Raw genomic sequence first — 72,089 nt, 5'->3', positions numbered from 1 at the left:
ATTGCATCCATACTATATGAGCATTCTACTATTGCTTCCATACTATATGAACATTCTACTATTGCTTCCATACTATATGAACATTCTACTATTGCTTCCATACTGTGAGCATTCTACTATTGCTTCCATACTATGTGAGCATTCTACTATTGCTTCCATACTATGTGAGCATTCTACTATTGCTTCTTTACTCTGTGAGCATTTTACTATTGCTTCCATACAATATAAGTATTCTACTATTGCTTCCATACAATGTGAGTATTCTATTATTGCATCTACACTATGTCAGCATTTTACTATTGCTTCCATGCTAAGTGAGCATTCTACTATTGCTTCCATACTATGTCAGCATTCTACTATTGCTTTTAAGATTTTAACAATGCTGTTATTGTTTAGTTTTACACCAGCTGTTGGTACTTTGGCAACTTGACTATGATTTTCTATTAGAGTGCTTTCTAACAATGGTTACCCACAATTTTGGCTTCCTGCTATCAAGGCTGTGTGCCCACTGTATCATCATTTCCCTGTACTGCAGTTATGTAAGCATTGCCCTCACAGTGAACATTCTGTTTTTTAACTTGTGATTTTGTCTTAACCCTGCATATGCTGATGTACTTTCACTTCTGTCCCTTTCTACAGATTCTAGCATTTCGTCTTACGTTCTGTCACGCTTCACGCCACCTTTAATTTCCAATTTAGCGTGGCTTCTTCTTATTGTGTATTGTGTTATTGTATTATTGTATTGGGCATTCTAAACTTTCTCCTTATCCAATATCATACTAGACAGATGGCAGTAGTTTAGTGGATACTGATTGAATTCTTCAGTTTAATGAGAGGTGTATTGCTTTCTATGTTGGGGTCACCCCCAGTGGTGGCTACCATGGGCCAGACTGTCATGATTTAAAGGGAAACCTGTCGCAAGGGCTTCTACTCCTAATCTGCCAACAGTATCTGACTATTATTTTCCTGTACTCTCCAAATGTGTCCTTTGTTGCCGAAGTAGATGCCTCATTACGATAAAAACAACAACTTTCATGCCTGCGCGTGCCAAACGTTGATGAGCTCTTTGCAGTCGAAATGGTGGAAACCATTCAAAGACGAGTCAAAATGTTCACTCTCTGTAATCCCGCCAAATCTGGCTTGACTACGATCCCTGAGGACAGGGAACAACTTTAGAAGTTCTGTCCAAATTTGAGTTAAGGCGCATGCATGGTGTATGGCCTTCATCTCTGCGCATGCGCAAGAAGCTCCATGGCCCAAGTGCAAGATTTTGCGAAGGTGCTGACGTGTCCAGTCCTCCGGGATGTCAATCAATCCAGATTGGCTAGATTAGAGTGCGGACATCTTGTACTTTCTGACATGCAGTGGCCCGTACTTAGGATAGTATAGATTTTTTTGACCTTACATGCAGAGCTTTTTCAACAGTTTCTCTATATGACGCACTCTGCTTCTTCCTTTCTCGTAGTCTACACATTGTAACATTGCGGCACCGTACATACAGAGCATTCTAACATTCTTTCTTTGTACGAGGAATTCTAATCTTTTTTATCTTTAAATCCTGGACTTTCTAGTTTTGCTTTCCTCAAGACGTAAGGCATTCTACCATCCCTTCTTCCGAACTGAGGCTTTGTATCACATCGTGTCCACCATACAAACAGCGCATTCTAACATTATCACAAAATCGATGTTTGCTCTTGTAAACACTCTGCACATTCTAATTCTGCTTTGCCCATCGAGGCAGCAATGTTTCCCTACACAAAGCAATCAAACCTACCACAACCCCTGTGTATTCTTTATTTTCTCTCACACTTTGACCATTGGAGAACCATCATATAGTCATATTCTGATCTTTCTACATTAATGAATGCGCGCTCTAATTTTGGGGCATTCTAATTCTCATTCAGCAAAGATTGTGCATTCTACCATTGCTTCAGCCAAATACTTAAAACCCTGTTATTGTTTTCTCTAATGCTTTGACCATTGGAGCACATCATATAGTAACCTTTCTACATCGATCAATGTGCGCTCTAATTTTTGGGCATTCTAATTCTCCCTCAGCAAAGATTGTGCATTCTACCATTGGTTCATCCAAATACTTAAAACCCTATTATTATTTTCTCACGCTTTGACCGTTGAAGCACATCATATTCTGACCTTTCTACATCAACCAATGCGCCCTTTAATTTTGGGCATTCTAATTCTCCTTCAGCAAAGTTGTGCATTCTACCATTGCTTCATCCAAATACTTAAAACCCTGTTATTGTTTTCTCTAATGCTTTGACCATTGGAGCACATCATATTCTGACCTTTCTACATCAATCAATACGCGCTCTAATTTTGGGCATTCTAATTCTCTTTCCTCAATGATTGAGCATTCTACCATTGCTTCATCTAAATACTTAAAACCCTGTTATTATTTTCTCTCACGCTGTGAGCATTGGAGCACATCATATTCTGACCTTTCTACATCAATCATTGTGCGCTCTAATTTTGGGCATTCTATTCTCCTTCAGCAAAGTTGTGTATTCTACCATTGCTTCATCCGAATACTTAACACCCTGTTTATTATTTTATAGTTCATTCTTTGTTTATAATATGTCTTAGATGTTCTATATATTGTAGTGTATATAAATACATCTTATATATACCCATGTACACCTCGTCTACACAACCCCTTATATATACCCATGTACACTTCTACATACCTAAATTAGTATGTATCCTATATATCTTGTAACTCCTGAGATATATATTCTATACATGATCATAACCTTATATATATATATATATATATATATCCAATGTATCCTATACATCATTTATAAATATATAGAACCTTAAATTCCAAAATGCACATATACACATATCTCCATCCTATATACTCATACCCCAATAAATGTATAGTACTCCTATATTCTTTTATCACTGAAAGTGTATACAGACACTACAGACATCCATAAATCTTACCCTTCTACTCTTACTACCCCCCCACACCCAGCTTAGACCCCATTATATGGTCTTACATACCACGTCATGTTGGACCGCACAGAGTTAACCCCAAGACGAGATGATCATTGCCTGTGGGTTGAAGATTCGGTTAGACACAGACATCTGTAGAATAGCCTACACTTCCTTGGATACCCATTATTATCTGGTCCATCCCATATTATTCTCCGAACCCTCCCAATATGATCATAGACATCCTCTGTACCCTGATTTTTTGCAAGCGGGAGCTGGAAAAATACTATCGAAATCGCATCAGTCATTATAAGGTGTTATATAAATAAGGGGCGTAGGTGCTAAAGGGGGGGGTGATATGAGCTGGGTGCCAGCGGAGGGGGTGGGGAGGGTGCCACATGCCACTCTGGTTTGGCGGGGGTATTTACATACAGGTCTGAACCTTTGTAAAGTCTGTCTAGGACTCTTGTGTATGGGAGGGTGAAGATATATAGATGACGTTCAAAGATTTAACCCATTCAGTGCTGTCAGATTGCGATTTGGAAAATAGACCTGGATCTGAGTTTACTAAGCTGGTATTTATAGTTCTCCCCCATGCCACAGGTTGCTTTTTTTCAGTTTTGCTTCTGGAAGGTGAATACTTTGGTGCTGAAGACACCAATGTACCCGTGTGCACAAAGCAACTGGTGGTGCACAAGTGAGTGACACACCCACAGAGCATGCAGTGTCAGTGGCCACACATGCAGTGTCAGTGCCACACACACACACGCCGAGTGCTGCAGCCACACACCCATCTGGCGCACCGCTACATGCATGCACAACAGGTGGAGATGCCCAGAGCCGGAGAGCAGAGATGCTCTTCCCCATGAATATCACACACGACACAGGAATACACACACACATGACTGGTGCTTCGGTGCTCTGACCTCAGATTTGGGGTGCAGGCTGGTGTTAGGGTGCCGCTTCCCGGTCTACCTCTGCTTTCTCTTTTTCTCGCTCTGTCTGGCAGGATGACTGCGCTCTCTCTCCCTCCCTCTCACACTTTCACTCTCTCCCCCTCTTTCCCTTCCATCCACTCATATTATCTCTCTCCCTCCCTCGCAGACTGTCTCCACCTTTCTCTTCTCTTGCTCTTTACCCTTCCTTGTCCACTGTTGCATGCAAGATGCAACATTCTGCAGTGTCTTGGGGACAAATGGAGTGAGGATCTGTGGGGGCGAGATCAGGGGTGACTTCCTCGGCTTGACCGGTTGTGAACCTCCCCCCCCTTCCCCGATAGATGGTTATCGTAGACCGTTGGGAGGCTGGAGGGTAATAAACGGACAGTTAGCCCGGCTGTGAACAACGGGTTAATGGCGAGATGCTCTGCAGAGCTGCGTTAATGGTACAAGTTATTGCAGGCTCTGACAAGACGGGGACATTGCGTACGGAAGAGAGGACGCCTCCCGCTCGATTCTCTGTGTGTCTCTTTTCATGTGACATCCCAAGGATGCCGGGTCCGTCACTCACTCCTCGGCTCTCTCTTTCTAGATCGTACTTTCGGAGTCTCTCTCCATCCTCCCTGCACCCCCTTCCTTCCCCTCCTATCTCTTGTTTGCTGTCTCCTTGCGAGATGCCTAGAGGTTACCATGGAGACAGAGGAGAGCGCATCGCTGGTACCAGCTGTCTCCTTTCCACCCAAATGTCCACCTCTCGCGCTCTCTCCGCACATAGCTGTCTGGTCTGTCTCTATTTTGCGAGTCTCACATCTCCTCCCCCTGAGCTCATCTCTCAGTTGCACAAATCATTGCACAAATGTCCTGTCTCTGAGGACCGGGGCTAATTCTAGATGCAAATGGCTGTCTTTTCCAAAGGTGTCTGTCTCGTATCCTTTCCAGGTCTCATTTTTTCTTGTCTCTTTCCCTCTGCGCTTGCTTCCACTTTCTCCAAGCAGCAGTCTGTCTCCTGTCTGCGACTGTCTCATGTCTGTCTCGTCTCTCTCCTTGGTCCTGACTGTCTCTTATTCCATACAGATGTCTCTGCGGTTCAGGATTGCATGGTTATATTGTAAGGACCATCAGGTCCAGCCTCCATCACCGATGGGGCAGTCTGTCACCGCCGTATGTGGGCACCGATATGGGCCACCTCCCCTGACCCATCAGTGCCCATCCATGTGGCAGAAACCCTTATATAAGCCGCCTCAATATCATCCTCTAGGCTGACATCATCCCTATTGCCTCCACCTCTGTAGGAACTTTGATCATGCCCTCCACCGGTACCCGCTCATTGCCAGTGTTGACTTTTACCTGAACCCTCTATGTGGGCACTTACAGAAAAATAAATGTCATGTTGCTTCTCCCGTATGCGAGCCACCTCCCCTGACCCATCAATGCCCATTCATGTGGCAGAAGCCCTTATATAAGCCGTCTCTAGGCTGACATCATCCCTATTGCCTCCACCTCTGTAGGAACTTTGATCGTGCCCTCCGCCGGCAGCCGCTCATTGCTAGTGTTGACTTTTACCTGAACCCTCCATGTGGGCACGTACACAAAAAGCCATGTCATGTTGCTTCTCCCGTATGCAGGAACTCATTAATCCTTATGTTGACATTCATCCAAACCCACTTTGATAATGCCGGCGGTGGGCACTCATTGATCTGCTATGTTGGCGTTCACATCATCCCTATAGGGGGGCAAATCAATGTTCTCTGTTCATTTAAACCTTCGATGCGGGTTTCTCCGACGAGACATATTTTATGTTGATTTACCTGTATGTGAGCACTTTGATAATGGCCTTCGTGGCACTTGGCATTTTTCGGAATCTCATTTTTACATCCACACCGTGGGCACTGACTATTGATATCTCCAACTGAACCCTAAATGTGGGTGCTCTTAGCACAAGAGGTTTAATGTTGATACTCCAGTATGCAGGCATCGTGAGAATGCCCGTGACACTCACCTGAACCCTATCGGTGGGCAACTGCTGAGTGGGCACAGTGATTCCGATATGAGATATCCTAGGTTGTAACGTCCCAGATTTTGGGGATGTGACCACTTTGACAATGCCCTCCATGGGCACACAATACGCCTCACTTATTGACGTTGTGCGGGTGTTCATCCAAACCTCTTATGTAGGTGATTTCAGCAAAAGATGATTTGCGCTGATCCTCATTTATGTGGGTTGTGCTGATCCTCATTTATGTGGGTTGTGCTGATCCTCATTTATGTGGGTTGTGCTGATCCTCATTTATGTGGGTTGTGCTGATCCTCATTTATGTGGGTTGTGCTGATCCTCACTTATGTAGGTTGTGCTGATCCTCATTTATGTGGGTTGCGTTGATCCTCACTTATGTAGGTTGCGCTAATCGTCACTTATGTGGACTGCGCTGATCCTCACTTATGTGGACTGCGCTGATCCTCACTTGTATGGGCTGCGCTGATCCTCACTCATGTGGGTTGCGCTGATCCTCACTTGTATGGGCTGCGCTGATCCTCACTTATATGGACTGCGCTGATCCTCACTTATATGGGCTTCACTTATCCTCACTTACGTGGGCTGTGTTGATCCTCATTTATCCAGGTTGCACTGATCCTCACATATGTGGGTTGCGCTGATCCTCACATGTGGGCTGCGTTGATCCTCACTCATATGGGTTACTTTGATCCTCACTTATGTGGGTTGCGCTGATCCTCACTTATATGGGCTGCACTGATCCTCACTTATGTGGACTGCGCTGATCCTCACTTATATGGGCTTCACTTATCCTCACTTATGTGGGCTGTGTTGATCCTCATTTATCCAGGTTGCGCTGATCCTCACTTATGTGGGTTGCGCTGATCCTCATTATGTGGGTTGTGCTGATCCTCACATATGTGGGTTGCGCTGATCCTCACATGTGGGTTGCGTTGATCCTCACTCATATGGGTTACTTTGATCCTCACTGATGTGGGTTGCGTTGATCCTCACTCATATGGGTTACTTTGATCCTCACTGATGTGGGTTGCGTTGATCCTCACTCATGTGGGTTGCGCTGATCCTCACTCATGTGGACACTTTGATAATTCCCTTTATGGGCACTTATAATTTTTTGTGTTGACAATCGGTGGGCACTAGCTGAGCCCCCAGTGGGCACAGTGATTCTAGGACAAGATATTCTATGCTCATACTGTATGCGCCGCTTTGATAATGGGTACACAGATGATGCACCTCACTGATATTGGTGGGAACTTTTTGATGTTGTGTGGACATTGAGACAAACTCCTCATGTGGGCTCTTGCCACGCAAAAACTGTTATGCGAATAGTCCCCAGACTTAGCTATGCGCCCACTCTTATAATACCCTCTTTGGGCGCTCATTGATCCTCTTGTTTGTTCTTTGTTGACTTTTACCCAAACTCATTTATGTTGTTCGTTGTTGGCGTTCATCAGTGTCCTTTATGTGGGCACTAGGATTCTGCCCCCAATCAATTATAGACATTCATGTGAACCATGTATGATTTGGAGCAAAACTTTATTCTGTTATTGGCATCTAATATTAGTGCCATCTGGGGGTACCCATTGATTTTTTTTAATGTTAGCATTCACCTGTGCCAGACAGGAGTGTATGTAAAGGTGAGCGGGTACCATAGAAAACATTACATTACGGGTTAACATTACCATATCCCTCAACCCCGGGGGACAGGAGGTCTTCATGATCCATATGTTTTATGTCTTGGGTTGAGGAGATCTATATCAGGTCCTCGCCACCTAATAAAACAGAGAATTGTACCAGACTGGGTTGGGTCCTCTCCAGATGCCCCATAGGGTCCCCCTGTCTTCTCCAGATGCCCCATAGGGTCCCCCTGTCTTCTCCAGATGCCCCATAGGGTCCCCCTGTCCTCTCCAGATGCCCCATAGGGTCCCCCTGTCCTCTCCAGATGCCCCATAGGGTCCCCCTGTCCCCTCCAGATGCCCCATAGGATCTCTCTGTCCTCTCCAGATGCCCCATAGGGTCCACCTGCCCTCTCCAGATGCCCCATAATAGAAGTACGATTTGCACGTTGGTGTTGGCACTTATCGATCTGATTTGTGAACCCTTCCATCTATTCTTTACGAGTTGCAACCTAACACACCATATCGTCCCCGATTTACCCCTTTGCATAAATGGGCACCTTCGTGGCACTTGTACATCCACAGTGCCCCATGAGCTGTTTGCTCTGGGTACACATCAAATGGACTTCTCATGGGCACAGTTATGGCATATAGTGGTAATAGTCACACCAGGCCTTGGTGCTTCAATGCCCATCTGTCACATAAAAAGGGCAGCAAGGTTGCTCAGTGGTCAATATGGTGGCTCAGTGGTTAGCACTGCAGTCTTGCAGCGTTAGGGTCCTGGGTTCAAATCCCACCAAGGACAACATCTACAAGGAGTTTGTATGTTCTGCGTGGCTTTCCTTCGGGTTCTCCGGTTTCCTCCCACACTCCAAAGACATCCTGATAGGGAATTTAGATTGTGAGCCCCAATGGGGAGAGTGTTGCTGATGTATGTAAAGCGCTGAGGAATATGTTGGCGCTATAAAATAAAGACTAAAAAGACACCAGTATAAATGGAAGATGGTCCCAAAATAGCTCTGTTTTTTTTTCCAAAAATCCTCCAGATCTGATACACATGGCTGCCCCATAGCGGGCGAGATACTGGGGGGCAGACCCAGGATAGGAGCGGCGGGCATCGCTATACGGCAGGGTTTTCAGGGGGTGTGATTTTGCCGTGTGGTCCCCGGTCGCCCTCTTACTGCCATCCTGCCATCTCCACCTAATACCCATCCTAATACGTCAGCGTCGGATGCCCCCAAGCTTCCACCTGCAGGGCGTCTCAGTCTGCGATAGTCTGCAGACGATGCGATCCCTTTATTTCCTAGCAGGATCATTGAAGGAAAATTCTACGTCTTCTGCAGAACGTTCTTCACGTTCAGTCCTTGAAGGAGAGGCTTTTTTTTTTTTTCTCTTCCGTCTATTGTAAGTTATTGCTAATTTTAGGAAGCTGCTTCCAAGCGTTGAATGAGTCGGTGAATGAATTCATGAAAGGTTCGTCGACAGCACAGCACACGCCGCGTTCCCCCCCACTCACACCAGCAGGGTGGTCTTTCTTCCATTCTCCCCTGACATGAGCCTCGGCTTTCAGCCTTGTTTCTCTGTTATCTGCCTACATACTCAATTAATAATAATAGTCGTCTTACATAAGACTTGCCGGAGATGTCAGGAACACATTGCGGGAACACAAGGAAGGCCCGGCTCGTAGGCTCACAATCTGTGTGGCTTCCTACAGCATCATCGGATCCTTTACGTTGGTCCCAGTCCTGTCATTACACTTCCTGTCAATCATACGGCGTCCATCTGTTACAGTGATTACTGGTATTTATACATGGAGGACCCGACACCCCGTGCTCCGTGCAGCCGGGCGCCAGAAGGGACCATCGTCACCGGCTATAAATCCCAGAAAAAATATGGGACGGGATAAACCTGACCAAATATGTCCTAGAGGAGAAAACGAGTCTATTATCAATGGAAATCACCCCATACAATTAAAGGGCAGCCCACCATACCCCCTACAGAACACCGCTACTCTATATGGAGAAACGTATGTGCCCCTCCACATTCCTCCAGGGGCTTTTCTGACCTCCCGTCCTACATCCATAGACATTAATATGGAGTCGTCCTCTGCAGATATAACACCTCCCGCCCCTCTGGGAAGGATTTCTACAAGATTTTGGAGGTGTCTGTGTGAATTTTTGCCCCTTCATCCAGAAGAGCATTTGTGGGATCAGACCGTGATGTGAGGGGGAGCCGGGCTCACATTCTCTGTTTTTGGTGTTGGATGGGTATTATTACTGCAGGGGGCAATACTGGGGAATTGTAATGGGGGGGTCTGCACTGATGGGGCATTATTGCTGCAGATGGCAATAATGGGGCATTATTACTGCAGGGGGCAATAATGGGGCATAATTATTGTGGGGGGAGGCAATAATGGGGCATTATTACTGGAGGGTGAACTAATGGGGCATTATTACTAGGGGGAACTAATGGCTTATTATTAGTGCGGGGGGCAATAATGGGGCATTATTACTGCAGGGGCAATAATGGGGCATTATTACTGTGGGGGGAATAATGAGGCATTATTACTGTGGGGGGAATAATGGGGCATTATTACTGGAGGGTGAACTAATGGGGCATTATTACTAGGGGGAACTAATGGGTTATTATTAGTGCAGGGGGCAATAATGGGGCATTATTACTGCAGGAGGAATAATGGGGCATTATTACTGCAGGAGGAATAATGGGGCATTACTACTGCAGGGGGAATAATGGGGTATTATTACTGTGGGGGGAATAATGGGGCATTATTACTGCAGGAAAAATAATGGGGCATTATTACTGTGGGGGGAATAATGGGGCATTATTACTGTGGGGGGAATAATGGGGCATTATTACTGTGGGGGGAATAATGGGGCATTATTACTGCGGGGGGAATAATGGGGCATTATTACTGTGGGGGGAATAATGGGGCATTATTACTGCAGGAGGAATAATGGGGCATTATTACTGCAGGGGGAATAATGGGGCATTATTACTGTGGGGGGAATAATGGGGCATTATAACTGCGGGGGCAATGATGGGGCATTATTATTGGAGGGGGCACTAATGGGTCATTATTACTGCAGGGGGCAATAATGGGTCGTTATAACTGGGGGGCACTGATGGGTCATTATTACTGCAGGGGTGGGGGGGGCAATAGTGGGGTATTTTGACTGGAGTTGTCACTAATGGGTCATTATTATTGCAGGAGGAATAATGGGGCATTTTTATGTCAAGGGCAGCTAATGGGGCATTATTATTATTGCGGGGTGGAATAATGGGGCATTATTACTGCAGGAGGAATAATGGGGCATTATTACTGCAGGGGGAATAATGGGGCATTATTACTGTGGGGGGAATAATGGGGCATTACTACTGCGGGGGGAATAATGTTTTTTTTTACTGCAGTGGGAGCTAATGGAGCCTTATTTCTGCATGGGGCAATAATCTGGCATTATAACTGCGGGGGCAATGATAGGGCATTATTATTGGAGGGGGCACTAATGGGTCATTATTACTGCAGGGGGCAATAATGGGTCCTTATAACTGGGGGGCACTGATGGGTCATTATTACTGCAGAGGTGGGGGGGCAATAATGGTGTATTATGACTGGCGTTGGCACTAATGGGTCATTATTATTGCAGGGGGAAGAATGGGGCATTTTTATGTCAAGGGCAGCTAATGGGGCATTATTATTATTGTGGGGTGGAATAATGGGGCATTTTTACTGCAGGGGGACAACAATGGGGCCTTATAACTTTGGGGCACTGATGGGTCATTATTACTGCAGGGGGAATAATGGGGCATTATTACTGAGGGGGGGCAATAATGGGGTATTATTACTGGAGTCAGCACTAATGGATCATTATTATTACCGGGAGAGTAATGGGGCATTTTTATGTCAGTGGGAGCTAATGAGGCATATTTACTCCACGGGGAGCTAATGGGCATTATTATTATTATTATTATTATTATTGTGGGGTGGAATAATGGGGCATTTACAGGGGGAAGTAATAGGGCATTATTACTGCGGGGGCACTAATGGGTCATTATTACTGCAGGGTGAGCTAATAGGGCATTTGTACTGCGGGGTGGAATAATGGGGCATTATTACTGCAGGGGGGGGGGCACTAAAGGGGCACTCCGCGAGCATTATATGGGGTAGCTGCAGTCTGGGGGAATAGATGGGGACGGTGCTGGAAATGTGAGACATCAGATGTGTTTTTGTTTTCATCTCTGCAGATGAGTTGTGGCTGGAAAAAGTTGTCGTGTCGCTCTGAGACAGAAGGAAAAGACGGAAAAATTGAACGACTCCATAAGAAAGAACATCAGCTGTAAGTCACTATCTATAACTGTACTGGTATCTACCACTACATGGTCACTGTACAGCGGTAATATTAGTCTTTGTACAGTGTTTGGTTTTTTTTTTATTTAGTAACAGTTTGGTTGTGTATAGTATACAGAGGTATTTAGTATAGTGTAGTAGCGTAAAGTATTTTTGGTGATATACATTTTTGTTCCATAGGCGTACTGTTTGTCCACTTTGTAATGGTCATGGTGTGGCGGTTTTTATTTCGGCCTCCTATATTGATAGGATCGTTGGTTTGTAGGTTTTATCTGGTCCTATTATAGCAGTGACATAATTTGCTAACTTCGCTCTTTGCACACGTGCTATTACTCTTTCGCCACAGAATTTACAACCACATGGCGACTAGTGCCACCCTGGTCCACAGGTAATGTTTGGTATTGCAGCCATGCTCCAGTAAGGTAAATCGGGCAGTACTGTAATCCCAGACACAAGCTGTGGACGCGTGGCGCTGTTATTTTTAATATTGATGTCTAATGACTCCTGCACGGCCACCTCCGCCATATGCCGCTGCTCTAATGGATTGGGTGTCATTTATAGCACCGCCGTCTTATGTAAGAGACAGTTCCTGGACAAGGACCCTCGTGTTACCGCGACCTCTGCACCCCATATAACATGTTGCTAGGCAACTGAAAATTTTATTCATGAAACCTGAATATTTGCAGATATTATTCATTAAGACGAGAAAGGAAAACCTTGCTGGACTGCCTTACAAGCTGTGTGGCCTTAAAGGGGTTATCTAGGGCCTGATCTGTTCTGATTATTAGGACACGTGTGTGACGGCACCAGCCGGGCCTGCTCAATACCGGGCACCACAACGCCGGCAGCACCTCTCACCTCCAAAATCAAAAGTGAAGGGCAGTGAAGCCTGGAAAAGACCCTTTAAGGCGGCCAAAAACGATAATTTAGTGTTAATTAGGCTAGGTTCACATTTCCGTTGTTTTGCATCAGTCACATGCGTTGCTTGACGCTTGTGACTGATGCGTTGTACAACGGGTGACAAGAATTGGAATTCATTATCACGAGAAAGTGGATTCCGTTGTAAAACAAGTGATCGTTCACACTAGCCAACCTCTGGCTTCTGTGAGTGATCAGCTGATCTCCCGGCCACATGCTTTTGAGAACGACTGATCGTTCTCAAAAGCCGGCGGCCGGGAGATCAGCTGATCACGCACAGAAGCCGGCCGGCGGGCGATCAGCTGATCGTTCGGCCGCCGAGAGAGAGCATGCACAGAGAAATCAAAAGGATTCCGCTGCTCAAAAAACGTTACATGCTGCGCTCCTGCCGCCCGATGGTCACTGATCAGTCGGGCGGAGGATGCAACGCAAGGAATCAGTCACAATCCGCCGCTCATACAAGTCTATGGGAAACAACGGAATCCGCCAAACGGATTGCGTTGTTTATCAGAGCGGCGGATTGTGACTGATACAAAACAACGAAATTGTGAACCTAGCCTTACTGGTAAATAATTTGCAACTGCCAAACTGTTATGCCTCGTGCACACATTCAGAATTTGGTGAGTTTTTTTTAACCTCATTTTTAAGGCCACATGTACATGTTCGGTATTTCATGAATTTTTTACCTCAGTATTAAGGCCACGCGTGCACGTTCAGTATTTAGTGAGTTTTTACCTCAGTATTAAGGCCACGCGCACACATTCAGTGTTTGGTGAGTTTTTTACCTCAGTATTAAGGCCACGTGCGCACATTCAGTATTTAGTGAGTTGTTACCTCAGTAATAAGGCCACGTGCGCACGTTCAGTGTTTGGTGAATTTTTTACCTCAGTATTAAGGCCACGTGTGCACGTTCAGTATTTAGTGAGTTGTTACCTCAGTATTAAGGCCACATGCACACATTCAGTGTTTGGTGAGTTTTTTTTACCTCCGTATTAAGGCCACTTGCACACGTTCAGTGTTTGGTGAATTTATTACCTCAGTATTAAGGCCACGTGCACACATTCAGTGTTTGGTGAGTTTTTTACCTCCATATTAAGGCCACGTGCACACGTTTAGTGTTTGGTGAATTTATTACCTCAGTATTAAGGCCACGTGCACACATTCAGTGTTTGGTGAGTTTTTTACCTCCATATTAAGGCCACGTGCACACGTTTAGTGTTTGGTGAATTTTTTACCTCAGTATTTGTAAGCCAAAACCAGGAGTTGGTAAAAAAAAAAAAAAAAGTGAAAATGGAGATGTGTTTCTATTCTACTTTTCCTCTCATTGTTCCACTCCTGGTTTTGGCTACGAATACTGAGGTAAAAACTCACCAAATGCTCAATGTGTGCACAGGGCCTTAGATTACACAGGAGCAGCTGACCGCCTAATATATGGAGAACTGTAAAGCATGATTGGGCAGTTAGATTTCAATATGCCCGATCCTTCTGTTCTCAGGGGAGATAAGCCGCTGTCAGAGCGTGCACGCCTATGGGGATGAAATAGCTTGCTGCCACGTACCAAACGTTTTTGGCTTTCAGCTATTTAAAGTGTATGGTGAAATTTGCATTGAAAAGGATATTTATTCTAGCAAATACATAAAGCAAAGGGCCAAATTGGGGTCCTCAGCTGCCATAAAAAAAACAGACTGTCCCCACACAGGCACAATGGAGATTACAGAGGGTCATCCCAATAACCACTTAGACGCTGTGGTCTTTGTTCACCGTGGCATCTAAGGGGTTAAACAGCAGTAAACAGAGCTCTAATGTCAGGAGTTACCGGCGGGTGCCTGCTGTGTAAAACGGTTAACCGGTCAGGTATGGAGCGGGCTCAGGACGTGAGCCTGCTCCGTATATATCCTCTGGACATCTGACGTACATATGCAGCTGCTGTTGGGAGATGTGAGCAGATAGTGGGTCGGGGGTATGACTGTTTGGCATAGTCCCATAGTGGGTGTGTGGCCCGCCACCATCAGCAGTACGCCACTAAATTTTAGGTTCCAGGTTTAAATAGGGCGGGTTTACAAAAGTCTCAATTTGGAATTCAGAGCCTGGTAAGTATGGGATAAGAGGATGACACCATATTCTTTTCCACACAACTTACCTGTCTGGCTTCTACGGACGGGGATCTCTCCGGTCACAGCACCTCTAATACCAAATGCTACCCCCCCTTCAAACGTCGGTGAACCTGACAACACGGACCGTCCTCCGAGCACCGACACAGCAGTCTAGGTCTTTATTTGGGGGAAGAAATCGCCATTTTAATCTTTTCCTGACTTTCACCGCATTTACATACCATCTCTGCCTCTCCACATCATTATACTGAAGATGCTCTTTAATTTACGGGGTCTAGCAGCTGCCCCCCACTGGGTGTGAATACAGCGCTTCTCTGCTGGCTCAGCCCCAGCTTCATGAGCAAGAAATATGTGCGCCCACAACAGCAATGACTGCATCTGCTGGCCCGAGCGGCGCTTATGTGCGAATACACAGGAATCAATATTGCAGCGCGGAGGGCACATTAGACCCAAGACACAGTTGGTTAGTTTGGAAAAGAAGAAGCGGCGAGAGAGAACAGATTGTCACAGCAGAAGACAAGGAAAGGCTCGGAGAGCTTCAGCGCAGTAAACGAGCCATTATTTCACTGATCAAAAGCCGACAAGAGAGAAGCGGAGGCTTCCAGCCTGTCACCTTCATTAGCTGCCTACCCCCCGGCCGCCGCGCCAGCAACGACCACTCTATTATTTTTAGATTACAAATTAGGTGGGCCTCGAAAAATTGTGCTCCTCATGTTAGATCTCCCACATGACCAGAGAGAAGGCACCGTGACCACCGAAAATAAAAACCGCCTGATGCTGCTGTGGTTATATCTGTTCTGGGAAAACTGGGGAACAATAATATCATCATTACTGCTCTAGCAAGACTACACAAGGCCCCTGGTGGGCAGTGGACAGAGGTCAGCATGGGCGCTCGATCGCCCTGCGACTACACGACCCCGTACACGGCAATCTGCGATGTGGCGGCACTTTTCTATGATTTCTCATTATAGACTAAGATAATTACAAAACTTGGTGTTGATAATTTAGGGAGGCTTTAGCCCATCCCCAATCGGCCCAGGAAATCCCATCTGTGGTTGGATTTATGTAAACTTCACCCCTTCTTAATTTGGGAAATTGCAAATTTGACTGATCTGTTTCCTAGTGAAGCCCCTTAACGTTTCCAATCTTTATGATACCTCTTTCATGGTCTCCATAGAGTTTGATAATGTCCCTTGTACATTATAATCCCACAAAGAGCCAAATGCCAGTCAAACATTATGATGCCCTCAGAGTGCCCCTCATACAGTATGTTGCTGCTTCCACAATGCCCTTCATACAGTATGATGCCCCTAAAGTGCCCCACATACATTACAAAGCCCCCATAGTACCCCTAGTATATTATGGTACCCCTCATACATTATGATGCCCTCAGAGTGCCCCTCATACAGTATGTTGCTGCTTCTACAATGCCCTTCACACAGCATGATGCCCCTAAAGTGCCCCACATACATTACAAAGCCCCCATAGTACCCTTAGTATATTATGGTACCCCTCATACATTATGATGTCCTTGTAGTTCCCCTCGTTCATTATAAGGCACCCACAGTTCCCCTCATATATTATGAGGCTTCCTCAGTGCTGTTTATGCATTATGATAGCTCAACAGCTCCCCACATACATTACCTTATGAAGCCTCCATAGTGCCTCTCATACATTTTGGTGCTCTCACAATATCCCTCATATATTATGAGGCAACCATAGTTTCCTTATACATTATGAGGCATCTTCAGTGCCCCACATACCTTATGATTGCTCCCCACATACCTTATGAATCCTCCATAGTGCCCACATACATTATGAGAACCCCAGTATCCTCACAGTCTCCTTCCTACATTAGATAGCCATAGTGCTCCCTCATACATTAAGATACTATCATAGGTCCCCACATACTTTATTAAGGCTCCATAATGCACCATCATATATTATGATATCCCACATACTTTATCAAGCCTCCATAGTGTCCTTCACACATTTTGGTGCCCCTCATACACTATAGTGCCCACACACAATATGAGGCCCCCACACTGTCCCTTATACATTATGATCCCTTATACTTCCCTTCATACAGTAGAAGGCACCCATAGTTCCTCTCATACATTGAGGTCTCTTCTGTGCCCTTCATACCTTAAAAGGGCTCCACCTACTTTATGAAGCCTCCATAGCACCCTATATGCATGATGAGACCCCTTAGTGCCCTCACAGTGTCCTTAATACATTAGATATCCATAGTGCACCCTCATACATTAAGCATGTGGGGGTTTTATAATCAAGCCTCCATAGTGCCAGTCTTACATTTTGGTGCCCCCATACAGTATAGTGCCTGCACACAATATGAGTACCCCACAGTATCCCTCATACATTATGATACCCTTGTAGTTCCCTCCATACAGTACATTATAAAGCACCCATAGTTCCCCTCATACATTGAGGTCTCTTCAGCGCCCTTCATACCTTATGATTGCCCTACAGCTCCCCACATACCTTATGAAGCATTCATAGTACCCACATGCATGATGAGGCCTCGATAGTGCCCTCAGTGTCCCTCATACATTATGATGCTCCTGTAGTTCCCCTCATACATTATATGTCACCCATAGTTCCCCTCATACATTGAAGTCTCTTCAGCGCCCTTCATACCTTGATTGCCCCATAGCTCCCCACATACCTTTTGAAGCCTCAATAGTACCACACATGCATGATGAGGCCTCGATAGTGCCTCATACAATAGGCATCAATAGTGCACCCTCACATTATAATGTCCCCTTAGTGCCCCTCCATATATTTTGGTGCCCTACATACAATATGAGGCCCTCATAACTCCCCACATACCTTATGAAGCCTCCATAGTACCCCACAAGCATGATGAGGCCTCAATAGTGCCCTCAGTGTCCCTCATACATTATGATGCCCCTGTAGTTCCCCTCATACATTATAAGTCACCCATAGTTCCCCTCATACGTTGAAGTCTCTTCAGCGCCCTTCATACCTTGATTGCCCCATAGCTCCCTACATACCTTTTGAAGCCTCCATAGTACACCACATGCATGATGAGGCCTTGTTAGTACCCTCAGTGCCCCTCATATAATAAGCATCCATAGTGCCCCTTCACATTATGATGCCCCCTTACTGCCCCTCATATATTTTGGTGCCCAACTTACAATATGAGGCCCCCCCCCCCCCACATACCTTATGAAGCCTCCACAGTGTTCTCCATACATTATAAGACCCCAGTTACCTTAATGTATGTAAAAAGAAAAAATATGGCTCCGTGTCCCTAACGAGTGGGGCCGACTTGTGCTGCTCTTTGCTGTGTGAGGCTCGGCATCACTCCTGCTCTGCAGAGCCTCAGACAGTGAAGAGAGCGGATGGCTCCCTGCTCCACCATTGCAGGACATTGTTTACCAAAGCTGGCAGTGTCAGGCTGAATTTTGGATGGCTGGGAGGTAACATAGAAATTACAAAATTCTACTTACCTGTTCTAAACAGAATCTACTGAAGGAGTTATTAAATTTCATGGGGAATAATGAATATTAGAGGGGGGGGGTTCTTAAAGTGTCCGCACGAGTCTACACGTCAGATTAAGAAGCACATGGGAGTGTTCCCGTTTCTTGTACAGGATTTAATGATTCACTAAGATAAAGCGATTGTTTCATATGAAGGAAGGGGTTAACGCTCACTGATAAATGTAAATCCGTGAAGCATCGGAGGTGGCTTTCTTCAAAGCATGGCGACCGGGCTCTCTCGAGGGAGCCGCGGCCCGCGTTCTGTTAGGTGGAGATAAGAGGTAAGACGCTAGGTTCTGCCGATGGCTCTCCAGCCGCCGCGGCAGGTGAAGCACGAATATCTACGTCTTCTCTAAACTATGCAGAGCCGAGCACGTCGTGACAGTAACAATGGAGGAACCACAGGTTGTCTCCGTCTGCTCTGATGAACGCGAAGAACCCGGGAGAGAGGTTATTACATCGTATAATGAAGTTCTGCATCTCTGTCATTTACTTTGTGTCTCAATTTCTCGCTGGCTGCAAGATCTCTGCTAGCTGTCAGCGAATTGATATGATAAAAATACTTCTCACAGCTGAGGGTTTGTTACAACTGCTATCAGTCTAAGGCTACTTTCACACATCCGGATTTTTGCTCTGCGGCACAATACGGCGTTCTGCAGAAAAACCGCAACCGGCTTTTGTAACGCCGATTGCGGTTTTTTTTGCATTGACTTACATTAGTGCCGCATTGTGCCGCAGGGGCTTGCGTTCGGTCCGGTTTTTGCCGCATGCGGCAGATGTAGCCGATGCGGCGGCCGGATCGAACGTTCCCTGCAAAATTTTTTGCTCCGGCAAAAAACACCGCATCGCGCCGCATCCGGCCGCTGCGGCGCATTTTTCAATGCATCCCTATGGAGGCCGGATGCGGCGCGATGCGGAAAAAAACGCATCCGGTCGCCGCATGCGGTATTTTCCACTGCGCATGCTCAGTAGCATGCCGCAACCGGAAAAAAACGGACCGGCCGCATGTAAAAACTTATGCAAAGGATGCGGTGTTTTCACCGCATCCGTTGCATAGTTTTCACAGCCGGATTGAGCCGCAGGGCTCAAACCGGATGTGTGAAAGTAGCCTTAACCCAAAGCATGTACATTTTACCCTCACTGATACACTGTAACAAACCTGTTTCTACCACTAAGGGCAGACTATACAGTGTGTCCACCCATATCCTGTCCACCGCCATTAACTTGAGAACGGCGGCAGCTATAGGCATAGAAGTGGTGTCTAGGTATAGTAAAATAGCCATGCGCTACGCAATGAAACCACCTATAGCGCCACCTGGTGGAAAACAACGGAGTTAGCATCTTTATCTTGAAAACGGAACGAGATAGAGGAAAAAAGTGAATTACAAAGTTGTAGGGCATCATCAATTCAATACGAATCGACACCTTGCATACAGAAATGCTATGATTAGAACATGTAAAATTCACAAGCCTGCGGACGTGAAGCGATACCTCATGGAGACCTTCCTACAAGTCATTGGGTATGGTGGCTGTGTGGAGTGGCCTCCGGTCACCTGACCTCACCCCATTGGACTTCTTTCTGTGAGGTCACATCAAACAGCAGGTGTGTGTGACCCCTCCTCCAACATTGCAGGACCTACGACGACGTATCACAGATGCTTGCGCAAACGTGTCACCTAACATATTGCACGACGTGCAGCAAGATACAGTATGCTGTGCAGAGTCCAGATGTGCATTGCAGCTGACGGGGGACACTTTGAGCATCAAAGTTAAATGAGCGCCATATGCATGACCAGCATTCAATGTTTTGGGGGGGGGGGGGGTCATGGGTTTCATATCATAGCATTTCTGTATGCAAGGTGTCGATTCATATTGAATTGATGATGCCCTACAATTTAAAAGTGAATTAAAAAATTGTAGGGCATCATCAATTCAATATGAATCGACACCTTGCATACAGAAATGCTATGATATGAAACCCATGACCCCCCCCCCCCCCCCCCCAAAACATTGAATGCTGGTCATGCATATGGCGCTCATTTAACTTTGATGCTCAAAGTGTCCCCCGTCAGCTGCAATGCACATCTGGACTCTGCACAGCATACTGTATCTTGCTGCACGTCGTGCAATATGTTAGGTGACACGTTTGCACAAGCATCTGTGATACGTCGTCGTAGGTCCTGCAATGTTGGAGGAGGGGTCACACACACCTGCTGTTTGATGTGACCTCACAGAAAGAAGTCCAATGGGGTGAGGTCAGGTGACCGGAGGCCACTCCACACAGCCACCATACCCAATGACTTGTAGGAAGGTCTCCATGAGGTATCGCTTCACGTCCGCAGGCTTGTGAATTTTACACGTTCTAATCATAGCATTTCTGTATGCAAGGTGTCGATTCGTATTGAATTGATGATGCCCTACAACTTTGTAATTCACTTTTTTTCTCTATCTCGTTCCGTTTTCGAGATAAAAATGCCAACTCAGTTGTTTTTCACCAGGTGGCGCTATAGGTGGTTTCATTGCGTAGCGCATGGATACTTTACTAGACCTAGACACCACTTCTATGCCTATAGCTGCTGCCATTCTGAAGTTAATGGCAGTGAACAGGATATGAGTGGACACACTGTATACACAGGATGCAATTGTAACAAACCCTCAGCTTATAATGGACAGTAAATAAAAGCTTGTGAAAACACTCCAAAGACCCTCCAAGGTGGCGACAAGATGTGAACAGAACCTTACCTGCATTGTCTACTGGATACAGCAACCTCCCGTCTCACCAGAAGCTCTTCCATGCTTTACACTGCAGCTCTGCTCTTTTGCATTCTTGGACAGGAAGTCAGAATGGAGCGCTGCTTTTCGTAACAGCGATTAACAAATTGGTGGGTGCGAGGATTTGGATCTGTGCCAGCCAGCACGAATGTCCTTCTTGTGGCCCAACCGGTCAATGGGAGACAGCCCCCCAGTATGAGAAAGTGGCTTCGAAAAAGGGGGAAGATCACCCCATACTGGTACCATTTCAAGTATAGATTGTAAGCTCTTGGGGTCATCAATAATAAAAAAATAAAATGTGAAGTCTGGGACAAGTATAAAAACGACTCGGAGGGAAAATAATGAAAAGGTCAATCCTGTTCACAATCATAACGCTTCCTGCCGCTCGCTCTGGTTATTATTCTTTGGGGACGGTGCGCGCCTCCTCGCCTCTGACAATTAGATGGATGGAACCGTTTCTGTTGTTCTATTGCATTTTTAATAAGAACTCCTCACAGTTTTTTCCTTTTTTTTTTACCTCCTTCAATTTGGGAGATAAAACACGCAAATCTCGCCAGCACGGAAATTTATCGGAGTGGTCCGAACGCTAGGAAAGCCCTAAACCCTCAGGACTAGGATGAGATTTAAGACCTCCAAAAGGGGCAGCAATCACACACAGGTTTATAGTGCCAGTTTTAACCCTTTCGCTGCTAGAATCATTTTTGACACTATTAAAATCATACTATACACAGGTTATGTTCAAAAGCACTTTGCATTAATGTAAAGATTTTTCAAACAAAATGCATAGAAATTTGTGTTTGAAGGCGAAGGCCTGATCCAAGCAGAGCTCAGGAGACGCAGCAAATCCCAAATATAAAAGTAGGGGTCATACATGACACGAGTACATTCACATATCAACAAATATTCACCTGAAGAAGCGACTAGACCAAAGATCTCCATTGAGACTGATGTCGGGAAATGTCAATCTATACATATCCGGATTAGAGTCAGGGAGGGAATGTGAAATTTATATACATATACATATATATATATATATATACATATACATATACATATACATACATACATATATACACACACAGTTAGGTCCAGAAATATTTGGACAGTGACACAAGTTTTGTTATTTTAGCTGTTTACAAAAACATGTTCAGAAATACAATTATATATATAATATGGGCTGAAAGTGCACACTCCCAGCTGCAATATGAGAGTTTTCACATCCAAATCGGAGAAAGGGTTTAGGAATCATAGCTCTGTAATGCATAGCCTCCTCTTTTTCAAGGGACCAAAAGTAATTGGACAAGGGACTCTAAGGGCTGCAATTAACTCTGAAGGCGTCTCCCTCGTTAACCTGTAATCAATGAAGTAGTTAAAAGGTCTGGGGTTCATTACAGGTGTGTGGTTTTGCATTTGGAAGCTGTTGCTGTGACCAGACAACATGCAGTCTAAGGAGCTCTCAATTGAGGTGAAGCAGAACATCCTGAGGCTGAAAAAAAAGAAAAAATCCATCAGAGAGATAGCAGACATGCTTGGAGTAGCAAAATCAACAGTCGGGGACATTCTGAGAAAAAAGGAATTGACTGGTGAGCTTGGGAACTCAAAAAGGCTTGGGCGTCCACGGATGACAACAGTGGTGGATGATCGCCGCATACTTTCTTTGGTGAAGAAGAACCCGTTCACAACATCAACTGAAGTCCAGAACACTCTCAGTGAAGTAGGTGTATCTGTCTCTAAGTCAACAATAAAGAGAAGACTCCATGAAAGTAAATACAAAGGGTTCACATCTAGATGCAAACCATTCATCAATTCCAAAAATAGACAGGCCAGAGTTACATTTGCTGAAAAACACCTCATGAAGCCAGCTCAGTTCTGGAAAAGTATTCTATGGACAGATGAGACCAAGATCAACCTGTACCAGAATGATGGGAAGAAAAAAGTTTGGAGAAGAAAGGGAACGGCACATGATCCAAGGCACACCACATCCTCTGTAAAACATGGTGGAGGCAACGTGATGGCATGGGCATGCATGGCTTTCAATGGCACTGGGTCACTTGTGTTTATTGATGACATAACAGCAGACAAGAGTAGCCGGATGAATTCTGAAGTGTACCGGGATATACTTTCAGCCCAGATTCAGCCAAATGCCGCAAAGTTGATCGGACGGCGCTTCATAGTACAGATGGACAATGACCCCAAGCATACAGCCAAAGCTACCCAGGAGTTCATGGGTGCAAAAAAGTGGAACATTCTGCAATGGCCAAGTCAATCACCAGATCTTAACCCAATTGAGCATGCATTTCACTTGCTCAAATCCAGACTTAAGACGGAAAGACCCACAAACAAGCAAGACCTAAAGGCTGTGGCTGTAAAGGCCTGGAAAAGCATTAAGAAGGAGGAAACCCAGCGTTTGGTGATGTCCTCCAAAGGATTCGCAACAAAATATTGAAAATAAAAAATATTTTGTTTGGGTTTGGTTTATTTGTCCAATTACTTTTGACCTCCTAAAATGTGGAGTGTTTGTAAAGAAATGTGTACAATTCCTACAATTTCTATCAGATATTTTTGTTCAAACCTTCAAATTAAACGTTACAATCTGCACTTGAATTCTGTTGTAGAGATTTCATTTCAAATCCAAAGTGGTGGCATGCAGAGCCCAACTCGCGAAAATTGTGTCACTGTCCAAATATTTCTGGACCTAACTGTGTATATATATATATATATATATATATTATATATGCAGTACATACAGTACAGACCAAAAGTTTGGACACACCTTCTCATTCAAAGAGTTTTCTTTATTTTCAGGACTCTGAAAGTTGTAGATTCACATTGAAGACATCAACACTATGAATTAACACATCTGTGGAATGAAATACTTAACAAAAAAGTGTGAAACAACTTAGAATGTCTTATATTCTAGGTTCTTCAAAGTCGCCAGCTTTTGCTTTGATTACTTCTTTGCACACTCTTGGCATTCTCTTGATGAGCTTCAAGATGCAGTCACCGGAAATGGTTTTCCAACAGTCTTGAAGGAGTTCCCAGAGATGCTTAGCACTTGTTGGCCCTTTTGCCTTCACTCTGCGGTCCAGCTCACCCCAAACCATCTCAATTGGGTTCAGGTCTGGTGACTGTGGAGGCCAGGTCATTTGGTGTAGCACCCCATCACTCTCCTTCTTAGTCAAATAGCCCTTACACAGCCTGGAGGTGTGTTTGGGGTCATTGTCCTGTTGAAAAATAAATGATGGTCCAACTAAATGCAAACCAGATGGCATAGCACGCCGCTGCAAGATGCTGTGGTAGCCATGCTGGTTCTGTATGCCTTCAATTTTGAATAAATACTCAACAGTGTCACCAGCAAAGCACCCCCCCACACCATCACATCTCCTCCTCCATGCTTCACGATGAGAACCAGGCATGTAGAGTCCATCCGTTCACCTTTTCTGCTTCGCACAAAGACACGGTGGTTGGAGCCAAAGATCTCAAATTTGGACTCACCAGCCCAAAGCACAGATTTCCACTGGTCTAATGTCCATTCCTTGTGTTCTTTAGCCCAAACAAGTGTCTTCTGCTTGTTGCCGATCCTTAGCAGTGGTTTCCTAGCAGCTATTTTACCATGAAGGCTGGTGCACAAAGTCTCCTCTTAACAGTTGTTCTAGAGATGTGTCTGCTGCTAGAACTCTGTGTGGCATTGACCTGGTCTCTAATCTGAGCAGCTATTAACCTGCGATTTCTGAGGCTGGTGACTCGGATAAACTTATCCTATGCAGCAGAGGTGACTCTTGGTCTTTCTTTCCTGGGGCGGTCCTCATGTGAGCCAGTTTCTTTGTAGTGTTTGATGGGTTTTGCCACTGCACTTGGGGACACTTTCAAAGTTTTCCCAATTATTCGGACTGACTGACCTTTATTTCTTAAAGTAATGATGGCCACTAATTTTTCTTTACTTAGAATTTGTATTGTCAAGAAAAAAAGCAGCTAACAGTCTATTCAGTAGGACTATCAGCTGTGTATCCACCAGACTTCTGCACAACACAACTGATGGTCCCAACCCCATGTATAAGGCAAGAAATCCCACGTATTAAACCTGACAGGGCACACCTGTGAAGTGAAGACCATTTCCGGTGACTACCTCTTGAAGCTCATCAAGAGAATGCCAAAAGTGTGCAAAGCAATAATCAAAGCAAAAGGTGGCTACTTTGAAGAACCTAAAATATGACATTTTTTTGTTAAGTATTTCATTCCACATGTGTTAAAGGGAACCTGTCACCTAGAATATGCGTTCTGACCTATCAGCAGATGCATGTGTGCCCTAATTACACCTTCCTACCCATCCCTGTGCTGTAAAATTGTATAATATGAAAGTAATAATGTTTTATTACCTTCATATTTCGTATGTAAATAGCATGGAATGTGGTCACAGGGGTGGCGCCTTTCCCTATGGACGTCTGCATATTTCCGTGGTATCACGCCCCTGTGGGCGTGATACCATGGAGCGACGTCCCCATCGCTCATTCTATCCTGCGCGCATTGCAGCAGGCTTAGTTTCCAGGTGTTCAATCGCCGGCTTCAGACGTGCACCGCGCATGCGCAGTGCGCGTCTGAAACTGACAAGGAGCCCCGGAAGAGAAGCCTGTTGCAATGGGGACGTCGCTCCATGGTATCACGCCCACAGGGGCATGATACCACGGAAATATGCAGACATCCATAGGGCAAGGCGCCGCCCCTGTGACCACATAAAACATTATTACTTTCATATTATACAATTTTACAGCACAGGGATGGGTAGGAAGGTGTAATTAGGGCACACATGCGTCTGCTGATAGGTCAGAACGACGCATATTCTAGGTGACAGGTTCCCTTTAATTCATAGTTTTGATTCCGTCATGAAAATAAAAAAAACCCTTTGAATGATAAGGTGTGTCCAAACTTTTGGTCTGTACTGTATCTGCAACTGTTCACCTCCTTTACTAGAAAAAGACCCCTTATATATCACATCAGACAGCACCTATCGTTTCTGAAAAGTGAGAGCGATAACAAGGAGAAAAGTTACTGGGGGTGTGTGTGATGACAGCTGTGAAAGGTGATAACATTGAGAAAAGTTCCTGTATCCTCTGCCAAGTCGCTGATGCTGTGCAGGGGAGGTAACAGTAACAGTGGCTAAGTAATTATAACATGGAGAAAGGTTCCTGCATCCTTCATCATTGGTACAGTTAATTAACTGAACCGAGTTGACAGTGGCAGTAACTGGTAAAAGAGGTGATAACATGGAGAAAGGTTCCTGCATATGGAGAAAGGTTCCTGCATCCTTCATCACAGGTGTTGTACAAAAGGTACATGATAGGTATAGGTTATGAGTGGTAGGAGGTGATAACATGGGGAATGTTACTGGAGATGTATGGGGGGGGGGGGATTTGAGGCCAGCAATAAGCTGTAAGGAAGGTGACAACATAGAGAAAGGTGCCTGCATCCTCCATCACAGGTGCCGTGCAAAAGATTCATGAAAGGAATAGGCTGTAATTGGTAAGAGGTGATAACGTGGAGAAATGTTATTGGAGATATATATTACTACAGATTCTCTCATCTCTGGGCATCACAGACTTGGCCCTATCTTGGATCTCCTCATACCTAACCGACCGAACTTTCAGCGTCTCCCATTCTCACACCACTTCCTCATCTCGCCCCCTATCTGTAGGTGTCCCCCAAGGCTCAGTTCTTGGACCCCTGCTGTTCTCCATCTACACCTTCGGCCTGGGACAGCTCATAGAGTCCCACGGCTTCCAGTATCATCTCTATGCTGATGACACAGATCTACTCTCTGGACCTGACATTACCTCTCTACTAACCAAAATATCACAATGTCTGTCTGCTATTTCATCCTTCTCTGCGCGATTCCTAAAGCTTAACATGGACAAAACAGAGTTCATTGTCTTTCCTCCTCCTCCTCACTCTCCTCCAACAAGCCTTTCCATTAAACTTGATGGCTGCTCGCTCTCCCCAGTCTCACAAGCTCGTGGCCTTGGAGTAACCCTCGGCTCTGCTCTATCCTTCAAGCCACACATCCAAGCCCTCTTCACCTCATGCAGACTACAACTCAAAAATATCTCCCGGATCCGTGCTTTCCTTAACCAAGAATCAGCAAAAACATTAGTGCATGCCCTCATCATCTCCCGCCTCGACTACTGCAACCTCCTGCTCTCTGGCCTCCCTTTCAACACTCTTGCACCCCTCCAATCTATCCTAAACTCTGTGGCCCGCTTAATCCACCTCTCCCCTCGCTACTCCCCAGCCTCGCCACTCCGCCAATCCCTTCACTGGCTTCCCATCGCCCAACGACTCCAGTTCAAAACATTAACCATGACATACAAAGCCATGCACAACCTGTCTCCCCCCTACATCTGTGACCTAGTCTCCCGGTACCTACCTGCACGCAACCTCAGATCCTCACAAGATCTCCTTCTCTGCTCCTCTCTTATCTCCTCTTCCCACAATCGCGTACAAGATTTCTCCTGTGCCTCCCCCATACTCTGGAACGCTCTACCTCAGCATATCAGACTCTCCCATACCGTGGAAAGCTTCAAGAGGAACCTCAAGACCCACCTCTTCCAACAAGCCTACAACCTACAATAACCCTCAGTCCAGTAGACCACTGCACAACCAGCTCTGTCCTTACCTATTGTACCATCACCCATTCCCTGTAGACTGTGAGCCCTCGCGGGCAGGGTCCTCTCTCCTCCTATACCAGTCTGTCTTGTACTGTTAATGATTGTTGTACGTATACCCTCTTTCACTTGTAAAGCGCCATGGAATAAATGGCGCTATAAAATAATAATAAATAATAATAATAATAACTGTGACACTGTAAATTTGAGTAACTGAGTTGACAATGGTTGTGATTGGTAAAAGAGGTGACAACATGGAGAAAAGTTCCAGCATCTTCCATCACAGATGCTGTACAAAAAGTCCATGACAGAAATGGGTTGTGATTGGTCAGAGAGGTGATAACATGGAGAAAAGTTACTGAAGACCTCTGGGGTAAGGGGAGGGCAAAGGCCAGCAATAGGCGGTGACCGGTGAGAAGGGTGATAACATTGAGAAACGTTCTCATATCCTCCATCAAGTCAATGCTGCTGTACAGGGGGGGGGGGTAAAGGACATTGACCGTGGCTAAGTATATTTAGCTAAATAACTTACTTGATGACAGTGGCTGTGACTGATAAAGGAGGTGATAACATGGAGAAAAGTTCCCACATCCTCCATCTCTGGTGTTGTATAAAAGGTTCATGACAGGAATAGGTTGTGATTGGTAAGAGGTGATAACATGGAGAGAAGTTACTGGAGATGAATGGAGATTGATGGAGGTTGATGACCACAATAGGCTGGGATAGGCAAGAGGTAATAACATGGAGAAAAGTTCCTGTATCCTCTGTCAAGTCACTTGTGCTGTACAGAGGGATAGAGGACCATAAGAGAGGTGATAACATGGAGAGAAGTTACTGGAGATGAATGGAGGGGAGGTTGATGACCACAATAGGCTGGGATAGATAAGAGGTGATAACATGGAGAAACGTTACTGAGGATGAATGAAGGGGAGAGGGTGATGACCACAATAGACTGTTATAGGTAAGAGGTGATAACATGGAGAGAAGTTTCTGGAGATGAATAGAGGGGACGCTGATGACAGTAATAGGCTGGGATAGGTGATAACATGGAGAAAAGGTCCTGTATTTCCCATTGTAGTCACTGCAGGTTGTGATTGGTAAGAAAGTTGATGATGAAAGGCTCTCATATCGCCTTCAAATCATCGGTGGCTGCATGAGATTGACGACATCAATAAACTTTGGTGATAACATTAAGAAAAGCTCCTGTATTGGGATGATAGGGGATGATAGGGGATGATAGGGGATGATGATCTCTCATATCGCCTTCAAATCATCGGTGGCTGCATGAGATTGACGACATCAATAAACTTTGGTGATAACATGAAGAAAAGCTCCTGTACCTTCTTTTCCGGTTTTATTTTTCCTTGGCTCTGCAGACACTGAGTGATCAAACAATTAGAGCTGGGCTCACCTGGGATACCAGGACCACCATTCATGTGGGTGACCATTAACAATGGCCAGGAGGAGCTATACCCTGGATAGGCACAGTACGAGGCTCTAGTAACGGTTGGGTGCCCCCCCCCTTCACTGAGGGTCACTTCAGACGTCACGTCCATCTCTCGTTCTGCGCCTGCAGCTCCTCTGCTCAGCTATGTGTGTCCATGGCACGGACGACTACCGTCGCGTGTATTGTGATACAACCCTTCCAAATGTTGCCCTATTAGTGCCGCGCTCCTGCTCCGCACCCGCGAGCCCCGATTCCTAGTCACGAAGGTGAAGAACCAGATGAAGGAACAGAACACGTTCTCCTTTTATTAATACAGTTGTACAATTATTATTAAACATTGTGAAACAAAAAGAAAAAAAAAAAAAAATGTTATACTACAACCCCCATCAGGCAGAGCGAATTGGCCTTCATTGCACCCACCCGGGATCAGTAACTCTGCAGAGCGTCTTCCCCGCTGTAGAGGAATGTGAATCCACCGACAAACCCACAAGAATAATAATACAAGATGGCCGCCCCTTCATGTTGTAAAAGCCGGAGAGTACCTCGCCCCTCCCCTCCCCCCCACAACCCCACCCCCACCCCGATGTAAAAATCACGTCCGTCCTCTCGCAACGTGGCTACACCGGTGACGTGCAGGCCGACCACTCTCGCGGCAGCGAGACTACAACTCCCAGCAAACACCAGAGCTGTAGTTCCACCGCCGGTAAAGAGCCCGCGGCGCGCAGGACGATGGTCTATACTGAAAAGTCTACATCTACAGAACTTAAATATGAACTCCACCTCCCCCCCCGCCCCTTCACAGGCCCCGATTCCCTCTACTCCACCCCCATGTAACGAGACTCCATCTACCCCTGCGTAGCCCCCTAACAGCAGTATTCGCCGTCTCCCGAATGTCGCTCCCATTAGTATGGAACATAGTATGGACTTTCCACAGGAGGGGGGAGAAAAAAAAAATAATAAAATAAGTGCAGACGTGAGGGGAAAATTAAAAACTAGGGAGCAAGTGGGGAGGGGGACTGGACAGAGGTATCAGGAGATGATGCAGCGGTGAGCGGAGGGAGTGGTCCCTTTGGGAATATTCGGAATCTTGTCTTATCCGTGCAGACGTTCCCTGCAACGAGAGGAAAGATGGACGCACTGATCAGCCGAAAAACCCAACAGCAAGTGATCAATATCCCTGCAGCACCTCCACAGGCGAGATAAAGAATTGCAGGGCATTCATTAGTATCAATGAGTCCTCTGTGTAATGCACGGAAAATGGTGCAAACCAATGAACCTCAGCGACCGGCCACATGCAAGTGTTTGGCAAACTACAACTCCCAGCATTCCTTCACAGCCACAAGGTGAACAGGCAGCTGCTCGGGCATGCTGGGAGTTGTAGTGTTACACAGCTGGTGTAAACAGGTTATTGGTACGTTTCCCATTCACTTGGAAGCACAAAGCCATTTTGACAGGTAGGAGGGGTGATAACACGGAGAAAAGCTCCTGCACTATTCTTTCCCTGAGCTGTTCCCATTGCTCCTGTAGGCACAGACTGTCAGGCACTTGCTAGAGCATGCTGGGAGTTGTAGTTTCATAACTGATGCCAAATACTGGAATTTTGTTCTAGTGTCTGCAGCAAAATACATAACAATAATCTTTGGTTATTGCATTTTTAATGCATTTGCCTCCATTTTTGGTGCACATTGGAAGGAGTTTGTTTTTTTTCAAAGTACCATATATTTCGGTTTATAAAAACGCAAAAATGAATCCCATGTTTAGAGAGAAAAAAAAAAAATTGGGTCTGTTTTATAATCCAATTGCGTCTTAGTGGAGGGGCGCGGCAGCGGAGCGGGGGTCACAGGAGGCAGGGGCGATGCTGCGGGCGGTGCGGTGGGTGTCCCAGGAAGTGTACGTGACAGTGGCTGTGCTGGGGCTGCGGATGGTAAGGACTTCAAAGAAATGGCGCCCGGATTTGGTGCGTGCGCAGATTGAGTTCTCGGCTTAAATGTCAATAGCTGCACATGCGCTACCTTCAGGCACCATTTTCCTTAAGTCCGCTTGCTGGGAGATCAAGGGGCCGGAGGCGGCGCATGCGCAGATGAGATCTTGAGCTGAGAGCTCCATCTGGGAGCTCGTTGTCTCCGGGTGCCATTATTTTAAGCCCTCACCGCCTACAGCCCCTGCACAGCCGCCGGCGCCTTGGGCCTGCACAGCCGCCGGCGCCTTGGGCCTGCACAGCCCCTGCCTCCTGCGGCCCCTCTCCACCCCCTCCCGGCAAGTTATATTTGGATTATAAGACGCATTCCTCACTTTCCTACCAAACCTTTGGGAGGAAAAGTGCGTCTTATAATCTGAAAAATATGGTGCATAAAATTGTTAATTCTGCACTTAAAACACGTGTGCGTTTTTTTTGCTTTCTTTTTTTTTTTATCAGGCTGCCCATAAAAACCTATAGAGAAAATCCAGACTAAAAAAAGCAATTATGCGACACTGTGTAAAAGGCTCAAGGCCAGGAGGAGTGAATAGGATCCGACCTCATGAGAAAAGCTGTGCAGTCAGCAGAATCCCGAGTGCAGCTCTCGGTGTGAGCGGAGTGAGACACAGTGTTACTCAGCATTATACACAGCGGATGGGCCTGCTCTGAACCCCCCGGGGACGTCTGACGTTATTAGGCAGCCCCTCTCTGCATGCACCGTGCCACTCTGTACTTTAAAAATTCAGTGAATTGCTTACAGTGAAGTCTCCTGGGCGCTGCCAGGACTGTAGAGCGAGAAGAATGGCATGCATAAAACATGGATGGCACTATAGACCTAGAAATTAGCCGACAAACGCGCAACGGGGCGAGTAACAGCCCGTCACCTCCAAACGGCGGAGGGGGTAGCTGTCAATTTAGAGGCTGGCAGGCGGCAAGCCGCTCTCCTGCACCCTCGTGGGCAGCACAGAGGTTTGGGTGCAGCAGATAATGTAAACCACAAGTCCTAATTAGATCATAATTTTGCAATTTTCATCAGAAATAGCAGGCAGACCTGCGACCGTCGCTCAGCGGGAAGAATCCCTGATTACATCAAGCCTAAAAGTAAAAAATACCAAAACACAGAGCGCCACCTGCTGGTAAGTACGAGGTGCTGCAATCCGTGATGAATAGCTTTGAAGTCCGTGCACTTGGTGGAGGCACCCTGGTAATATTTGGCTGTGGGATCTGCACCTCGCATTTTTTTTCTGATACAGCGCCGCTCCGGACTAGTCCTATCAATCTGGATTGGCGCTGCGGCCGAGAAAATCCAAATGAGCTGCTAGGCGTAAACTATGGCAATATTTCCTTATTCTATGGACCTTTGGGGTCCCAGTTACTAGACATTGCGGGTGTATCTTAAAATGTAGAGGACTTGAAAAATAAAGATTTGCCCATAGGTCGTGACTGGGATTGCAACGCAGCTTTGTTGATGTGAATAAGGCTGAGCCGCAATACCAAACACAACCTGAGAGAGGTGTGGCACTATTTCGTTTTTTTTCCCCTTGTCCATTAAGAGTGCTCCGTTTTTCCCACGGCAGAGGATCAGCAGGTTGTGTTCTGTATGTGAGATAAGTTGGGTTCTTGCAGAGCGCCATTGTATGGCCCTGTGCACACGCTGCGGTTTTTTATGCAGTTTTTTCGAAATTTGCATCAAAATCTGCATGCCACTAATGAAGGCAGCAAAGTCTATGGGATTTTAGATTTGCTGTGTACATGGTGCGGTTTTTGTCTTGGTGCAGAAAAAAAAAAAATCTGCAGCATGTCAATTATTGGTCAGATTTAGCATAGTTTTTTTTCACCCATTGACTTCAATTTCTATTCATTGACTTTCTTGATGGCCCAAAAAATAAAGAAAAAACACACCAAAACCGTGTCAAAACCGCATCCAGTTTTGATGCATTTTTTTGCCACAGTGTGCAGATTTGGTGCAGAAAAGGTCTGCACCAAATCTGCAGCGTGTGCACATAGCCTAATTGTGTCGTGCACCAAGAACCATGTAATGAGCAGTCGTGCCGGGTCCTCACCTATCACCAGTCGTATCTGCGAGACGGCCTAATTGTGCTGTCTTCGGGTCCCTGGATGGCGAGCTGCTCCTCTGGGCCGCCTCTCCTTCTGTATGCCAACCCCCTCTGGTTCCTATAGCGGGACGTGCCTCTATGCCATTCGTCATCAAAATCAGCAGCATCGACTGTAATGGAGGACAAAAGATTAACAGTTATAGCTGTTGTATGGTGGTGTCAAGGGAGGAATTTGGGTGAAGACTGCTAATGGAGTCTTCGTTCGGGATATGCAGAGACGGTGCCGTATTAGCTGTATATCAGTGCCGATATATCAATGTATAAGACAATGAACACAGACATGGTCTCCTTGAGCCAGCGTCATCAACTGAACTCGTGTATTGCAAGACACCCAATTATACAGTTTGCATCTCTAACCTTGAAGCTAGAACAAGGGAGTAAGGAGTATTTCACTGCCTATTTTCTCCCAGCACATTGTTTATTTCTTGTACATTCTTTCTGTGTGAAAGCTACTGATAAGACTTTGCAGCTTCACATTCTGGCTTCATTATCTTTGGTTAACTCCTTCATGACTATACAGCTTAGAATTATATTATGGGTCTATGCGATAGCTACATAGACAGATTATTATGCAACTACATCTATAGTTTGATTGTTTAAACGTAATAAGAATATCTGTGTATGTAAACAAACCAACTACAGCTCAGGCGACCTCCACAGTGGTAGGTGGTGACATGGAGGGGGGGGGGGGGGGGGGGAGTTGGTGGCAAAGCGGCCTGGGAGATTTCTGTCCCTTCCTCTCTCCTAATGGGTGGTCTCTGTATCTTGTAGTGGGTAGTTTCCATGCTCATCAGCCTCTTTGCCCTCTTGATTCCCTTCAGCAGTAGCTTGCCCCTCATGCCTTGGGAGCTCCAGATGCGGGTGTAACGCCCAGGAGAGGCCATAGACAGCGCAGCAGCACGCATGTCACAGGCAGTACGCAAGCTCCAGCCCAGCAGGTAAAGTGCAGATTGCAAAAAGGTAAGAGCCTCACAATGGTCTTGGGGGTGATCCCTGCAGAACATGGGGGTGATGTGAATACCTGAGCTCTGTCCTAAATTATGCGGTACAATTCAGCTAATCTAAAGCGTCCCAAACTGAAACAAAGAGCGGTTTATGTAAACCTCCGCCTAAGGACTCTTTCACATATCCGTGGAAAAAAAAAAACAAAACTTTTTTTCACGGACGTGTTAAAGGTGCGTATGGCCCTCCATGTGGTGTGATTTTGGAACACGTGGTCTCCGTGTGCTATCTGTGATAGCACACGGAGAGCAGGAACTTTTAACTTACCTGTCCCCGATGCTGATGTCTCAGTCGCTGCTGCTGCTTCTGGGTCCATGGTGCAGTGAATATGTAATGAGCATAACGTGCGGGCCCTGAAGCAAGTGACAGCAGCGCCGAAGACAGGCGAGTATAGAAAATGTATTTGACACATACCGGAGAAAACACGTTTGTGTGAACACGGATTACACCACCGTGTGGTCCATGTGACATCACTGCTGCCGGAGAAAAACGGTCTTGTCTCCATGCGGAACACACGCGTGCGCCACACGGAAACACGGTCCTTGTGAAAAACACTAATGTGTGTGCACACCCATTGATTTTAATGGGTCTGTGTATGTCCATGTTTCCAGTACGTATGAAAACTGCGTCAAGCGTACAGAAATCACTGACGTGTAAAGGGGCCTAACAGTGGGTGTTCTAGAAGGTTCCTGGGTGGGGTTGGTGGGACCTAAGGAAGGTTGTCTCACGTTCGTCTATGTTGATGAACTCTTGTCTTTCCTCCCGGTCTCCGGTGCGGCGGTTGTGTGAACGCTGCATGATGTGCGATCGTTCTCCGATGTGATGTCCGATGCTCATCTGTTCCATTCCGCTGTCTGAATCCCGCATGGTGCGCCGCGTCTCACGGATCTGAAGAAAAAGAAGAACGCCTCTAATATCGGACAAGCTCGGTCCTTATGCCCCCCCGCCATGAAGAGAGACGGATGCGAGATCAATCCGAGAGGACGACATCGCTCTCCAGATACGAAGTGGATGGATAAAATCCTACTCACCCCACCAGGTGCGGTGCGTGTCTGCGAGGTCTCCTGATATACATTGGGGGCTCCGCTTCCCCCCATGTTGGAGTAAGAGATGACTGTGGAAGACGAGAAGGTCTGACAGTTTGAGGCGTTTGTCATTTGCTCCTAAAGAAAACCAGAGGAACATGAGCAATAATGTAACATGGCGGACGCCACATGCACACACACACAAGTATATATGTATACTCACCATACCGCCCATGAGGTCATTCATCATAGAGAACATGTCCATGAATCCACCGCCCTGAGCAGAAGAGCAAAGAATACAAAGGATCAGTCACTGGGTTTTGCTCAAACCCTCACTTTTTATTTAGACCACCCATAATTGGGAACCAAAATGGACAATCCCTGTAACACTTTCTTGCCCTGCCTCCTCTGATACAGTGTACAGGAACGGTTCTTCACCATCACTTTGGGTGACAGATGAATTCCAGCAGATGCCGTCCCGCTCTAACAGCCAGGATAGGAGATAACCGATACCATTCATAGTGATCGCGGCATCTAAGTGGTTATATAAAAAGGGAGGAGGCTTCTGCGTCGGCACAAACGAGATTGCGGGATGCCGCCGATAACCACAAATGGCAGCCAGGGACCTAACACAGTCATGGAGGTGAGAATAATGTGCCAGATGCTCGACGCAATACAAGAGAACGTCGCTGTATTATAGAAGCCATCAATCATCCAGTCCCCGATGAGAGCAAAGCTAAAACGATCAATGAAGTTCATAGAAAAGGAAAAGAAAATACTTTAATTTTGAAGAAGGCAAAAAAAAACAAACCCAAAACACCAACCACAGTAATAGGTCGCATACGTAACAGCCGGACCTTTATATTACAATATTTTCCTACATTGAGAAAACTGCAAAAAATGCTGTTTGGATAAACGGCCGGGCTCGGAACAGAAGGAGCAATATTTGAATTTTAAGCTGAAAAATTCCAAGCACCAGGTCGCATTTGCAAAGCCCCTAAGGTACCCAAAGAGCAGAAAACCCCCACAAGTGAGCCAATTTTGAAAACTAGACCAACCAAAGAATTCATCTGGGGAAGGGGGGGGTGGATTGTTGAGCATTCTGATCCCATAGATGCTTTACAGAACTTAAAATGTGGATGTTAAAACAATTTTAAACAAAATTTGTAATTTTCACAATGGATAATATATGAGAAAACAGCCCCCATAATTTTTTAGGCAGTTTGAGCCCACGGCAGGGCTGTTTGATTTCTGGAGGGTAAATTTGTCTGGATTAGATTGTAAATGTCATGTCACATGGTGAGAGCCCCGAGGTGCCAAAACAGCAGAAACCCCCACAAGTGACCCCATTTTGGAAACTAGACCCCTCTATAAATTTACACAAGGGGTAATAGGAGAAATGTGGCCCTATAATTTGTTATGCCTTTTCCCTCGAACAAAGTGATACCGGTTTAAAAACTAATGGTTCGCGACATGCAAAACTTGGAAAGCAAAGACTGCCATGTAATTTGTGGGATGTAAATCTGGACATTGTTGTATTTGCAGAGTCCCTGAGGTTCCAAAAAGGCAGAAAAATAAAAACAAAACAAAAAGGACCCCCCCCCCCACTGTACCAATTGCACCTCTCAGAATTAATCCATGGCTGCAGTGACTACTTTGTAGCATCCACACCATGCTTTTTTTTCCTGGAGAATTACAAACATGGCAGCCTAGTGCCCATACATTGTACCTCCATATATTGTGGCGCCCCCATACACTGTGGCCAGTTTGTGCTTCTGAAGACCCGTAAATTGTTAAGTGCACTATCCCCACTACAATTATGCCACACACCCCCTTACTGCGGTTTAGGAACAAGGGGGGCTCAAATGAGGGGGGGGCATTTAGATTTGGGAGTGCAGACGTCACTGGATTTTATTAGGGGGAGGTGGGAGCCGTTGCTTTTTTATAGTCTGTTCTACCAGTAATGTGGGACCCCCCGATATTTCCAGTGACAGATGACGTAACTGAAGTGGGGGCTGTATTTGTGCAGCTAAGTTAGGGGTTTTATTGGTAACATTTTGGGGTACAAAACATTTTTTGATAGCTTTCAGTATAAGGCTGCAATCACATTCTTGTGTACTGCGCTAATCACTTCCGACTCAGGGCAGATCAAAGTATTGTAGTGCGCCTGCGAAGGACCTCAGTGCCCGGCGAGTGTGTATGACGTAGGATCCGTCATGCATGCCAACTTCAGAAGAAGGAGGACAAAGATGGCCCAAAGAGGAGGCGCCGATCCCGGAGAACTGAGCCACACATCTGACTGTTGTGCACCGGAGTGACCTTCTAGGTAAGTAGTAAAGTGTTTATGTTCTACACAGCGGCCTGGGCCCTTATATACAGCATGTTAGAATGCTGTATATAAGAACCCGGTGGTGGTGGCCGCAACTTAGAGGCCCCAAAACTGGTGACAGGTTCCCTTTAAGGGACTCCGTCAGCACAGAATGACTGTTCAAACCAAGTTCAGACGTTTGTGTATCATGGAGGAGCCAAACATGTAAGTGCCAACCTGCTGGGTTTTTGTCTATCTCTGCCCTTCTCTTGCTCTATGAAGCCAGAGCTGTCAATCAAAGACGGGGGAGGGACTAAGAGGGAAAACCAGCAGGCGGGAGGGTGCACTTACAGGTTAGGCCGCCCCATGGTGCACTGAGCGCTTGTACAGAGGCCCTTTAACCACACATCAGATGTACAACTTGGGAGCTTTTATTGAAACCCAATTGCAAAAATTTTTTAATTTTAAATCCAAAATAGAGATCCCCTTTAAATTTCACTCAGACCTTTTATTCACTGGTTCCAGTGAGGTCTGAAGCTGCGATCCCGGGGCCCACATGACACTGTTCTGACATGCGGATCCCGCGTCTGATCAGCGCCGGCTTCCTTCACCCCGCCCTCGGATATTTGAGCAGGATGTGACAACTGTCCAAGGGCAGGGAGACAGACTCCGGGCGCTGATTGGTTGCGGAACTTGAGTGTCAATGTCAAATGGGCTCCGGAAACGCGGCTTCAGACATTGCTGGAACCTCGGCTGCACCGGAGGCGAGTATAGAACTTTTTTTTTTCTTTTATTCCGACACTCTGCTCTATTGCAGTCAAAATATTTGGCACCTAATGAGCTATTTTAGTTTTTTGTTGTTTTTTTTTTTTATTAAAAAGGGAGTGTGTCTTGAATGCTATTCTTGTATTAATTATATTTATTGATTATATAATCAATTATTTTTAATACAAAATGAAATGTCCTGTTTTAAGATTAATTTTATTCATTAATTTTTCTGCAGCCGCTGGGGGCGGCCATTTTTATTGACAGAGTCCTGCAAGTTCACTTGGACTCTGCCAGCTGTATTACTAGTACTGCCAGCCTGAGGGTCGCATAACAATCATCAGTGCCTCTCCTGAGCATAGAGTGACAGCGTATGTCTATGCAGCGGCCACTCAGCTCAGGAAAGGCGCTGAGGATTGTGATGCAATGCAGCAGGCAGAGAGTGTGAGTGCAGGGCGGTGGGCAAGAAGCGGAATAGCCATTCACTTAATTAGCCGGGGCTTAGAGCAATACAAGGGGACAATAAAAGCTACGGATCCTTAAATAGGGCTGCACAAATCCTATTTCAGGATACTATTCGTTTGAGTACGCAACTAGGGCTTATTTTTTAGCGAAGGACTTATATTTCAAGCCTCTCCAAAAAGGCCAAAATCCTGCTAGGGTTTACTTTCAGGGAAGCACGGTATGTAGGAGGCCAAGTGGGGTCTCCCACTGTACATAGGGGACTCACTATGTAGGTGGCTCACACTATGTAGGGACTCACACTATATACAGTGTGTCCACCGCCATTAACTTGAGAGCGGCGGCAGCTACAGGCATAGAAGTGGTGTCTAGGTATAGTAAAGTATCCATGCGCTACACAATGAAACCACCTACAGCGCCACCTGGTGGAAAACAACGGAGTTAGCATTTTTATCTTGAAAACGGAACGAGATAGAGAAAAAAAAAAGTGAATTAAAAAACTGTAGGGCATCATCAATTCAATACGAATCGACACCTTGCATACAGAAATGCTATGATATGAAACCCATGACCCCCCCCCCAAAACAATGAGCGCTGGGTAACGCATATGGCGCTCATTTAACTTTGATGCTCAAAGTGGCCACTGTCAGCTGCAATGATTATAGCTGCCGCCGTTCTCAAGTTAATGGCGGTGGACAGGATATGGGCTCATACGGTATACAGGAAGGCTATGTGGGGGGGCTCATACTGTATACAGGAAGGCTGTGTGGGGGGCTCATGCTGTATACAGGAAGGCTGTGTGGGGGGCTCATACTGTATACAGGAAGGCTATGTGGGGGGCTCATACTGTATACAGGAAGGCTATGTGGGGGGGCTCATACTGTATACAGGAAGGCTATGTGGGGGGGCTCATACTGTATACAGGAAGGCTATGTGGGGGGCTCATACTGTATATAGGGGGTTGAGTGAGGGCTCATCCTATATGTAGGGATCTATGTGAAAGTGTATATTGTATATAGGAAGCAGTCTCTATACTTAATTTTGCTCAATATTAAGTGATACAATTGATATTAATACAAAGAAGGGAATTTTGTTTACTTACCGTAAATTCCTTTTCTTCTAGCTCCAATTGGGAGACCCAGACAGTGGGTGTATAGCTACTGCCTCTGGAGGCCGCACAAAGAACTACACTTAAAAGTGTAAGGCCCCTCCCCTTCTGGCTATACACCCTCCCGTAGGAGTACGGATTCCTCAGTTTTAGTACCAAAGCAAGAAGGAGGAAAGCCAATAACAGTTTCAAAAACAAATTCAATCCGATAACGAGATCGGAGAACTGAAGAAACAACATGAACAACATGTGCACCCGAAAAACGAAACCCTAAGAACAAATAGGGCGGGTGCTGGGTCTCCCAATTGGAGCTAGAAGAAAAGGAATTTACGGTAAGTAAACAAAATTCCCTTCTTCTTTTTCGCTCCTAATTGGGAGACCCAGACAGTGGGACGTCCAAAAGCAGTCCCTGGGTGGGTAAAAAGATACCCCAAGAACGGGCTGTCAGACAGCCTCTTCCTACAGGTGGGCCACCGCCGCCTGAAGGACCTGTCTACCTAGGCTGGCATCTGCCGAAGCGTAGGTATGCACTTGATAGTGTTTGGTAAACGTGTGCAGACTCGACCAGGTAGCCGCCTGGCACACTTGCTGAGCCGTAGCCTGATGCCGCAATGCCCAGGACGCACCCACGGCTCTGGTAGAATGGGCCTTCAGTCCAGATGGAATCGGAAGCCCAGCAGAACGGTATGTGTGAAGAATTGGTTCCTTTATCCACCGCGCCAGGGTGGATTTGGAAGCTTGCGATCCCTTATGCTGACCAGCGACTAGGACAAAGAGCGCATCAGAACGGCGTAGAGACGCCGTGCGAGAGATGTAAATCCTGAGTGCTCTCACCAGGTCCAACAGATGTAAACCCTTTTCAAATTGGTGAACTGGATGCGGACACAAAGATGGCAAAGTGATATCCTGATTGAGATGAAAGGAAGAAACCACCTTGGGAGAAAACTCTGGAATTGGACGCAGTACTACCTTGTCTTGGTGAAACACCAGGAAGGGAGATTTGCAAGATAACGCCGCCAGCTCTGACACTCTCCGAAGAGACGTGACCGCCACAAGAAAAACCACCTTTTGTGAAAGCCGAGAAAGGGAAACCTCTTTCAAAGGCTCGAAAGGCGGCTTCTGGAGAGCAATGAGAACCTTGTTCAGATCCCAGGGTTCCAATGGCCGTCTGTAAGGAGGAACGATATGACGAACTCCTTGGAGAAACGTGCGTACTTTAGAAAGCCGTGCCAAGCGCTTCTGAAAGAATACAGATAGCGCGGAGACTTGACCCTTAAGAGAGCTAAGCGACAAACCTTTTTCCAAGCCAGACTGCAGGAAGGAAAGAAAAATTGGCAATGCAAATGGCCAGGGGGAAAACCCTTGAGCCAAGCACCACGCTAAGAATATTTTCCACGTCCTGTGATAGATCTTAGCTGAGGATGGTTTTCTAGCCTGTCTCATTGTGGCAGCAACTTCATGAGATAAACCTGAGGCCGCTAGGATCCAGGACTCAATGGCCACACAGTCAGGTTCAGGGCCGCAGAATTCAGATGGAAAAACGGCCCTTGAGACAGCAAATCTGGACGGTCTGGTAGTGTCCACGGTTGGCCTACCGTGAGATGCCACAGATCCGGGTACCACGACCTTCTTGGCCAATCTGGAGCGACGAGTATGGCTCGATGGCAGTCGGACCTGATTTTCCGGAGAACTCTGGGTAACAATGCTAGAGGTGGAAACACATAGGGGAGTCGGAATTGCGACCAATCCTGAACCAAGGCGTCTGCCGCCAGTGCTCGGTGATCGTGAGACCGTGCCATGAAAACTGGGACCTTGTTGTTGTGCCGTGACGCCATGAGATCGACGTCCGGCGTCCCCCAGCGGCAACAGATCTGCTGAAACACGTCCGGGTGAAGGGACCATTCTCCTGCGTCCATGCCCTGGCGACTGAGAAAGTCTGCTTCCCAGTTTTCCACGCCTGGGATGTGAACTGCGGATATGGTGGACGCTCTGCTTTCCACCCACATCAAAATCCGCTGGACTTCTTGAAAAGCCTGGCGACTGCGTGTTCCCCCTTGGTGGTTGATGTACGCCACCGCCGTGGAATTGTCCGACTGAATCCGAATCTGCTTGCCTTCCAGCCATTGTTGGAAGGCTCGCAGGGCAAGATAGATTGCTCTGATTTCCAGAACATTGATCTGCAGGGTGGACTCTTCCTGAGTCCACGTCCCCTGAGCCCTGTGGTGGAGAAACACCGCTCCCCACCCTGAAAGGCTCGCATCCGTCGTGACCACTGCCCAGGACGGGGGAAGGAACGACTTTCCCTGTGACAATGAGGTGGGGAGAAGCCACCAACGCAGAGAGTCCTTGGCAGTCTGAGAGAGGGAAACAGTCCTGTCGAGGGACGTCGATTTCCCATCCCATTGGCGTAGGATGTCCCATTGTAGAGGGCGCAGATGAAACTGCGCGAACGGGACTGCCTCCATTGCTGCTACCATCTTTCCTAGGAAATGCATGAGGCGCCTCAGTGAGTGCGACTGGCTCTGAAGGAGAGATTGCACTCCAGTCCGTAGCGAACACTGCTTGTCCAGTGGAAGCTTCACTATCGCTGAGAGAGTATGAAACTCCATGCCAAGATAAGTCAGAGATTGGGTCGGGGTTAGATGAGACTTTGGAAAGTTGATAATCCACCCGAAACTCTGGAGAGTGTCTAGTGCCACCTTCAGACTGTGCTGGCATGCCTCTTGAGAGGGTGCCTTTATAAGCAGGTCGTCTAGATACGGGATGACCGAGTGACCCTGCGAGTGCAGAACAGCTACTACTGCTGCCATGACCTTGGTGAAGACCCGGGGGGCTGTTGCCAGACCGAAAGGTAACGCTACGAACTGCAGGTGTTCGTCGTGTATGACGAAGCGTAGGAAACGCTGATGCTCTGGTGCAATCGGCACGTGGAGATACGCATCTTTGATATCTATTGATGCTAGAAAATCTCCTTGAGACATTGAGGCTATGACGGAGCGTAGGGATTCCATCCGGAACCTCCTGACTTTTACATGTCTGTTGAGCAACTTTAGATCCAGGACGGATCGATACGAACCGTCCTTTTTTGGGACCACAAACAGATTGGAGTAAAAACCGTGACCTTGTTCCTGAAGAGGGACGGAGGTCACCACTCCTTCCGCCTTTAGAGCGGCCACCGCCTGCAACAGAGCATCGGCTCGGTCTGGTGGTGGAGAAGTTCTGAAGAAACGAGTTGGCGGACGAGAACTGAACTCTATCCTGTACCCGTGAGACAGAATATCCCTCACCCAACGGTCTTTGACGCGTGACAGCCAAATGTCGCCAAAGTGGGAAAGCCTCCCACCGACCGCGGGTGTGGGAATCGGAGACTGCAAGTCAGGAGGACGCCGTCTTGGCAACGGTTCCTCCGGCTGTCCTTTTTGGGCGTGACTGAGACCTCCAAGAATCTGAGCGTCTCTGGTCTTTTTGAGTCTTTTTTGACGAGGCGAATTGGGACCTGCCCGGTCCTCGAAAGGACCGATAACCAGACTGACCCCTCCTCTGTTGGGGTTTGTTTTGTCTGTGTTGCGGTAAGGATGAGTCCTTACCCTTGGAGTGTTTGATGATTTCATCCAAACGCTCTCCAAACAATCGGTCACGAGAAAAAGGCAAATTGGTTAAGCACTTCTTGGAATGAGAATCTGCTTTCCAATGTCTCAACCACAGGGCCCTACGCAAAACAACGGAGTTGGCTGACGCCACTGCCGTGCGGCTTGTAGCGTCAAGAACAGCATTAATCGCGTACGACGCGAATGCCGTCATTTGCGAGGTCAATGGTGCTACCTGCGGGGCAAATGCACGTGTGACTGAGTCGACTCGCGCAAGCCCGGCTGAGATAGCTTGGAGTGCCCATACGGCCGCAAACGAAGGCGCCAATGACGCTCCAATTGCTTCATAGATGGATTTCAGCCAGAGCTCCATCTGCCTGTCAGTGGCATCTTTAAGTGCCGCTCCATCTTCAACTGCAACCAAGGATCTAGCTGCCAGCCTGGAAATTGGAGGATCCACTTTTGGACACTGGGTCCAACCCTTGACCACCTCAGGGGGAAAAGGGTAGCGTGTATCTTTAAGCCGTTTAGGAAAACGCCTTTCAGGATAAGCGTGGGGTTTCTGGATTGCGTCTCTAAAGTCAGCGTGGTCCAGAAAAGTGCTTAACGTACGCTTAGGGTATCTGAAATGGATTCTCTCGTGCTGCGAAGCTGACTCCTCTGCAAGAGGAGCTGGTGGGGAAATATTTAACATCTTATTGATGTTAAATATAAGATCATTAACTATGGCGTCACCATCTGGTGTATCTAGATTGAGAGCGGTCCCAGGATCAGAATCCTGATCAGTTACGTCCGCCTCATCACCCATAGATTCATCTCGCTGGGATCCTGACCATTGAGATGAATGTGAAGGCCCGTCATAGCGAGCCCGCTTAGGCTGCCCGGGGCCATCGTCCGAGTCAGAGTCTTCACCCTGAGGTGTAGATGCCCGTCCCGGAGCTTGGAGGTAATTCAGCTGAGGGGGACCAGGGGGCAAAGATTGCACAGTGTCCGTGGCCTGAAGTACAGGCCTAGCTCGCAATGTGTCAAGAATTTGTGACATAGTGAGAGACATTCTGTCAGCAAAAGCTGCAAACTCAGTTCCTGTCACCTGGACAGCATTCACAGGTGGTACACCCTGGGTCACGTCCAGCAGAGGTCCCGACTGTGCAAGCGCCGCAGGGGCCGAGCACTGCACACAATGGGGGTCCGTGGAGCCTGCCGGTAGAAAAGTCCCACATGCGGTGCAGGAAGCATATAATGTCTGTGCCTTGGCACCCTTGCGTTTTACGGACATGCTGCTGGCTCTCTGCAATGTGAGAGAGTCTATAGCCAAAGGGCGACCAGCGCTATTAATACCAAGTATTTGTAGAAACAAAATACTAAGAATAGTACTGGCACAAGAGGGGGTGAGCCCTGAGGGCTGCTTACCGCCCGCTGAATAGCGGGTAAGAGGCGCAGAATTCCTTGTCTGGGTCTCCCCGGCTCCCCTCTGCAGCTCAGCGTGTCAGCAGGAATGGCTGCCGGCGTCTGTGGAGAGGGGCGGTCCGTGGGAGTTTCCAAACAAAAGTGCGGGAAACAGTGTCCCCTCTGTGCCGATTGTGAGGGCTGGAGTATGTAAAAACGACTCCAGCCCTCGGCGCTGATGCACTGGCCAGCGTCCCGCCCCTCTCCTGACTGGCAGGTCTGGGGGCGGGAACGAACGGAAGCAGGCCGCAAAAGCCGGGGACTCGAGTTATCAGCGCGGCCGCCGTAAAAGCGCAGGCCGCGCTGAAGTCCCCGGCGCACTACAAGTGCCAGCCGCGCCGCAGTCCCAGCGGCCGGCGCGACCGATTCCCAGACGTGTGCCTGCTTCAGCGAAGCTGAATGAGGCCATGGCACAAGCGCCGTAGCGCTGATGTCCCCCGGCGCACTACAACACCCAGCATGCTGCGGTGTGAGCGCCAAATGCACGGGGACACAGAGTACCTTGAGGAAGCAGGGCCATGTCCCTGATGTACTCCGCTCCATCCAGCATCTTCTCCAGGGGCTGTAGATGGAGCACGGTCTCAGTGCCTGGAGACCGGTAAATCCCACTTCACCCAGAGCCCTGTAAAAAGGGATGGGGAAGGAATCAGCATGTGGGCTCCTGCCGCCGTACTCGCAATGGGTACCTCAACCTTACAAACACCTCCGACATACAGTGGGGTGAGAAGGGAGCATGCTGGGAGCCCTGTATGGGCCCTCTTTTCTTCCATCCGACATAGTCAGCAGCTGCTGCTGACTAAAAACAATGGAGCTATGCGTGCGTGTCTGACCTCCTGCGCACAAAGCTAAAACTGAGGAATCCGTACTCCTACGGGAGGGTGTATAGCCAGAAGGGGAGGGGCCTTACACTTTTAAGTGTAGTTCTTTGTGCGGCCTCCAGAGGCAGTAGCTATACACCCACTGTCTGGGTCTCCCAATTAGGAGCGAAAAAGAAATAAATTTATATATTCATATTAATGTTGAGCAGAATTAAATTCCAGCCTCTAGGTCCGGCCTCCGCACCAGTCACGGTCTCATGCTCCTCAGGAAAGCTAACTGCCCCCTCCCCCTGTGCTATAGACTTCCAGAAATATGGACCTTTTTATTTAGTTCTAGGTTTTATGGTCTTTACTAACGAGGCATGTCCTGAGGATGATCTGCCGACAGATAATTAACTATTAGCACAGAATATAAAAGGGGCCATAACTCTGGAATCACAGAAACACTCTGAATACGCAGCACCAGCTACAATGCAGACCCCCATACAGATCCCAGGACTGAAGCCTTTATACCACAAATCTAATAAGACCACCCACTGAAGAGTTTACATTTTTAGGCTTCCGAGTAACTCAGGAGAGATCACATCAGTCCAAATTCCCCCCCCTAAATCAAAAAGCGTTGGCTGGCAGCACCAATGTGTGACATGGCTACGAATCAGACAGGGCTCAGTCTATGACGTGCACAATAAGGCTGCTTTCACACATCCGGTTTTTCTTCTGCGGCACAATCCGGCACTTTGCAGGAAAATCGCAACCGGTTTTTTTTGCTGCCGGTTGAGATTTTCTTGCATAGACTTTAATTAGTGCCGCATTGTGCCGCATGGCCTTGCGTTCCGTCCGGTTTTTGCTGCATGCGGCAGATTTAGCCGATGCGGCGGCCGGATGGAATGTTGCCTGGCACGTTTTTTCGTGCGGCAAAAAAAACGCATCGCGCCGCATTCGGCCGATGCGGCGCATCTCTCAATGCATGCCTATGGCGGCTGGATGCGGCAATAACCGCATCCGGCCGCCGCATGCGGTTTTTGCCACTGCGCATGCTCAGTAGCATGCCGCAAGCGGCCAAAACCGGACGGGCCGCAACGGAAAAACTTATGCAAAGAATGCGGTGTTTTCACCGCATCCGTTGCATAGCTTGCACAGCCGGATTGAGCCGCAGAGCTCAAGCCGGATGTGTGAAAGTAGCCTAACTATCCCTGGGCTGACAACACTCACCATTCCCATCATGCCAAAGGGGCTCAGCGCTCCGGCCTGGGGCGAAGACAAGCGGCACGAGTCATGGAAAAAGAAAAGAGAAAGAAAGATGAGCTTCACATAATATATAACATGGCAGTGCAGAGCCGGCGCGGGACGTCACCTGCATGTCACGATGACCCCCGGAACGAGGCAGCGCCGGGACACTCCCGTCTGTCAGACTCAGAAAGGGCGACATTCCGAAATTCCCCGAAAACATGCGTCTCATGTGCTGACGGTGCAACGCGAACGGATCCCTGCGGAGGAAGAAGAAGCGTTATGAGGGGCAACCGCAGGATGAAGCCTTCAAGAACATGTAACAAAAGGGGAAGCACTCACATCAAGAACATGGCGGGATCCTGGGGGTCGGTGTCTCTCATGAAGCGAAACATGGCGGCTCACAGTTATCCACTATCTGCGAAATATTCCAGGGAAGATCTAAAGAGGTAACTGAAGGAGAAAAAAAAAAAAACAAACAAACAAAAGTTAGCAACATTTTCCTCCTATTCCAGTAACGTGCAAAAGCAAGAAGGTTCCAAAACTAAAGACAACCCGTGAGGCGATTCATGCTGCCCAAACTGCGAGCAGCAAAGATCAGAGCCTGCCGGAACGATTGCCAAAGTATATTATTTTGGGAAAGTCTGCATTTTCAGAAAAAGATCCAGCGAAGGACCATAGCCGAAGGTGAGACTAGTGGGACTCTGCTGCAGGCGATGGACTGGTCTCCATACACCACATCACTGGGAAGAGCCGGCCGAGGGCAGAGTCCGCTAGTCTCACCTCCGGCTGGTTCTCCAAAGTATGTTTTTCTCTGGAACACCCAAGTGTTTCAGACAATATTACACTCTGTTGCAAACCTTCGGCCAGACTGTAATTCAGGTGACAGCGTCTCTTTGATAAAATTGTACTTTATCAAATTGATGAACAAAAAAGAAATTAACCCCTTCGTCACTTCTTCTCGTCACTTGTACAGTTTTTGAGGTTGTGCCAAACATCTTGGAGACCTGACCTCAGATCTTCTGTGTATGAGGCTTGTGAAGATCCTTTGGGTCCTGATCCCAAATGGGATGATGCGAGTGTCAGGCTAGCTACGGGGAAGTACCAAGCAAATGGTGAATAGAAAACCCTGTCTGACCAAACCTACCGCTGGCCTCTGGAGTCCCTCACCACCCTACATAGGTTCCTCACCTATGCGCCGAGCCAGATACCTGACCCTAAGTATTCCTAGTGCTGGACCCTAAATACTTAAAAGGTGGGATGAGCTCTTCATCAACCCCACTAAATATTAGAGAAGATACAAGGCGGACACACAGGGGAAAAGTGAATGCACTACTTATTCACAGATGACTCAGGTAGTTCAGCAATGATATTACAGAGTACAAGCCACCTGCTTGGAACGAGAGCTTGAATGAACTGAACAATATCAGCACCATTATTCCAGGGAAGAAGGGAGTATTTAAGCCCAAGGAGAATACTTATAATCAGCAGATGGACGTGAGGAGAGCTTCGATGGGTCCTAAAGGGGAAGAGATGAAAATCCAGCAGGAAAGCTACCTAGTACAATGAATACCAATATCAGGAATGATAGAAAGTCAGGGAGCATTTTGCACATCCAAACGCTGTGACCTCCTAATGCCAGAAACCACATGACTGTCACCTGTGACAGTGGGGCCAGATTATCGCCTCCAGGACTCCTCGTTCTTAATGAAATTGGCTGGATGTTTGGGGGTCATAGTACTGCTGCAGAATAAATATGGAGCCAATCAGATGCCTCCCTGATGGGATCACATAATGGATACAATATCTGCCTGGATTTCTCAGCATTGAGCAGACCATTAATCCTGACCAAGTACCGTATTTTTCACTTTATAAGACGCACTTTTGTTCCCCCACATTTTGGGGGGGGGAAGTAAGGGGTGTGTCTTATAATCCAAATATACGGATTATATACTGCAGGGCCCAGGGGAGGTGGAGGCAGCTCTGGAGCGGTGCTGGAGGCTGAGGCAGGCTGGTGAAGGCTGCATGAGGCAGCGGGAGATCTCCTGCTCCGGCTCATATAATATGCACTGCCGCTGTCCATCACCATGGTGCTCAAACCGCACCGTTGTGATGGTCTGGGGGAGCGGCGCATGTTATATGTGCCTGTGCCCCCCTTTGATGGCACATGCCCCCCCTTTGATGGCACATGCCCCCTCCTGTGTTAGATATGGCTCCCATGCTGCTGCCCATCCTAAAATTAAAAAAAAAACAAAAAAAAAACAAAAAAAACAAACTCCTTTACTTACCGCCTCCAGCGCTGATCTCCCGGTGTCTCCCTGCTGCCGCTGTGATCAGGCACGCAGTGATGATATCACTCTGCTGTGCCAATCACATGACCGGCACCGAGAACCAGGAAGTGCAGGAGCTCAGCAGCACGGAGGGAGACACCGGGAGGACAACACTGGAGAAGGTAAGTAAAGAGTTTTTTTTATTTTACTATGAGCAGCAGCATGGGGGCCATATCTAACACAGGGGGACGTGTGCAGCACAGGGGGCCATGTGCCATCCATAGGGGCCTATATTCATATAAGGGGGCCATATCCAGATTAAGGGGGCTAATTTTAGGATGGGGGGGGGCTATGAGGGACATTTACCCTATATGGATTTGTTAGACTGACACTGGCATAAGACGGACCCCATTTAACAAAAAAAAAAAAAAAATTCTCTTTTCCTTCACCAAATTTGGGGGTGCGTCTTATAAAGCGAAAAATAACATACCCAAGTCCATAAGAAGAAATGCAGCCATAAACTTGCAGGACCCTCCACCGTGCTTCACTGCTCCCGCATACCCTCATTGTGTCTCTGGGTACAAACTCCCGCCTGTTACAGCCAAATATTTCACATTGTGAGTCCTCAATCCAGAGCACCTGCTGCCGATACCTTAGGTCCTATGTTTTTGTCTATAGTTGATTCACCATCTTGTTTTTTTTTTTCCATTGCATCACTAGACATCTTCCGATTTTAAAGTCTCATCTGCAGCCCTAAGTTCTCATGGCTGACCACTGCGTCTACAGTCCTCATCGTTACAGGGTTTATGGGATTTTCTTTAAAAAGGAGTTTAAAGTGCACCATTCACCAGGATTTTCCTATATAACCTAAATCCAGTGCTATACTGGCACTATCAGGCTGATTCTATACAAACCTGTAGTGATCAGCTCGGATGTATAGGTTTTAAAATCCAAGCAAGTAAAGTTTGTAAAATCCGCAGCTTGTGGAGTGGCAGCAGCTGAGGATCAGATAATAGCTGGGGGGGGGGAGGGTATTCATAGTTATCCCCTCCCCCTGTTATCTATGCGAATTCTATAATAGAATCGATTAACTGACTAGAAGGACCTGTGCTGATGTCATACCCATGTGACCAGAACGGGCGGGGCCTCAGCAATCAGTAAAATGTTGCTTCCTGGTCTCAGCTTTGCTGGCTGAGGCCCCGCCCCTTCTGGTCTCATAGGCATGACCTCAGCACCGGTCCTTCTAGTCAGTTAATAAATCGATCCCATAATAGAATTAGCATAAATAACAGGGGGAGGGGATAACTGTGAATACCCCCCCCCAGCTATTATCTGATTCACAGCTGCTGTCACTCATCAAGCTGCGGATGTTACAAACTTTACTTGCTTGTGTTTCAAAACCTATACATCCGAGCTGACCCCTACAGGTATGTATAGAATCAGCCTGATAGTGCCAGTATAGCACTGGCTTTAGGTTATATAGGGAAATCCTGGTGATTGGTGCACTTTAAACAGCTCATCCCGTCGAATGTGAAATCTTTGGGCGACACCTTGCCGATGCAGTATAACTACCTTTGTGTCTTGTTGCTCTGCCCATCCTTACTATAGCATATAACCTGTGAGATGAATCTTCCAAAGCCTCACCTTTGGAGTTTAGCTGTTCCTCACCCAGTTTTGAAGGAATTTGTCCAGTCTCAAAAAGAAATACCGAGTCTCATGAGGCTTCTCTCAATTCTCCTCTATAGGAGGCACACAGGAGTCTAGTCTGCATGTGACCGCACACCCGCACGGTGAACACATCACACTTCACAATTCGGCAGTCCGCGCAGACTTTTCTGCTGAGACCAGACAACCCCTTCGAGCCTCTTATACTTTTTTTTTTCCTGTTTATGACTGTGTTGCAACCTGCATATGAAAATGATGATCATTATCACCTGATGGGTGTAGGAGTGACTAATTACCGGTATAGCCGACTATAATCCTATAAAATCCCTGACTGTGCAAGTGACAAGTGTAACCAGAAAAAGTGATGACTGCAAAGGGCGGTCACCAAATACTGATGGGATTTACATTTCTCTTTTGTTCGTTCACTTTACATTGTTAATTTGTAGTTTTTCAGCAGTTTTTCCCCCACACATCTGGCCAAGACTTTGGCCCTTTACTGTATAGAACACAGGTCAGTAATTTCTTCTCTGCTATTCACAACACCCAAATTTTCCAAAAACGTTGTGCCGCTGTGTAAAAGAATGCAATCATTTGGAAATCTCTTGTCACCGTATTTTATTCCAGCAGAACATAGAACAGATCAGAAGGTGAGTGTTGGACATTTTTCCAATTCATTGATGGCAGAAACAAATCTCAAAAAATGGATTCCCAGGCCATGTTCACCATTGTGCATCATCTCCTCCTCTTCTTCTTATAACAGTCTGTAAATGTTGGGGAAGTGAGGAGACAATTGGAGTTTTCGGAGAGGAACGTCGTCCCTTCTTTGGCTGATGGCAGATCCTCTCTGCTCCACAGTCCGGGGTCTTTTTTGCTGGATTTTTCCAGGCCGCCTACAGTCCGGACTGTAGGCGGCCTGTTCATCACCATAATAACTCTTCTTCTGCTGAGCTGTATTGGTCGCAGTATGTGGTTTACCGTTGTCCTGCTGAGAAATGCAAGGTCTTCCCTGAAATAGACATTGTCTACATGGAGCAGATGTTGTTCTAACAACACTATATAAATTCTCAGCATTGATGGCATCTTTTATGGGTAACCTGCCCCTGCCATAGGCATTACTTCAGCCCCGCATACATCAAAGATGCAGAACAAACTGGATGGACCCTCTCCTCCTGATTCTGCAGGACACCACATTCATCACTTCCATTTAAAAAAAAAAAAAAAAATTTTGATTCATCCGACCACAGAACAGTGTTCCATTTTTCGTCAGACCATTAAAAATGAGGTATGACCAAAAGAACAAAGGCAGCATTTGTGGATTGTGCCAATACATGGCTATTTTTTGGGGTGGATAATAGAGCTCTAACTTAAATTTGTAGATTGCACAGTGAGGTGTTAACGTAGACAATGATTTCTGGAAGTTTTCCTGAGCTCATGACCAAATCATGCCCATATTTAATGCAGTGATGCTCAAGAGCTCGGAGATCAAGAGTATCAAATACTGACAGTATTATCCCTTGTGTACATGGATTTCTCCAGAGTCCCTGAATCTTTAAGATATATTCTGTAGGTGGAGGATATTCAAAGATTTTGCAATTTAACGTTAAGGAACAGTTTTCTGAAATTGCTCACATAGTGACCTCTGACCATCTTTGCTTCTGAGAGACTCTGCCTCTCTATCATGCTCTTTTTAAACAAATGTGACTTTGTTCAAAATTGACCTTCTGACAATTTTACATTACCACTATTTTACAGCCTATTGTTAACCCTGTTGCACCTTTTTTGAGATGTTTACGCCAACAATAACTACTACACGATTTAAGTTTCTCAAATAAAATTGAATATCAGTTTAACATCTGAAGTGTTCTAGGTTTTGTTGTGAATAAAACATGGAGATAACAGATTTCCAAATCAAATCATTATTGATGCAGCCCCAATTTTTTGGAATCTGCTTGTATACACAGCCCTGTTAAAACAACAGTTTATCATGCAAAATATATATTACACACATATACACACATACACATATATATATATATATACATACACACACACACACACACACATATATAATATATATATATATATATATATATATATATATATATATATATATATATATATATATATATATATATATATATATATATATACATACATATACATATATACATACATACATACATACATACACACACAAAGACGAATCGCTTATAATGGATCATAAGAATCCATTGAGAAACAAACATATTTTGAGGAAAGGAATAAATTAACATTATGTGGTTGTATTACTGTTTACACCCTTTGATAATTGGGGATGTGGCTGTGTACAGAATTAGCCAATCACAATTACCCTCATGTTACATAGTAGTCAGTTTACGGTTGCAATACTTTACAGCAATTCTGACTACCCACAATGAAAGGTTCGCCGTTCAAGTCGAATTTTCCTGACATTTTCTTAGTTGCTGCATTTTACAGCAGAAGCCAATGGTCCGTAAACAGCTGACGACACAGCAAAAGGTCCGCAAACAGCTGACGACACAGCAAAAGGTCCGCAAACAGCTGACGACACAGCAAAAGGTCCGCAAACAGCTGACGACACAGCAAAAGGTCCGCAAACAGCTGACGACACAGCAAAGGTCCGCAAACAGCTGACGACACAGCAAAGGTCCGCAAACAGCTGACGACACAGCAAAGGTCCGCAAACAGCTGACGACACAGCAAAGGTCCGCAAACAGCTGACGACACAGCAAAAGGTCCGCAAACAGCTGACGACACAGCAAAAGGTCCGCAAACAGCTGACGACACAGCAAAAGGTCCGCAAACAGCTGACGACACAGCAAAAGGTCCGCAAACAGCTGACGACACAGCAAAAGGTCCGCAAACAGCTGACGACACAGCAAAAGGTCCGCAAACAGCTGACGACACAGCAAAAGGTCCGCAAACAGCTGAAGACACAGCAAAAGGTCCGCAAACAGCTGAAGACACAGCAAAAGGTCCGCAAACAGCTGACGACACAGCAAAGGTCCGCAAACAGCTGACGACACAGCAAAGGTCCGCAAACAGCTGACGACACAGCAAAGGTCCGCAAACAGCTGACGACACAGCAAAGGTCCGCAAACAGCTGACGACACAGCAAAGGTCCGCAAACAGCTGACGACACAGCAAAGGTCCGCAAACAGCTGACGACACAGCAAAGAGACCTCATTGTTTAATGTTAGTCAGGAGAAGGATACAAAAAAAAAATTCACAGGCATTAGCTCTACCATGGAGGAGTGTGAAGACATCATCAAGATTTAAACACAGTGACATTACAGTTTTCTGCTGCACTAAACAAATGAAGATCCTTGATCCAATGATATAAAGAAACTGTTTATTCCACGTCGTACTGTACTAATCGCCATCTACTATAGTTTATTTTACTACAGTGGCATCCAAAGGTTTGGTCACCCCTGTTTAAAATTACTGTTATTGTGGACATTTGAGAATGTTGAATGGATATCTACAAGACAAAATTAAAGATTACACAATTTCTTTGTAAGACTTTTTTTTTTTTTTTTTTTTTACCTAAAATAGATTTTTAAATTAACCAAAAAGAAAAAAAAAAATGGTCTGATGCAAAATTTTGGGCACCCTGCATGGTTAATACCTAGTAGCACCCCCTTTGGCAAGTAACCCAGCTTATAAACGCTTTTTGTAGCGGCCAAGAGTCTTTCACTTCTTGTTTGAAGGATTGTTATCCATTCTTCCTTGGAGACGTCTTCCAGTTCTGTGAGATTCCTGGCTCGCCTTGCATTCACTTCTCTTCCTTGGAGAAGTCTTCCAGTTCTGTGAGATTCCTGGTTCGTCTTGCATGCTCTGCTCTTTTGGGGTCTAATCACAGATTTTCAATGATTTTCAGATCAGGGGACTGTGAGGGCCATTGTAAAACCTTCAGCTGCACCTTTTGATGTTGTCTTTTGACATGTGTTTAGGATCATTATCCATGTGTAGAAGCCATCCTCTTTTTTCCTCTCTTCAACTTCATTATTTTTCTTTTTTTTTTTTTACAGCTTATTTTTGCATTGAATCCATTCTTCTCTCTACCCACAAAATTTTTCCTGTGCACTGCAACACAACCCCAAAGCATGATTGATCCACCACCATGCTTAATGGTTGGTGGGATGTTCTTTTCCTGAAATTCTGTGCCCTCCTTTCTCCACACATACCTTTGATCATTGTGGCCAGAGTTCTATTTTAACCTTATCAGTCCACAGGACTTTTTTTCAAAATGCATCAGGCTTGTTTACATGTTCTTTTGCAGACTTCTGAATCTGAATTTTATGGTGAGGAGGCAGGAGAGGTTTTCTTCTGATAACTCTTCCACGAAGGCCATATTTGTGCAGGTGTCTCTGAACAGTAGAACAATGTACCACAACTCTGGTAAATCTTCCTGAAGGTCTTTTGCAGTCAGCCAGGGGGTTCTGATTTGCCTCTAGCAATCCTACCAGCAGCTGTCACAGAAATTTTGCTTGGTCTTCCAGACCTTATCTTGACCGTCACTGTTCCTGGTATCGGCCATTTCTTTATACATTTCAAACTGAGGAAAGCGCAACTTGAAAACGCTTTGCTATCTTCCTACAGCCTTCTCCTGCTTTGTGGGCCTCCAGTATTTTTATTTTCAGAGTGCTAGGCAGCTGCTTAGAAGAACCCATGGCAGCTGCTTTTTGGCACAAGGTTAGAGGAGGCCGAGTTTTTATACAGCTGTAAAATTGGCATCATCTGACCTTTCCCAATTATGATAATCCTAACGGGCTAATTAAGGACTGAAGTCTTGGTCAAAGTCATCTGAGCACACAAATCTCCAATGGAGCCCAAACATTTTCATATATTTTTTTTTTATATGTAACAGATAGATCTACCGTATTTTCCAGCGCATAAGACGACTTTTTAACTCCTAAAAAATCTTCTCAAAAGTCAGGGATCGTCTTATACGGCGGGGCACAGTGCCGTCATGGCTTTACACACAATAAAAGATACTCACCTGTCCTCCGTTCCCGTGGTGTCTCCAGCTGCTTCTTGCAGTACGCAGGCACACAGACCCCTCTGTGATAGTGTCCGATGCAGGATGTCGTCATGGCTTTACTGCAGTTAAATGCATTACGGCGCCACAAAGCATTCAGCAGTAAAGCGCTGACAGCAGCGGCGGACCAGGGGATTGGATGCAATCATGGAGGGGTCTGTGTGTCTGTGGTTCTCAAGAAGCACTCCTCCATGATCGTGTCCAATACACAGGGCCACCGCTGCTGTCAGCGCTTTACTGCAGCTGAATGCTTTGTGGCGCTGTAAAGCATTCAACTGCAGTAAATCCATGACTGCATCCTGCAGCGGCGGCTCCGTACACGGACGCCACCACGGAGGGGTTTATGTGCCTGCGGACCGGAAGGAGGCACCGCGGGAACAGAGGACAGGTGAAAATATCTTTTATGGTGTGTAAACTACGGCATAATAGGGGACAAGGGGGGAACCAGCAGGAGGGCATTATTAAACAATGGGCATTTTACAGCAGGGGACATTACAGCAGAGGACATTACAAAACAATAGGCACATTACTCGGGTCGGCTTATACTCCAGTATATACGATATATCCCAAACTATATTTTAACTGGAAAAGTTGGGGGTCGTCTTATACGCCAGAAAATACGGTATATTTTTTTTGGCCTAAAATACAGAAGAAATGTGTCATCTGTAACTTTGTGCCTTTTAGAGATCAATTTCCTCTTCAACTTGCTCAAATGTTCCCAATAACAGTAATTTTGACCAGGGGTGCCCAAACTTTTGCATGCCACTGTATAGTCAGACGTCTGTTTAGTAATTGTAGTTTCAGATTTGTGGTGGAAAAGTCTCGTAGAGCAGTTTTATCTGCTGCATAGACTTCCGGTTAGTGGAGTTTAGCCGTGGGCGCACAGTACCTGCTTTAACCGTCGTCCATTTAGTTTTCATTTTACCAAATTTTTATATTCCATTTTATCTTTTTCTTTCTAGATTAATTTCTTCTATTCTTTTTTTTTTATTCTATTCTAATAAAAGTTTACACTAAACACAAACCCCAACCACACACGTAAAAAAAAAAAAAAAAAAAAAAAAAAAACCACGTCCCGCTTGTCCCAAAGATATTCAACCGAGCAGGCACACGCCGTCCTTGCCTCCGACACAGATAGTGAGGGAGAGGATCCCACCTTCCTTTATTCCCGTCACTCCTCTTCCGGTAGTGCTACCGGACCCTCACACAGACACGCTAGGACAGCAAATGAGCCAAAGCTCTTCGTTAGTTACCCCCAACCCACTGTTAGTGCCCCCCCTATGAGGGTACCTGCTCAGTAAGAGGGCCAGGTATAGAATTAAACTTTATAAGCCATGCGAGAGTACTTCAGGGCACAACCGCAGGTTTACAGTTCATGAAGAGAAGGACAATCTCCTGAATGACCCCGTGTCCGGGGAGCGAGTGGGAGAAGTATGTGGGATTTGGTGCACCCACGACTGGACAAGGGTTATCACCTCTACGTACATAAAAATTTATACCAGCATCCCTCACTTCAAGTCCCACTCTGACAGAGCTACCGGCAATGTGCGCAAAAAACGCCTACGTCGTCAATTGGGCAACTGCTCCGAAAGGATGAGAGCAGGGTTTGTGGTCAAGTACAAGAGGGATGTCCTTTTCTTGACCACAAGCCATGCTGATGGAAGCATCGCCACCACTGTGCGAGGTTTATCTACACAGGTCCACAAACCAGACTGTGCCCTGGAGTACAATAAAAACATTAGGTTTGGGGGTGGTCATCTCTTTGATCAAGTCCTCCACCCTTACAGTGCCACGTGGAAAGTTGAGGTGTGGTACAACCAGCTGGCATTCTACAACACTTTCACGATGTGCAGGACAGACCGGTACCTTTCTCTAGTTCGTGGCGGTAGTGATCAAGGACCTTATAATTGGAAGTCCGCGAGGAACAGGACCCAGGACCTCTAGAACTGAAGGTGCTCGTGTTGTACCAGGGCAACATTTCCCAGGTGAGGTCCCTCAAAGAAAGGAAGGTCTCAAAAAAGTGCAGAGTGTGCTACAGAAGAGGGATAAGGAAGGACACCACTTGGCAGTGCGACACCTGACCCGACAAACCTGGCCTGTTTATGGATGAAAGCTTCAGAGTCCACCACACAACCAGGGACTACTGAGTTTATTTCTACACAACCTACCTTATTTTCCGGCGTATAAGACGACCCCCAACTTTTCCAGTTAAAATATAGTTTGGGATATATCGTATACACTCGAGCTAAAGTGTAAGGCTATGTGCGCACGTTGCGTAATTACATGCAGTTACGCTGCGCTTTGTAGCGCAGCGTAACTGCATGCGTCCTGCGTCCCCTGCATAATCTATGAAGGTTGTGCAGGGGCCGTGCGTACGTGGCGTCTTAGAGCGCAGCGCTTCGGCTGCTGCCCGAAGCGCGCGTTCTAAGAGGTGACATGTCACTTCTTCCGTGCGCTTTGCCGGCAGCTCCTGCTCTGTCTATGGGAGGAGCTGCAGGCAGAGCGCATGGAATCGGCTTTTTTTTTTTCACTACGGACATTTTCTGCAGCGATTTGAAGTGCACGTGTGCTGTTCAGATCGCTGCAGAAATTTCTGCAGGGACAGTACGCAACGTGCGCACATAGCCTTAGCCGACCTTAGTAATATCCCCATTGTTTAGTAATGTTCCCTGCTGTAATGTCCCCATTGTTTAGTAATGTGCCCTGCAGTAATGAGCCCATTGTTTAATAATGTCCTCCTGCTGGTTCCCTTCTGTCCCCTATTATGCCATTGTTTACACACAATAAAAAGATACTCACCTGTCCTCCGTTCCTGCAGTGTCTCCAGCTGCTTCTTGCAGTCTGCAGGCACACAGACCCCTCCGTGATCGTTTAAACGGAGCGGCCACTACAGGACGTTGTCATGGCTTTACTGCAACTGAATGCTTTATGGTGCCGTAAAGCATTCAACTGTAGTAAAGCCATGACAACACCCTGCAGCGGCTGCTCTGTGCACTGGACGCTATCACGAAGGGGTCTGTGTACCTGCGGACTGCAAGAAACAGCTGGAGACACCGCCGGAACGGTGGTCAGGTGATAATATTTTTTATTGTGTGTAAAGCCATGACGGCACCGTGCACCGCCATATAAGACGACACCCGGTGTATAAGACGACACCTGACTTTTGAGAAGATTTTCAGGGCGTAAAAAGTCGTCTTATACACCGGAAAATATGGTATATGCCAACCGACATACTCTACATGACTCAGATATGCCAGCCTGATGTATTCTACACAACTCATGAATGCTACCACATTATAGAATTCACATACCAGGAAAAATTTATATCAATTACAATATATGGTCACTTTTTTTTTCTTACTATTTTGGCACCTCAAAGACTCTACAAATGCATCACAACGCCAGCAGACTATTCCATCAAAGTCTGTCCGCCAAAATGTCACTCCTTTCTTTTGGAACTCAGCAATGTGTCCAAACAGTAGTTTCCCACCACTTATGGGGTACAAGCATACTCAAGAGAAATTGAATAACAAATTGTAGGCTGCAATTTTTTTTCTGTTACCCTTGTGAGAATTAAAAAAAAAAAAAAAAAAAAAGAAGGAGCTAAAAGAATATTTTTTGGGGGAAAAATGATTTACTTTTTTATTTTCACAGCTCAAAATTCTGTGAAGCACCTAGGGGATTCAAGGTGCTCAAACAAAAATAAGTTCCTTGCCTTGAGGGATCTAGTTTAAAACATGGGGTCACTTGAGAGGGTGGGGGGGTGTTTCCATTGTTAAGGCGCACCAGAAGCTCTGCAAATGATTCCAGTCAATTTGAAAAGTCAAATGGCGCCCAAACAGTAGTCATCCACCACATATGGGGTATCGGCGTACTCAGGAGAAATTCTACAACAAATGTCGGTGTCCAAATGCAAAATTTGATGCTAAAGTAACATTTTCTTATTTTCCTGCCACATTGCTTTAGTTCCTGTGAAGCTCCTGAACTTCTTGGAAGTGGTTTTAAACAGTTTCAGGGGTGCAGTTTTTAGAATGATGTCACTCTGGGGTATTTTTTTGTCATATACACAAGTCAAAGTGGTGGAAAATGCAGCCAACTATGTGACAAACCTGAGTTTTTTCCAAAAATGAAAAATCACCAGCAGGGCTAGAAGAACAGCTTTATCTGTCAAAAAGACAGGTCGTACAACATCTGTTTAGCCCCATCAATCTCTATATGAGGGCCAAATGCCCCAAGCTACCATGGTTCACCATAACAGGTCCTGCCCACCAAGATAGGAACGGCTATGTGCGTAGAACAACCAATCCTTTATAGAATTCTGAAAGTATTGTCCTGTACCGAAGATTTAGCAAGTGCCAAGCAGTAAAGCCCATAGTGTATGAATACGGCAAAGCCTCATTGTTAGAAATACTCCAATAAAATGATTATGCACATATCACCAATATAAATAATACACACAGTACAGCACAAGTGAGTACACCCCTCAGATTTGTTGCAAATATATATTTTAATGGTACAAAACTGACGATCTGACCCTTTGATGCAATGTACAGTGTCAGTGTGCAGCCTGTATAACGGTGTAAATTTGGAGTCAAGAAAAGTGAGTACACCCCAGTGGAAATGGCCAAATTGTGCCCAATTAGCCATTTTCTCTGGAGGTTCAACAGGAGTCTCCAGACCTAAACCCTATGGATCATCTGTGAGGCCTCCTCACACGAAAGGTGGAAGAGCACAAGGTCTATAACATCCACCAGCTCCATGATGTTGTCATGGAAGAGGATTTAGCGGCTCTTGTGAAGCCTTAGTGACCTCCATGCCCAAGAGAGTTAAGGTAGTGCAGGAAAATAACGGGGGCCGCACAAAATATTTACACTTGGCACAATTTAACATTTTCACTTGGGGTGTACTCACTTTTGTTCCCAGCGGTTTAGACATTAATGGCCGTGTGTTCCGTGTGTAACTAGTGATGAGCAGGCACTACCATGCTCAGGTGCTCAGTACTGGTAACTAGTAATGAGCGGGCACTACCATGCTCGGGTGCTCTGTACTCGTAACGAGTGATGAGCGGGCACTACCATGCTCGGGTGCTCAGTACTGGTAACTAGTGATAAGCGGGCACTGATATGCTCGGGTGCTCAGTACTGGTAACTAGTAATGAGCGGGCACTACCATGCAAAGGTGCTCTGTACTCATAATGAGCTGGTGGATGCTTGGATTGATGCAACTCAGGTATCCAAATATCATGGAATTCATGGAGGAACAAGAATATTTTTCTGGAAGGTTTCCCAGAAAAATGCTTGAATCCCCCATTGAATTCTATGATAGTCTGGTACTAGTCGCACATCCATCTGCTCATTTTGAGTACTGAGCACCCGAGCATGGTAGTGCCCGCTCATCACTAGTTACCAGTACTGAGCACCCGAGCATGGTAGTGCCCGCTCATCACTAGTTACCAGTACTGAGCACCCGAGCATGGTAGTGCTCGCTCATCACTAGTTACCAGTACTGAGCACCCGAGCATGGTAGTGCCCGCTCATCACTAGTTACCAGTACTGAGCACCCGAGCATGGTAGTGCCCGCTCATCACTAGTTACCAGTACTGAGCACCCGAGCATGGTAGTGCTCGCTCATCACTAGTTACGAGTACTGAGCACCCGAGCATGGTAGTGCTCGCTCATCACTAGTTACGAGAACTGAGCACCTGAGCATGGTAGTGCCCGCTCATCACTAGTTACGAGTACTGAGCACCTGAGCATGGTAGTGCCCGCTCATGACTAGTTACGAGTACTGAGCACCTGAGCATGGTAGTGCCCGCTCATCACTAGTTACCAGTACTGAGCACCTGAGCATGGTAGTGCCCGCTCATCACTAGTTACGAGTACTGAGCACCTGAGCATGGTAGTGCCCGCTCATCACTAGTTACGAGTACTGAGCACCTGAGCATGGTAGTGCCCACTCATCACTAGTTACGAGTACTGAGCACGGTAGTGCCCGCTCATCACTAGTTACGAGTACTGAGCACGGTAGTGCCCGCTCATCACTAGTTACGAGTACTGAGCACGGTAGTGCCCGCTCATCACTAGTTACGAGTACTGAGCACGGTAGTGCCCGCTCATCACTAGTTACGAGTACTGAGCACCCGAGCATGGCAGTGCCCGCTCATCACTACTTACCAGTACTGAGCACCTGAGCATGGTAGTGCCCACTCATCACTAGTTACGAGTACACGAGCATGGTAGTGCCCGCTCATCACTAGTTACCAGTACTGAGCACCTGAGCATGGTAGTGCCCGCTCATCACTAATTATATTTTATCCCTGCCTAACAAATAAATTCCTTAACCTATTCTAACACTAGTATTTATTTTAATTTTATTTTTTTTGTAAATTTTGAAAAAACTATAACACCAAAGAATTAAAGAAAAATGAGAATTTTTTTTTTTTTTAAAAAAAGGGGGCGATTAGGAGATTGGGGATATTGAGGGAGGATTTATGGAATATAGTTAGAAAACGTATTTTATTTTTCACTGACAGCTCTTGTCGTGCATCTCTCTTCTCTCCCAGAACATCTACGAGGAGAGAGGCGCAGCCCAAGTGCGGCCAGATTTACTAAATATTGAGTATTTGATCATTGTCCTAAGGTCTAACACAGAGATCAAATATCAGGAACCAATGAAATTGGTTCCTAACACTGCTGGATGCCGGCGGGAAGAACGTGGCGCGCACACAGCGCATGCGCCGGCCATTTTGGAACGGGAAGAGGAGGTGAGGGGCTTGGGGACCCCATTTTTTTCTCAACCAACATATTAGATCAGAGAGAATTTTTTAAAATTTTTTTTATCATGATCGCTAGTGTTTAGCGAGTAGTTAACTCTTGGTACTCGATATGCTATCGAATACTGTCCGCTACTCGCACGGAAAGTACGGCTTTCGGGTTACTCGCAACTTAGCGACTATTTCCCATCGACTTACATTGCGCCCGCTACTCGTAACGAATATGCGAGTAGAGGACAGTGCTCGCTAACAGCATGGCGAGTACGAATAGTCAACTACTCGCTCAACACTAGTGATCGCCATTATTCATTGAATAATGGAGATCACATGATTGGGGAACGTAAGGATCATTCCGGATCACGTTCTCCCGGGTCTCCGCTACCCCCGCTGGCTGAAACCTCAGAGATTTCCTAACACTGGGGGGCGCTACAAACCTAATCCCAATCATCAATTTTAAACGCTGATGAGGGAATTAGGCTATGAAGCGACTGCCGTTCAGTGGTTGTTAAGGGTGTGCAGATTTATGCAAGCACATTATTTTAGGGGTTTTTGTTCCCCACCCTAAAACCTCTCCGTTTGTTTCTCAATGGCTTTGTACAGAAAATAGGTGGAAAATGTTCAGAAATTACCCTTCTTGGTGGGATTTTATTTGCATGACTATAACAGGGGTGTGTAGACTTTCAATATCCCCTGTGTATAGGGAGATCACCTGGATATATTCTGCAGACACACACAGGCCAGGGATCTCCATATGGATATCATACATGCACACACAGGCCGGTGATCTCCATACATATAGACACAAACAGCTCAGTGGTCTCCATTATTCATACATAGACACACACAGACAGTGACATCCTCCCTCTGCAGCCCCTGTCATGTACACACAGGTCAGTGCTCTCCTCTCCCTGCTCTCCCCGCGCACACACACACATACACCGGCCGGTAGCACACTCCCCTCCCCCGTCTCCGGGGTCCCCGGTTACCTGGTAACGTCCCGGATTCGGCTCGGTGCAGCCTATAACACAACAATAACACAGCCTCGCAGCGGAAGTGACGTCACACTGCCCTCTCTTCCATAACGGAGAAGAAGCTTGTGCACTTCCGTCTTTCCCCCAGCATGCACCGCAAATAATGTGACGTTCCAAAGGGGTGTGGCCGCCCTGACAGAAGGAGCCGCTGCAGTACTCACAAGAGCCAACAGGTGTCGCAAGTAGCACGTATCAGTGAGAGCGGCGTACTGCGCAGGCGCGCTGGTGTAGCCTCTGTACGAAGATATTTTTTATTCCTTTATTCCTTTTTACTGTCTTCACTTTTTTTTAACTTTTCCTCCTTTGTGACACTACTTATCATTGCTCTATTCTTTTTTACTTTATTTTTTTTTTACTTTTCCTCCTTTGTGACACTACTTATCATTGCTTTATTCTTTTTTACTTTATTTTTTTTTTACTTTTCCTCCTTTTTATACTATTTAGCATTGGTTTATTCTTTTTTTACTTTATTTATTTACTTTTCCTCCTTTTTATACTATTTATCATTGCTTTATTCTTTTTTTTACTTTATTTTTTTACATTTCCTCCTTTTTTATACTATTTAGCATTGCTTTATTCCTTTTTTACTTTATTTTTTTTACATTTCCTCCTTTTTTATACTATTTAGCATTACTTTATTCCTTTTTTACTTTATTTTTTTACTTTTCCTCCTTTTTGGCGCTATTTAGCATTGCTTTATTCTTTTTTTACTTTATTTTTTTTTACTTTTTCTCCTTTTTTATACTATTTAGCATTGGTTTATTCTTTTTTTACTTTATTTTTTTACTTTTCCTCCTTTTTTATACTATTTAGTATTGGTTTATTCTTTTTTTACTTTATTTTTTCACTTTTCCTCCTTTTTTATACTATTTAGTATTGGTTTATTCTTTTTTTACTTTATTTTTTTACTTTTCCTCCTTTTTTATACTATTTAGTATTGGTTTATTCTTTTTTTTACTTTATTTTTTTACTTTTCCTCCTTTTTTATACTATTTAGTATTGGTTTATTCTTTTTTTACTTTATTTTTTCACTTTTCCTCCTTTTTTATACTATTTAGCATTGGTTTATTCTTTTTTTACTTTATTTTTTTACTTTTCCTCCTTTTTTATACTATTTAGTATTGGTTTATTCTTTTTTTACTTTATTTTTTTACTTTTCCTCCTTTTTTATACTATTTAGCATTGGTTTATTCTTTTTTTACTTTATTTTTTTACTTTTCCTCCTTTTTATACTATTTAGCATTGGTTTATTCTTTTTTTACTTTATTTTTTTTACTTTTCCTCCTTTTTGGCGCTATTTATTATTGCTTTATTCTTTTTTTACTTTATTTTTTTACTTTTCATCCTTTCTAATACTTATCATTGGTTTATTCTCTTTTTATTTTATTTTTTTTACTTTTCCTCCTTTTTATACTATTTATCATTGTTTTATTCTTTATTACTTTGTTTTTTTACTTTTCCTCCTTTTTGAAACTATTTATCTTTGCTTTATTCTTTTTTACTTTATTTTTTTACTTTTCCTCCTTTTTCATGCTACTTAGCATTGCTTTATTTTTTTTTCTTATTGTTTTACTTTTCCTCCTTATTGATGCTACTTATCATTGCTTTATTGTACTTTATTTTTTTTACTTTTCCTCCTTTTTGATACTATTTATCATTGCTTTGTTCTTTTTTTTAACCTTCTTTTTATTAGTTTTTAATAACAAATACAGATAATCAATAATCATATAATACAATACATTATGATTATATTAAACTACAAAATTACAGATAATGTATCTCCTCGAATCCCAAACCCCCTCCCGACCTCCCCCTCTTTATTCTTTTTTACTTTATTTTTTTTTTACTTTTCCTCCTTTTTGTTGCTACTTATCAATGCTTTATTCTTTTTTACTTTATTTTTTTTTTACTTTTCCTCCTTTTTGGCACTACTTATCATTCCCTCATTCTTTTTTACTCTTATTTTTTTTACTTTTCCTCCCTTTTGATGCTATTTAGCATTGCATAAACTTTGCACAGTTTATTCCCATTTTTAGTTGCGACTTTTTAAAAAAAAAAAAATTCCTGCCTTCTAAGGGCCATAACTTTTTTTCTTTTTACGTCGCGTGATTGCCAGACTTTTTTTTCTTTCTGTTTTTTTTTTTTTCTTTTTTAATGGCGCAATTTAATTTACAAAATATGTATTGAAAAAAAATCTTTCAAAAAATCCTTTCCGGTTGTAATTCTTCCATTTTTGTGTGTTCAGCCTCTCAGCATTCACTGGACATTATACCTGGCAGGGTCCCGATATTGTGAGGATCCGCACAAACACAGTGACACCAAATTTATATAATTTCCTTTGTCTTTTATGACTTTTGCTTAGTTTGCAAAAACTTTTTTTTGTGCATTGTGTTGCCATATTGTGAGACCCATAACTATTTTTTTCACCTCACTTTTTAATTTTTGGGTGAGGGGAGGGTCCAGGCAACTTTTTGACCTCTTTTCATTGCATTATTTTGGGGAGGAGAGGTGACACATTGTCACCCTATGATAACAGTGAGAATATAGGTGATGGAGACCCCAGACCGGAAACTGCTTGATTGGTGTCTTTTATCTGCCCGGTATCAGAATTATCTCTGATCCCGGCTGTTTATTTCAGCCGCTCCCACTGACTATGGGCATGACAACCCTTCCTCCTTTGACTGCTCCACTCCACACCTAACAGCTCCAGAACGTTCTCTGTACACCCAGATCTGACTATTACGTCCTTTGTCAGGAAAGGGTTAAAAGGCCACGGTGAAAACCCACCCACCCAAGTGGCACAGACTGATAAGGGGGTACAACCATACACCTGTGGTGCACCTGCATCATTCTGAGGATCAGTTGTGGAGTCCCAAAGATGTAACCCCCTCCAGTCATAAACTGAACCCCTTTTTAAACCCTTAGGGTCTTCTGACATATTTACAGCATAGAGCAGTAAAAAGTATAATAGAAACACGCGCACCACTTCCACATTTTTCACCACTCCTGGTTTTGGCTACAAATACTAAGGTAAAACACTCACCAAATACTGAACGTGGTCACAGCAGCGAGCAGAGCTGAGTTGCAATTGCTGCTGTGTAACCGTTTAAATGCTGCTGCCAGTCACTGACCGCAGCATTTAAAGGGGTTTTCCTGGGAACAAAGTTAATTTGAATCAATAGATCTTAGAATAATAATAATCTACACAATTGGATGTGATTAAAAATAATGTTCCTGTCCCTGCTCTGTACTGTGTAATGGCTGTGTCTGACTATACAGGGACATGGTCTGATCATACCACAGCTCCTGTGCTGGGGAGGACGTAAAGAGAATATACAAACATTACAGCATGGGATCACGGATGATTCTTTTTTTTTAGGTAAAGCATTTCCCTGCATGTTTTTTACAACTAGTTTACCTCATAGAAAGAATAATTTGTGATCCTGTGGTGTAATAATAAGAATCATTTTATTCATTTACCGTATATAGCGCTATTAATTCCACAGCACTTTACATACATTGGCAACACTGTCCCCATTGGGGCTCTCAATCTAGAGTCCCTATCTGTATGTCTTTGGAATGTGGGAGGAAATCCACACTTACACGGAGAGAACATACAAGATCCTTGCAGATGGTGTCCTTGGTGGGATTTGAACCCAGGACCCCAGCACTGCAAGGCTGCAGTGCTAACCACTGAGCCACCACAATACTGCAGTGCTAACCACTGAGCCACCACAATACTGCAGTGCTAACCACTGAGCCACCACAAGACTTCAGTGCTAACCACTGAGCCACCACAAGACTGCAGTGCTAACCACTGAGCCACCGTGCCGCCCGTGTAATAACTGTATACTTTATCACTTCCTCCCCTGCCCAGGAGATGTGGTATGATCAGACCATGTCTCTGTACGGTCAGACACGGCCATTACACAGTACACAGCAGGGACACATACTGTATATAAGATTATCTCAGCACAGGAACATTTGTTTTAAAGACATCCAATTGTATAAATTATTATTATTATTATTATTATAAGATCTAGTGATTAAAATTAACTTTAAAATGAACTTTATTCTTGGAAAAACCTCTTTAAATGGACCAGTATTCCAGTGTGCGCCTCTGCAACACGATTACAGGGTTTCGATGGGTTATATAAGGCTCAAGGTCACAATGGCTACCGCCTTAGCCTTCATGCACACATTGAGTATTTGGTGATTTTTTACCTCAGTATTTGTAAGAGGAAACCAGGAGTGGAACAATCGGAGGAAAAGTATAATAAAAACACGGGCACCACGTCTGCATTTTTCACCCATTCCTGGTTTTGGCTACATATACTGAGGTAAAAACTCACTAAATACTCAATGTGTGCATGAGGCCTTAATACTGAGGTAAAAAACTCACCAAATACTGAACATGTGCAAGTGGCCTTAGTCATCGTGTGGATCCTAGCTGTTGACTGGTCTTCATAAGAAAATGTTAATTTTTCTATATAAAACAATCAGATGGTCGTAGATTCACGTCCCGTAAGGCCACGTGCACACGCTGAGTGTTTGGTGAGATTTTTACCTCAGTATTTGTAAGCCAAGACCAGTAGCTGGTAAAAAATGCAGAAATGGCGCACATGTTTCTATTATACTTTTCCTCTTATTGTTCCCACTCCTGGTTTTGGCATATATTCGTATCAGGTAAAAAAAAAATAGCCAAATACTCAATGTGTGCACGTGGTCTTAGGCTACGTTCACACTACAAACATTTGCTGTGGATTTTGCAGAATTTCTGCACCTTTTATGTAAATAAGCTTATTTATGTTATATTTTTTCATTGCGTTTTTATTGGCTTTTTGTCACATTTTTTTGTGTGTCATGCTTTAAATAAAGCTGTTTTGTTTTTGATACTCTCTGGTATTTGGCTTTGCCAAAACTTTATTGAGCCAGTCATGTGCAAATTATATGTGTTTTTGATGCGTTTCCACAGTGAAAACACTAAGGCTATGTGCGCACTTTGCAGTTTTTTCTTGCGTTTCCGCAGCGTTTTGAACTGCAGCGTTTTAATGCAAAATGCATGCGTTTTGATTTTCAAGCAAAGACTATGGGAAATTGTGATTTCTTGTGCGCACTTTGCTGTTTAAAACGCAGCGTTTTAGTTGCAGAAAATTTGGCAAAAACTCAGCGTTTAAAGAAGCTGCATGTCAATTGTTTTTGCCATTTTGGCAGCGTTTTGCTAACATTAGAGTCAATGAGAACTTTCAAAATGCATTCTACATCAAAATACTAGCGTTTTATATGCTTTTTTGATGCAGAAAACATGCTTTTTTTTTTACAAAATAAACACATGCGTTTTTGACTTTATAATAAGGGCATGATATGCCCCTTTACACACACACACATAGTCCGACAATTAGATTAATGAAAATCCATAATTTAACCTTATTTTATGCATAAATATTAAAACACAGTTATCATTTTATTAAAATGAGCTATTTTGTGTATTATTTTACTCATGATATTTGTTATCATTTTTTTCCATTTTTTTCAAAGTGTTTGAATGTTTAAACTTTATTTAGTAGTGTATTTGTATTTAAATTGCATCTGACTTTAAGCAATGAAAAAGCAGGTAAATCGCGGTAAAAACACGGCTAAACGCGGTAAAAACGCAAGCGTATTTATAGCGTTTTTGTGGTCAAAACCAAATTTGACAAAGACAATTTCTGCCAGAGGATGCGTCTACAACTGTAATAAACACAACGCAAAGTGCGCACATAGCCTAAAACCGCATGTATGTTCATCTAATGCAAGTCTGCAGATAAAATTCAGCGTAACCTCGAGACAAATTGACATGTGTCAGATTTGAAACGCACCATAGGTCAGATTACACTCAGGAAAGAAGAAGCGCAGAGGACAAGAAATTAAATGCTATCCATATTTCTGGGAACTGTAAGATGCTGTGTTTTTGGCACAGTGAAAATTCGCAGTGTCAAAAACTCACTTAAAAACTCATCGTGGACACACGGCCTTAAGTGAACTGAAAAATAAAATTAAATTAAAAAATAAAATAAAATCATATCTATATCTATCTAGCTATATTAAATATATAAAATTTCATTATATATATTTATTTTTATTATCTTATTATTCTATGTATTTCATTATTTTATTAATTTCATTATTATTTTATTATTTTTTATTATATTTTATTATTTTATTTTATTACCGGGCGGCACGGTGGCTCAGTGGTTAGCACTGCAGCTTGTGGTGACTCAGTGGTTAGCACTGCAGTCTTGCAGCGCTGGGGTCCTGGGTTCAAATCCCACCCAGGACACCATCTGCAAGGAGTTTGTATGTTCTCCGTGGGTTTCCTCCGGTTTCCTCCCACACTCCAAAGACGTACAAATAGGGACTCTAGATTGTGAGCCCCAATGGGGACAGTATTGCCAATGTATGTAAAGCGCTGTGGAATTAATAGCGCTATATAAATGAATAAAATTATTATTACTATTATTATTTGTCTTATTTATTTTATTATTACTTTTATTATTTTATTTTTTAGTATAGTTTATTATTGTAATACTTTATTATTATTTTTATTATTTTATTATTTTTAGTATTTTATTTTTTAGTATGTTTTATTATTTAATGATTATTATTATTACTATGTATTTTAATATTATTTAATTATTTGTTGTTAAATATATTATTTTATTATTATTTTTTTATTATTTTATTTGATTGTTTTTTACTATATTTTATTATTATAATTATTATTATTTATTACCTTATTATTTTTCTTATTTTATGTTATTATTTTTTTGCTATATTTCATTATTACTTTATTATTTATTATTTTATTATTATTTTATTTTAATAATATTTTATTATTATTATTAATATTGATATTATTAATAATATTATTATTATTTTATTATTTTTCACTGGGAAAAGGTGACTAATTCATGCTTTATATATATATATATATATATATATATATATATATAAATTATATATATATATATTATATATTATTATATTTTTTATATATATATATATATATAGATATATAAATTATATATATATTATATATATATATATATATATATATATATATATATATATATATATATATATATATATATATATATATATATATATAAATTAGTCACCTTTTCTCAGTTTAAAAATAAAGAAATAGAAAAATCACCCAGTACGGTACAATATGCTAAAATATCCAATTTCAATCTTTCAGTCTCCACAGCTTCCTAAAAAAAGGCAATAAAAGTGGTTAAAATGCCATATAAACCCCAAAAGGGTGTGAACTCAGTAAGATAATAAAAAAAACGCTCTCCCACAGCTCTATTTACAAAAGTCTCAGAAAATGGCAACCATTTTTCTTTTTTCCTATTTTTATTTTTTACATTTCTGATTTTTTTTTTTCACCACTAAAAAAATCCCAAAACGATATGTCGGATATTGTTGTAATCGTCCTCCCCTAAAGACTTTTACTGTCAGGTTATACTTTACTGACACAATGAACGCCGTGAATGCAAAATCCAAAAAATAATGGCGGAAATGTGTTTTTTTTCACCATTTTGCCACACTTTTAAGTGATTTTTCCTATTTTTTTACTACATTATTTTGTAAAGTAAATGTAATCAACTACAACTCATCCCAAGCCCTCATATGGCGATGTGCACAAAAAAAATAAAAAAGAAAGGGAGGAAAAATTGGAATTGCGAAAACGAAAAATGGCGGTTAAAGGGGATGTTTCTTAAGTTTATAGGATGAGTCCTTTAATTCTTGGCCTCTGATGCTTTTTCCCAGCGATGCACTTGATGGTTAAAAAAAAAAAAAAAAAAAAAAGCGGAATGAAATATTTAGATTTATTTAATTTGTAGATGGAAATGATAAAAAAAAAAGATTATAAAATGTGGCATATGTCAGATGGGATAGATATCATTCTCAGCAGTGTAATATTGTGAGAGCCGGAATGTCGCCGCACCACCCGGGGCTGTGTAATAATAAGCTTAAAATAATAATCACATGATGCAAAGGTAACCACTAACCAGATCCATTAGGGACGAGGCGACCCAGTTCTCTTTCATGTTCGCGGATGCTGCATTAACCTGATGGAATAGAAAACTAATCTCACATGTAAC

At 44.8% G+C, this 72,089-nt stretch overlaps 2 protein-coding genes across 6 annotated transcripts in view; both read right to left on the bottom strand.

Moving 5' to 3' along the window:
* PIANP (PILR alpha associated neural protein) overlaps positions 1–4,616 on the bottom strand; it is a 33,664-nt gene extending 29,048 nt beyond the window's left edge. For 2 of the 5 annotated variants that reach the window (XM_075348302.1, XM_075348306.1), the window contains exons 1-2: positions 3,885–4,021; positions 3,028–3,078 (exon numbers count right to left, since the gene is read on the bottom strand). In XM_075348302.1, the coding sequence (XP_075204417.1) occupies positions 3,028–3,035 (8 nt within the window). In that variant the 5' untranslated portion in view covers positions 3,036–3,078; positions 3,885–4,021. Of the gene's footprint in view, positions 1–3,027; positions 3,079–3,884; positions 4,022–4,467; positions 4,492–4,585 lie in introns of those variants that run through there. The other 3 variants (XM_075348304.1, XM_075348307.1, XM_075348305.1) reach the window with 3 other exon arrangements.
* A 24,989-nt stretch (positions 4,617–29,605) lies between these two features.
* MLF2 (myeloid leukemia factor 2) lies at positions 29,606–64,021 on the bottom strand. Its single transcript, XM_075352216.1, has 9 exons — positions 63,895–64,021; positions 47,485–47,595; positions 47,270–47,402; positions 47,128–47,163; positions 35,645–35,698; positions 35,428–35,559; positions 35,125–35,284; positions 33,341–33,504; positions 29,606–30,431 (listed from the first exon to the last, which is right to left on the bottom strand). The coding sequence occupies exons 2-8, from the start codon at positions 47,535–47,537 to the stop codon at positions 33,344–33,346; spliced, it is 729 nt and encodes a 242-aa protein (XP_075208331.1). The 5' UTR covers positions 47,538–47,595; positions 63,895–64,021; the 3' UTR covers positions 29,606–30,431; positions 33,341–33,343.
* Positions 64,022–72,089: the final 8,068 nt, after the last annotated feature.

The sequence above is a fragment of the Anomaloglossus baeobatrachus genome, chromosome 5 (assembly GCF_048569485.1).
Source record: "Anomaloglossus baeobatrachus isolate aAnoBae1 chromosome 5, aAnoBae1.hap1, whole genome shotgun sequence".
Taxonomy (NCBI): Eukaryota; Metazoa; Chordata; class Amphibia; order Anura; family Aromobatidae; genus Anomaloglossus; species Anomaloglossus baeobatrachus.
Note: the sequence above shows the minus strand (reverse complement) of the source record. Positions and strands in the feature narration are given on the sequence as shown.

Excerpts from the sequence above, each read along its gene's own strand:
- MLF2 (XM_075352216.1), bottom strand. The coding sequence starts at position 47,537 with ATGTTTCGCTTCATGAGAGACACCGACCCCCAGGATCCCGCCATGTTC. Across the intron at positions 47,164-47,269 it reads GGGGTCATCGTGACATGCAG|GCCGGAGCGCTGAGCCCCTT; the intron begins GTGACGTCCCGC and ends TCTTCGCCCCAG. Across the intron at positions 33,505-35,124 it reads GTTCATCAACATAGACGAAC|TCGATGCTGCTGATTTTGAT; the intron begins GTGAGACAACCT and ends CCTCCATTACAG.